Here is a 72,089-nt window from a genome sequence, read left to right on the forward strand (position 1 = left end):
AAAGTCTTTTTAGTTACGTAGTTTAATATATATGTATAATGCACATACATGTATATACATATCAAACATACATATCTCAAATCTATACTTACAGGTATTTAACATGATAGTTAAAAAAAAAAAAAACAACTCTACTTTTTGTGTTCATTTCTGTAGTTTGGTTTTTTTTTCCCTGAATATTTTATAGTGTTTTGTTGATGCTCTGTCACAACCCTACTTGCATAAACACAGATCTTTGTAATCAATATGTATAGTCAAGCAAAACAAATCAACTTATTAACCATGTCTGAGAATGCGTATCTTATCTGCTTTTTGTCCATAACTTCTTTTCCATGAGGTATTTGTTGTTGCTTTGATCAGAGTTTTGAATTATTTTAATTTCTTTCTTCACATTATTTCTTTTCCACATTATTATTGTGGTCATCATGAAAATTGGTCTCTTCGTTCTGCTCATTTCACAGTTGAACATTTGATGTTCAAATTGCCTTTCCATATTTCTCTAAATCTGTGATATTCATAATTTCTTATGGCATAATAACATTCCATCATTTTCACATATTACCTTTTTTTTCTCCTCTATTGCCCAATTAATAGGGACTTAGTTTGTTTTTAGTGTTTTGTTACACTACAAAATGTTGCTATAAATATTTTACCTAAAAGTTCTTTCTTTTTGTTGATAACTTCTTTGGTGGAAATGCCTGATAGTAGTTTCACTGGCAGAAAGAGCATACTGTTTAGTGACTTTGGGGCTGTTATTCCAAATTGCTTTCTAGCATGGCTGCATCAGCAACTATTTTGTACATTTTATAATTACTTTTGAATAGAATTCTTTTTTTCTAATTCTCTCTGGTGCATTTTATTATTAGCATTCAAAAAGCTGATGTTTTATGTGTGTTATGAATATCTTGAGTTCTTCAAGTAAATCATTGGTAAATAGAAACATTTTTGTTTCTGATTGACTATTCCTTCAATTTATTTGCTCTTGTTGGTATAGTTAGCATTTTCTGGAACTATAATAATAATGATAGACTTGTTTTATCTCTGATCTTATTGGAAAGGTCTCTAACATTTCTCCATTACAGATAATACCAATTCTTATTTTTAACAGATCTTTTTTTAGTATATTAAGAGAAGAATCCTTTGTTCCTTTTTTAAAATAGTATTTTATTTTTCCAAATACATGCAAAGATAATTTTCAACATTCATCTTTGCAAAATATTTTGTTTTGAATTTTTCTTCTTCTTTCCCTCTTCTTCCCCAACACATCAAGCAATCTTATATAGGTTAAACATGTACAATTTTTCTAAACATATTTTCATGTTTGTTATGCTGTACAAAAAAAAAAAATCAGGTCAAAATAAAAAAAACACACACACATAAGAAAGGCGGGGGGGGGGGGGGAGGGGGGGAAGGGGAAGGGAGGCGAGGGCAAACAAGTAACAACAACTACAAAGTTGAAAATACCATACATTCAATCTCCATAGTTCTTTCTCTGGATGCTGACAGCTTTCTCCTCCATAAGTCCATTGGAATTGCCTTGAATCACCTCATTGTTGAAAAAATGCAAGTCCATCACAGTTGATTGTCACATAATTTATTGTTATTGAGTGCAGTGTTCTCCAGTTCTGCTCACTTCACTTAGCATCAGTTCATGTAAGTCTTTCCAGGCTTTTCTGAAATCAGCCTGCTCATCATTTCCTATGGAACAGTAATATTCCATTACATTCATATACTATAATTTATTGCGCCATTCGCCAAATGATGGACATTTACTCAATTTTCACTTTCTTGCCACCACAAAAAGAGCTGCTACAAACATTTTTGCACATGCAACATTTTCCCCCTCTTTTATGATCTTTGGGATACAAATCCATTAGAAACAGTGCTGTAGCAAAGTATATGCACAGTTTGATAGCCCTTTGGTTATAGTTCTAAGTTATACTCCAGGATAGTTGGATCATTTTACAACTCCACCAATAATGCATTAGTGTCCCAATTTTCCCACAATCCCTGCAACATTTCTCATTATCTTTTCCTGTTATCTTAGCTAATCTGAGAGGTGTGAAGTGGTATCTCATAATTATCTTATTTGCATTTCTCTAATCAATAGTGATTTAGTGCATTTTTTTTCATATGACTAGAAATGACTTAAATTTCTTTATCTGAAAATTGTACATCTCTTTTGACCATTTATCAGTTGGACAATGGCTTCTATTCTTCTAAATTTGAGTCAATTCTCTATATATTTTAGAAATGAGACCTCTATCAGAAACACTGGCTATAATTGTTTCCCCTCAGCTTTCTGTTTCCCTTCTAAACTAAGCTGCATTGATTTTGTTTGGGCAAAGCCTTTTAAATTTAATATAATAAAAATTGTTCATTTTGCATTTTATAATGTTTCCCAGTTCTTCTTTGGCCACAAATTCCTCCCTCTTGTTCTCCTAATTTGTTTGTAGTATCACTCTTTATGTCTAAATCATGAACTCATTTGAACCTTATCTTGTTTTAGAGTGTTAGATGTTGGTCAATGTCTAGTTTCTGCCATACTGTTTTCTTGTTTTCCCAGCAATTTTTGTTAAATGGTGAGTTCTTAACCCAGAAGAACCCTTTATTATTATGCTAACTTATATTTATCATAAACTAATGCATTTCTAAAAAATCTGAATCTATTGAAATAGCCACATGATTTTTAAAAGAAATTATACTGTCTTATTTATTGCTTTTTAAATTTTGAAACAGCTCTGAAATCTTGGCATAAATCCAGTTCAGCAAGCATGAATAATCTTTTGAATATGATCTTATATTATTTGATAAAATTTTATTCTTTTTTTTTTGCATCAATTTTTATTAGAAATCAAAGTTTATAGATTTCTTTCTCTATTATATATCTCCCTAGTTTAGGTATTACGACCAAATTTGTTTTATAGAAAGAATTCGTTAGCATGTCTCTTTCCATATTTTTGCAAACAATTTTTTAAATGGTATTATTTGAACATTTTATTGAATGCATTTTTGAATCCATTTCATTTTTTAAAATGATCATCTTTTTTTTTTAATTGTCAATTTTCTTGGCACATGATTCAATAAATGGTTTATAATAATTCTTTTTATTTAATTTTTATCTGGTTTTATTTCCTTTCACTTTTTGCTGTGTATAATTTCTTTATTTTAAAATCAAATTAGATAATAGCCTGTTTTATTAGTATTTTTCCAAAAATCTGAAAATTACTAGTTCTATTTATTAATTCAATTTTTTTTGCTTTTAATTTTATTGACCTCTTGATTTTCAGAATCTCTATTTTTGTGTTTTGTTGCTTTTCTAGTTGTGTTTTTTTTTTTTTTTTTGTCGTTGTTGTTTTACTTTTTGTTTTTCAGTTTTATGTCCAAGTCATTGATTTCTTTTTTCCTTTTTGGACAAAAGTGTTGCAGATATATTTTTTTCCTAATGATTTCCTTGGATTAAATTATGTAAGAGTAGGTATATTTTCCCATTTTATAATTTTCTGGGATGAAATTATTTGCATTATTTCTTCTTTAATTCATATATTCTTTAGGATTATATTACTTAAGATACATTAAGTCTAAACCTTTTCTTCAAATTATTCTTCCCATTATTATGATAACTAAAAGATGTATTTAAGAATCTATATTTCTATGTTTGGTGTGAGTTTTTATGGTCAGTTTTTGTAAAGGTACTATGCATAGATGGGAATATATATACTCTTCATATTCCCATTAAGTAGGTCCCATAGATATAGCATATTAACTTTTCTAAAATACTTTTGATTGTTTTCTTATTTATCTTCTTTATAGATTTACCTAAGTCTGAAAGGCATATATTAAAGACCAAAACAATGATTTTTTTATTGTTCTATTCCTCTTTAAATTGACCATTGATTCATGTGTTTATGTGCTTTATTATTTTCTACACGTTTCTGTGATTCAATTGTCAGATCAGTTGAAGTAGTCATAGAAGACTTATGTAGTGATATAGTGTTAAGTATTAAAAGTCTAAAGGTATCTATGTCCTGATAAATTTAAAAATTATGAACACATTTCTAATTGACAAAGGAATAGCTATGATATAATAACATGATTGGCCAAGCTGATAAATTAGCTTCCAGGACCTATATGAATTTTAGCAGTTTGAGAGATGCAAGCAAGGAGCTTGCCCATGAAAGCGACCCTTAAAGGGAGAATAGAGGAAACTTTTCTCTCTTTTCTTTACCTATATTTGTCATATAGCTTTGAGGGAAAGTTACTAGATGAGAGTAAGATACTTTACTCAGCAGTGAAGAGAGGAACGCGCTCCAAACAGTCAATGAATTTAAGAGACAATCATCCAAGGGAAGAAGAAACTTTGAAGAACTAGACCTACAGAGAAACAACTTTTGGGAGCTCAGTTGACCAAAAGGAAAAAGGATTTTCGGATACCAAGATTTAAATTAAGATAAACTGTTAGTTAAGCTAACGGTAATTAATGAATTGAGTCTATGGCTTCTCAGTAACCAAAGACCTTGAGTAAGTGCTGACAAGATTTTTTGTTTTGTTTTTAAATAACAAGTAGCAAGATGACAGAACAAAATCTTGAGCAACATAGGTATATCTGACTGGTTATCATGAACATAGATAGAATTGAGATTATTTGGACCTTCCTTTTAGAAACCCCCCTAACTAATAATCAAGACAAAATGTTGCTACAAGAGTTTAGATTGATGGGATTTGACCTTTAAGTTTAATTGAGTTTTTCTGGGAAGTAGGTGATAGATAGAGTTACAAAGGTAGAGGTAATTATAAGACAAAAGCATGACCTTTAGGGATATGAGTGGTACATGAAATTTACCAGGAGAAGAATGAGAAAAGGGAATGATTATTACCTTAGCAAAATAGAATTAAATCAATTTTTTATTTTATACCATATGGTCTTATACCACCATAAGTTATGAGTTGCTTTTTCTGCATGTGCATCCAACACATGCATCACCATCATTGCACTCCAAGTTTGAATTACACATAGATGATAAGTATATTTGTGGAAGAATATACTCCAAGCATAAAATGTGTGTGTGTGTGTGTGTGTGTGTGTGTGTGTGTGTATGTGTGTGTGTGTGTGTGTGTGTGTGTAAATAGGGATTGTTCATCAACTTTTATTCTTACTATGCCATCTGAAGAAATGTCTTCATTAAGAACTAATTGAATCTACTGCCTGAATCTAATGAGAAGCACATTGGCGGGGGCTTGGGCAAGTGTCTTGTTAGAAATTCAGATCCAAAGTTACTCCTATAACTCAAGGTAGCAGCCACCATGTTGGTAATCTAATGCTCTATTGTGTGTACAAGTTTAGAGAAAAGAGAACAAAGTAGATGCACATATACACTTACACACTTATGCACATATTTATATACACATACATTATTTACAAACATATACATACATATATACATACACACTTAGAGTTGATACTTCATTGTAGGTACTGCTTTTTAAGAATAATGTTTTGTTTTGCTTTTATTGGAGGTTTTTATTTTCAAAACATATACAAGGATAATTTTTCAACACTCACCCCTGTAAAACCTTGTGTTCCAATCCTCCCTCCCCCCTTCCCTATGTGGCAATGAATCCAATGTATGTTAAACATGGTAAAAATATATACAAATCTAATGTAGGCATATATATTTATACAATTATCTTGCTATACATGAAAATTCAAATCAAAAAGAAAAAATGAGAAAGAAAATAAAATTCAAGCAAACAACAAAAGAAGTGAAAATGCTGTGTTATTGATGCACACTCAGTTCCCACAGACATCTCTCTGGGTGTAGATGGCACTCATCACCTTAAGATCATTGGAAATGGTCTAAAACATCTCATTGTTGTAGAGAGCCACGTCCATCAGAATTGATCATTGTATAATCTTGCTATTGCCATGTATAATGATCTCCTGGTTCTGCTTATTTCACTTAGCATCAGTTCATATAAGTTTCTCCAGGCTTCTCTGAAATCATCCTGCTGGTCATTTCTTATAGAACCATAATATTCCTTACCATTCATATACCAACTTATTCTGCCAAGGAATAATGTTGGTTTTTTTTTTTTTTTTACTTCATAAAATTATAGAAACATGGATTTAGAAGCTAATCTAATTTAACCATGTCTATTTTTATTATTGCTTGGACTGAGATCATGAATCCCAACCATGTTTTTTGCTTTTCAGCAAAAATTTCTGCTCTAGCTCCTCATTTTAACTATTCAAATTTTTAGGTTTCAAATACATTTTTTTTTGTAAATAATATATTAGTTTTTTTATCAATCTGAAGGGGTGCAGGGGTTGAACCCCAAAATATAATGGTGCAAGCCAATGTTTTCAAGGTGTCTCAAAATTATTTGTAGGCTTGGACCATCTCTATAACAAGAGGTAAAGGTTTTATTACACTGTTGGCAGTAAGCTAAGTTATAAAAGGGAGTTTATCAATTAACAAGGAGACAGAAACTAGGACTACGTTCCCTAGCAGAATTTGTAATTCAAGGGGAAAGACACCATAAGGCAGGGAAAATTACGAGAGAACATGCTGCCATAAGGCAGGCAGTTCCTAATGAATCTATTATTGTGACAGCAATCTAAGTTCCTAAAACAGAGTTAGCAAAGAAGTGGGGTACCAATAGGTTCTTTTTAAAGAGAAAATAACCTTGGGGTTGACATCTATAGCTTGACCTTCTGATTGGAAATAGTAACTATGGGGTCATGATAATTTTGTCAATGCTAGGGATGCAAGGAATTCAAGTAGGACCCTCTGCAACAAAGGCCCACTTAAATTGAACCAAAATCTTGAGGTCTTTTTGCTGGAGTCTTACACATCCTCAAATCCATTCTACCACCTTCCACTGTTTTGTGTATGGATTCATCCCATTCAACTTTTAGTTAGTGATTGTGAGGTACATTTCCCCTTTCACCACATCCTATCAAAGTGTTACTTCTCTTTGTCTGCTATCCCTCTTTTGAAAAAAAAATATTGAAATAAAGGAAATGAGATTGATACTAATAATTTATCATTGAAACAACTTTTACTATTTTGCTCTTCCTTTATTCACTCACTGTGGATCTAGAGCAGAGCAACTGGGGCTCACCTTTTATTTTTTTTCTCCCTTAATCTCCTTTATAATCCATTTGACATATTATGAAGTTTGTTTCACTTTTAACTGTTCTCCCCTCAAATTCTATCTATGAGAAATGGATGGGCATTTATTTGGTTTCCACAGTTAAGAAAATTAAATTGGAGGAAATGAAACTTAAATTAGAAAATTGAGATCCACAAGGATATCAAAGAATAATCAAGATTGGAGGTTCCTCCAAAAGAATGGAAGTTCCTTGGGGGCAGAGTCTGACTTTTGTAATTGAGGTAGTGGCCTGAGATTTGAAAAGAACCTTTTATTCTTTTCCCTTAACCCCCTCTGTTATGTTCCCACTTCTAGAATGGAAGCTTCTTTGGGGCCCTGGCTATGTAACAACAGGTGGAGATTCACATCATGTAAATCCAATTAATGGGGAATCAAGGGAGGGACTTCAGGATAGGAAATAAAATGGTGCCTTTGGAGTTTTCAAGGTGTTTTTTACTCACCTAGGCACCCATTCTTGATAAGAATATAAGATAAATCTTTCCTATATTCATTAGTGGAAAAGTGGAGTTCTTGGTAAGATATTTTGTTTCTTATATACCCTTTCTCTTAAATCTCTCTTTCTCTGGAAACTGAGTGGATGCCCATCAGTTGGAGAATGGCTGAATAAATTGTGGTATATGAATATTATGGAATATTATTGTTCTGTAAGAAATGACCAACAGGATGATTTCAGAAAGGCCTGGAGAAACTTACACGAACTGATGCTGAGTGAAATGAGCAGGACCAGGAGATCATTATATACTTCAACAACAATACTATATGATGACCAGTTCTGATGGACCTGGCCATCCTCAGCAAGGAGGTCAACCAAATCATTTCCAATGGAGCAGTAATGAACTGAACCAGCTACGCCCAGAGAAAGAACTCTGGGAGATGACTAAAAACCATTACATTGAATTCCCAATCCCTATATTTATGCCCAACTGCATTTTTTATTTCCTTCACAAGCTAACTGCACAATATTTCAGAGTCTGATTCTTTTTGTACAGCAAAATAACGGTTTGGTCATGTAAAAATAAATAAATAAATAAATAAATAAATCTCTCTTTCTTCACCACATCCTAACCATGTGTGTGTGTGTGTGTGTGTGTGTGTGTGTGTGTGTGTGTGAACCTTCCTTGTCTTAGTTTAAATAAAAGTGAGGCTCCTGAAATGAATAATCTCCTTGTTTGCAAACTGCTCTTTTGGCACACTTCAATTAAAACTGAAGAACAATTAAGTATAGATAAGCCAAAGCAACTGATCTGTAAGAAGATGGAAAGAGATGATTTAATATCATAAGTCTCCCAGAAGGACATTAAAAATCCAAAAGCCCAGGGGCAGCTAGATGGCACAGTGGATAGATTATTGGTCTTGAAGTCAAGAGAATCTGAGTTCAAATCTGGCCTCAGGCAATTAATACTTCCTAGCTGTGTGACCCTAGGCAAGTCACTTAACCCCAATTGCCTCAGAGAAAAAAGAAAAAAATACAAAAGCTCAAATACAAAATAATATTAGAAAGTTAACCAGAATGTCTAAATACATATAGCAAAGGATTAATTAAAAGAATCCAATGATAACCAACTTAAAAAAAACAGCAATAACAACAATCCTACACTTCAACCTAAAAGACAAGAGTTTTTAAATTTAATGATTCTTCCTTGACCGAATAAATAAATAAATTCTACTGACTAGAAGAAATATTTTCAAATATGAAAGAAAGACAATTCAAATAGCATTCTATAGTGTCAGCTCTGAGGAACAGACTCTAACCTGTGGGTGGCAGGAGCCAAACAGATCAGGTTAGAGCCAGGAGAGTCAGGAATCAAAACGGAAGTTTAATTTCAAAGTGAGAGAAACAATTTACAAGCAAGGACATATGTTCCTATTAAAGGGACCCACTTTAGTGTAGACACATTTTAGTACTTAGACCAATGACTATACAGTGAACTGTAGTCCTGACAATGAGGGTAATAGCAACAATTAGACAAGTTTGATTCATAACAGGACTTCATGACTGGAATAAGGGTACTTGTCCATGCTCACAGAACACCTGGTGTCAATCAAAGCAATATAATTATTCTGTGATTTTGCCAGAAGGTGAGATCATCCAGAGGGTGAGCACAAAGGATTGTTGTTATGCCAAACTTAGGGCACAGTTTGCATACTTGGCTTTAATTCTGGAAAACAGGGTGTCTCCTAATATCTTGACATTAGTTACACAAAACAGGAGAAGGAAATATAATAATATATTCTAAAAAGCAATAGAATTCAAGCTTCAACACTCAAAATGTCATATCTTACAAACTGGAACAAAACTTATCAATGAAAATGAAAAAAAGTTCAATGAAAAAAATTAGATGTTCAATTTTAAAAAGTACCTAAGACATGTCAGCAAAAAAGAGCAAAGTTGGGTAGGTTATTTGATTTACAAACATTCTGAACAGAAGCACTAAAAATGTAAATTAGTATAATTAGCAAAAGAAGACTAAGTAATGAAATTAATTATGTCTATTATATTTATAATTATATTATTAAATGTTTATAATATAGTATAATATATAATATAATATAAATAATTTATTATATCATTATATGAATTACATATATATTTAGAAGTTATTGTTTTATGGGGGGCTGGAGGAGGGGCAAAAAAAAAACACTGAACATTGAGATTGAAATAAAAAAGATTATCAAAGAGTAAAAAAGGCCTAAAGAACTAAAGATTTCAAGTGAACTAAAGATTCAGGAGAAACAAAGGAGTAAATGTTGATTTCCCTCCCTTTACCCAGGTGAATCAATGCCTTTTGTGGGACAAAATGGCAGGATGGCAGGAGGTAGAAATGAATGAAGGGGAGGTAGAAAAGGGTATTGGGGAGAGACTACTATGCCCTTTTGAAGTCCAAGACTGAATTGTAAAGAATGTGATTTCTATCACGTTGGTTGACTATTGTCCTTCATTCTTCAAGAGGATCAAAATGACATGTTAGAAGATCCAATTGTGGCTGATCAGACATATATAAGCTCCGAATGCCCTGCCATAAGCCAGATACAAATAGTCCCTATGAACATTTGGGGTGGATTCTCTAACTTTGTGTATCTTGTGTTCATTCAAATCTGCTTTCCTCATAGGGCACAGCACCTTCTCTGATGAGGGCACAACATGCTGGTTGGTCCTGATGCGGTTAGTGTCAGTGCAGAGTTGGGGTGTGAGAATCCCCTTCTGGTTGGCGCAGGTTCAATGTGAAAGACTTCATGAACCCAAAAAGTTTGACTGGCAAAAGGAAGTTTTATTGGCACTGCAGAAGTCAGCTTTGCTAGAGACTGACTTCCTCAGTGGCAAGGTCCTGGCAGAGAGGTAAACAGAGGTGTTAACAATGAGAAGAGAATGTCTTCAGAGCAGGCAGGGGTCCTGACAGGCAGCTGTGCCAAGGAGAGCTTCCTTGACAAGTCTTGGTTCTGCTTTGTGCCTCTGCAAATTATAAGTTTAAAATTATGTTCTTTTATAGGAAATCTGAGACTGAAGTTTCAATTGAATAACTGCTCTCAGCCCTAGATTTCCAGTAGAATGAGATCACTTAAATTCAAGCTAAGTAGAAATGGTCCTGGACTAATTTTCAACTCAGTAGAGGGAGTAGCTAGTCCCATCAAGATAACAGAATGAAACCACTTTATCTTGATTCCCCGAGTGGTCCTCTCCCAGAGGAGAATTTCTCAAGAGTTCAAGGAGAGTTTTTCAAGAGTTTACCCATGGTTTCTCCCCCAAAGTGAGAGGACAGTTTCAGGGATCCCCCCATCAGTCCTATGCCAGTGTCTCTAATGTCATGAAATCGATTCCAAAGTTCTTAAGAGAGACCTGGACAGTGTCCTTATATCACTTTTTCTGACCACCTTATGTATGCCTGTCCTCTGTTAAATCTTCATAAAAGAGTGTTTTGGGCCAGCATACATTTGACATTCAAACACTCGTTTGCCTCACTGAGTCAGCCCAACTGAGTTGTGCTTTGTGTAGTAGAGTTGTAATGCTGGACAATTTAGTTCAAGAAAGGACTTCAGTATCTAGTATTTTATACTGCCAGGCGATCTTCATGTCTGGAACAGATAACCCAATTAAAATCAGAGACTATTGAGACAAAAAATGCAAAAAGGGATTTATTATAATTTCATGAGAAAGGGCAACTCCTAACAGACAAAAGTGTCAGTAGAGGAAGGCAAAGTACAAACTGCAAACACAGTATTATACAGACCCTGACCAGAAGCCCCCACCCCACCCTTTGACTTTTTCTCTCATTGGCTGGAGAGTTTTACCCAGAGACTAACTATGGATCCCAGAACACACTTTATTATATTAGGTACTTAAATGCTGATGAAAAGGGGGAAGAGACAGGAGAGAAATGTTTGTTTATCTAAGATAACTGAACACCTGCAGCTTTTAACTATAGTTCAACTTGTTTTTGCAAAGTCTCAAATCATAATTAGGGCATCTTCTTATGAGAAGTCTTCACTCAAGTTTATCCCATACATTCAGAATCTTCTTAAGACAACTCAAATGGAAGAAATTCAGTTTCCTGACATGGCACAGGTATATTATCCAGGTTTCACAGGCATTCAACAATGAGGATGGCACAAATATATCTGTAAGGGGGGGGGATACTGGGAGGGTTGGACCCATTATGGAGGAACATATATCACCCATTACAGACCATTCTCTTAGGAGAGGAGACAGACAGAGACCTAGTGAAAGACTTAGTTTAACAAAAGTTGTTACATATGCCCCAAAAGCTAGCAAACCATGCATACCCTTTGATCCAGCAGAGCTACTACTGGGTTTGTATCCAAAAGAGATCATAAAAGAGGGAAAAGGACCCACATGTGCAAAAATGTTTGTGGTAGCTCTTTTTGTAGAGGCAAATAAGTAGAACATGAATAGATGCCCATCATTGGGAAATGGCTAAATAAGTTATGGTATATGAAAGTAATGTAATATTATTGTTCTATTAAAAAATTATGAACAGGCTGATTTTTATAAAAGCCTGGGAAGACTTGCATGAATTGATGCTAAATGAAGTGAGCAGAACCAGGAGAACACTGTACAAAGCAACAACAAGATTGTATGATAATCAACTGTCCTGCTCAGCAATTCAGTGATCCAAGGCAATCCCAATAACCTTTGGAGACTCAATGGGGGTCAACGCACACTTTTTTCCTTTCTTTTTCTTTTTTGTTATTTTTCCCTTTTGTTTTGATTTTTCTCTCTCAACATGACTCATAAGGTAATATATAAAAAATGAATATATATGCCTACTTCCAAATTAAATAAAATTGAAAGAAAAAAAATTTGTATTAATATAATGGAAAGTTGGTTTTTTTGAGACTTTGCTGTAACTCCCTGAGCTAGTTTTCCAGGAGAAGGAATATATGAGTTTCAGAGTGATGGTAATGGTGGGAGATATAAATACAAAAAGGAATAAAATTCTTTGCAGGAAATAATGTGATATTTATTTTTTATTAATTAATTTATTTATTAATAAATAATTTTACGTATAATAATAATAAATAATTATTAATTAATAAAGTAAACACAAACTAAAAATTCTAAATGGAATTTTTTTTTTAGTCAATTGGAGTTAAGTGACTTGCCCAGGGTCACACAGCTAGGAGTATTAAGTGTCTGAGGTCTGATTTGAATTCAGGTCCTCCTGACTTCAGGGCCCAGTGCTGTATGCAATGCACCATCTAATTGTTCTTTAAATGGAGATTTAATGAAAACATCTTGAATAATAAATAGGTTCATAAAATTCTGAAGATGCAAAAAGAAACCATTCCTATGAGGAAGTCTAAAAAGACTGATGTGAATTCAGGAGACATTCATCAACCACCTTAGATCTTAAGAGACATATAAAAGATGTAACAAAAGATCAAGAAATGCAAGATAAATAGAAGTTAAGACAGGAAGCATTAACTACAAAAGACCCATGAAGGAAGGTGCTAGCTGCATCCAAAGAACTAATAAAAAGAAGTATATCTGTACAGAATGGTTTTACACACACACACATTTGGGATAGGAGGAAAGGAGAAAAGTTACAAGATATATTTAAATATATTTAAAAGGAATAGAAAATTATACATAATAGATTAGCAATTTCATTTGTAATCATCTTTTCTCCTTTTCTACTGTTATAGAAATATTTGTTTTATTTTTTAAGTTCATAACAAAATAAATACAATTTTCTTTTTTTAAAAAAGAAGCATTTATCAAGTGTATTAGCATGTACCAGGCATTGTAGTAAATGCTAGGACCACAGAATTAAAAAGCAAACACAAAAACCAGTTTCTGGTCTCAAGGAACTTATAGTTAATGGGAAAGACAGCATGCAAACAATGATGTCTGAATAAAATAAACTGAAAATAATTGGAGAAGTAAGGCATTAAGATTCAGGACAGGTAAAGACTTGAAACCAGTGGGATGTTAGCTGAGACTTGAAGAAAACCAGGGAAACCAGGAAACAGAGATGTGAGAGAAAGACTGCCAGTGAAGATGCCCTTATTGGTATAAAATGTATTGTATGAGGAATAGTGAGGAGACCAGTGCCACTGGGTCATGAAGGGAAAGGTGTAAAAAGACAGGAAGGAATTAATGAATTGAGAATGAAAAGAAAAATTAAGGGGAAAAAAAACCACTGTTGTTGCTTGTTAGCTATATTGATGTTGGGAAGAGGGAATGCTATCCTGAAAGTATATTGGGATTATGGACCTATGTCTAAAAGTGTCTCAGAAGAATTTGTAGGCTTAGACCTCCAAATCAAGAGGTAAAGATTGTAAAAATGCTCTTAATAGCAAGCTAAATCTATAGGGATTTTAGCAAGGAAAAGGTTTTTTTTTTAGCAATTAACAAGGGGAAAGACAAGTTTCCTAGGTGAACTCACAATTAACCCGGTAAGATGACATTAAGGAGGAAGATATCATTAAGGCATGGCAAGTTCCTCATGAACCCTCAGAACCATTAATGAACCACCTAATGAACCATTAGGTGGGCTAGATTGTATTTAGCAAGTGAACTAACTGTAAAAAGGAATTTAGCTATAACAAAGAGAAAGACCCCATAAAAAGGGATTATGCAATTGACTAGCCTATAACCCTAAAAAGGAATTGGGGTTCTAATAGGGGTTAGTGAGTTAGTGAAGTACAAGTAGATTCTTTTATAGGAGAAATATATCCTGGAAAAAGGATGGGGATAGGGATGGCATCATATCTTGACTTTATGATTGGGTACAGTAACAGTGGAGTTGCATTTCTTGCATTTATAACATTGTATGTAACATTTGTTACATTTGTTGCATTTGTCAATGTCAGGAATTCAGTTAAGAATTCTACCAGAGACCTGGAGTGAGGCTGTAATAAAGACCCAATTAGGACCAAAAGGTTAGTACAATCAGTGCTTCTTCTTGCTTGTCTCAGGGAGCAATTTAGGCTATAAAATTCAGGGTCTCTGTGGCTCTACTTTTTGTTATTTTGTTTCTATCAAAAGATCTGGGGTTCTACCATCATCTTTGTCCGGGGGTGGGGGGGGGAGATAATGAAAAGGAGGAATAGTATTTGGTGTAGAAGGGAGATAAGCAGAAGACTGAAAAAAGATTGTTTAACTTCTTTGTTTATTTTCTTTGCCAAAGAGAATGATCCTACCCTCAAAGTGTGGATATTCCTATCCTAGATTCTTCAGTCTTTTTTTACTCTACATTCTAGATAATCTCTTCAGGGAATTGTCATTTCCAAGCAGATGGCTCCCAAGGTCCAATCCTGTTTGTCAGTTGCCTGCAGATATTCTCCTGGGCATTTAAACCATCAGAATCTCAAACTCAATGTTTCTTAAACTGAACTCATTCTCTTCCTCTTTAAATCCACTGTTCCTCTAGACTTCCCTATTTTTATGAACAACCAATGTTATATGGGAGGTGAGAGATTGAATCCTTACAGATAATAATATTAGTTGTCAAGTCTTGTTTATTCTAACTCCATAATATTTCTCATATTCATTTTCTCTTCTCAGAGACTGCCAGTTGGCACAGTGGACTAAGCTCTGAGTCTGGAACCAAAATACATCTGAGTTCAAATTTGGTTTTATACACTTAATAGCTGTATGGCTCTGGGCAAGTCACTTAACTCCCATTTGTCTTAGTTCCCTCACCTATAAATGAGGATTATAATAGCACCTACTTTCCAGGGCTCTTGTAGGGATAAAATGACATATTTATAAATCACTTTGTAAACTTTCAAGTTTTATGTAAATGATAGCTGTTATTATGCTCCATTCACATGACCAACTCCTTATATTAGAGTCTTATCACCTCTTACTAAGACTATGGTGATCGCCTTTTAATTAGTCTCCTTGCTTCAGGTTGAGAGTCTCCTAGCTTCAAGTTTCTCCACTTTCCACTTAGCTGCTAAAATAATTTTCCTAGAAGCACAGTCCTGACCTCATCACTCTTTTGCTTAGAAATTTCCATGGCTCCCTATTGCCTCTAAGTAAAATACCAATGACTCAGTTTGATATTTGCAAACTTTCACAATATGGCTTTTGCCTACTTTTTCAGATTTTGTTACAAACAATTCCATTTGTGAAAGATGCAGTATCCTAACCATGGCCCTAAATTAGATTGTTTTTTTTTTTTTTTTTCCCTTCTCCTTTTGAGACTATAAGAGTTAGTTGTCTCATTGATATTGCTTCCTGGTCTCCTAAATGTAACCTTCATGAAGAACTCTAGAATCTATCTGGAGCTTCTCTGGTGGATTACCAAAGCAAAGGAGCTTCCTTCAGCTAAATCAACTTTAGGCCTCCCCCATGCCTCTCTTTGTTGAATATCCTCCTTTGGTTAGGTGTTGAATGATCTAGAGATGCTTTGTTTTATTCTTACTATCCAATTTAAAATACCAGAGAATTGTCCCCATTTAGCCTCAAACACCTTTCACATACTTTGTATTCCTTCCCTCCCTCTTTCCTCCCTTTCTTTCTCCTTCCCTCCCTTCCTTCCTTTTTCATCTTCCCTTCTTTCCCTCCTTCCTCTCTTTCTTTCTTCCTTATTATCCTGGCCAATCAGAGTAAACTGCTATAGATATGGTTTACTTAAATTTTAGCAACAAATTTAAAAGTCTGACACTTCTTCTGGAATAGGTAGATAGATAATGGCTAATGTTTACATAATTTCAAGGATTGAATGGCTACCCCCGATGACTACTCTTTAGTAGCTCAATTTCATCTTGTAAAGGGATCTCTAATTACTGGGCTAGGAATCAGGTCTAGATTTTGAATTATTTGACATTTTTTATGAGTGACTTGGATAAAGACACAGACAGCATGTTTATCAAATTTTCTGAAACACAAAGTTGGGAGGAAGAGTTAGGAGAAAGGTTGGAAAAAATTACACATCTTGACAAGTCAGAGAATTGGGCCAAACTTAATAAAATGAAGTTCAGCAAGACTTGATTCAATACTGGGATGAGGAGAGAAAGGAGAATCACTTAACTAAATTGTGAATCTGGGTGAAACTTTGTACCTTCAGCCAAAAAGGGAAGTTTGAAAGAAGAGTGGGTTTATGAGCAAAAATAAATTCTATTTTGAACATGTCAAGTTTGAGATAACTATAAGATGGAGATATCTAGCAGGCATCTCTTATTTTACAGATGAGTAAATGACTTGTATTAGAGAGATGACTTGCTTAAGGTTACATTAGAACACACATCTTCCAATTCATCAAATGTGCTTTTAATTATGCCATAAAGTATTTGATGAGGCATCTAATACAAAACCCCCAAGAGAACTTATAAGGCCTCAGAGTATTTGTTGTCAAGGAGACAGCTGACAGACAGAGACATTATTGCCTAACACCTTTCAGAGTTTTTGGTATGTGTTGGATAGATGCTACATAGCTCAACCAATAGGACCTTACCAGATTGTATATAACACAGGGGTAGCAAAGATCCATAGTCCTTTGACATCTAGGAACGCTAGAACTCGAAGCTACTACACCAAAGCTTTCTTAATCATTTCTTAATAAATATTTGTTGACTTGATTTCCTTCCTTCCAACACAATCAACTCTGTACCTGGGCATGTACCTGGGATACAGATGTGTCCCAGAAGCTCTGGCTGTTAAGTGTTGTTGCCCTTAAAGAGATAGGCTGTGCTTCTTATTAATGCTTTTGATCATCTTTCCACAAAATCTTATGGCTTTCCACCTCATCACCCCACAGAGAATACTGAAATGTTTTCTCTTGTACCAACACAGGATTTCTATTAGCTTCTTTCTTCACTGTGTTCACCAGTAGACAGAAACTTTCTCAGATCCTCTTCTCCTTTCCTAATAATCTCAGCATTTTTATTCCCTCTCTTCTCCTTCACTCTTGGCAAAGATGAAGTGGTATCACCACTGTGTGGAAAAGGTGAAGAACTTACAGATTAAGCACATATTGATCAGAGACTGTTAGTTAAAGTAGATCAAGCCTATAGGCCTCAATTTTGGCTTCTTATAACAATAATAGGATTACTGTGTAATTCAAATGAGAGATATCTACATCAATCAATAAACATTAATTAAGCACCTACTGTGTGCCAGGCACTATGATAAGTTCTGGGTATATAAATAGAGACAAAAGAAAATTTTAGTTTTCTACCTAGATATATCTAGAAGATATATTCATCTACCTATTTATATCTAGACTTATCTACCTAGATGTATCTAAATATATATTTATCTATGACATTTATCTATCTAGACATACCTACCTAGATGTATCTAGAAGATATGTTCATCTATTTATATCTAGACATATCTACCTAGATATATCTGGATATCAAAGTAGATATCTAAATAGCTATTTATATTTATAGCTATCTAAATATCTATCTCTATATCTCTTTATATATACACACATCCATACATCCACAAGATAAATAATAAACAACTAACAGAGGAAAGGCTCTAAAATTGAGAGGCAAATCTGAAAAGTACTATACAAATGTGACCTATCAAATTATTGTTATCTTCTATTTCTCTTTCATTACTGATTCTTTTTTCTATTACCTACAAATATGCTCAGATTTTCCATCCAAAAAAAGGGCTTTTTCCAGACCTTTTATCCTACTAATTCCCATCCTCATTCTTCATTCTCTTTAACTGCTTAACTTTTTGAAAAAGACACATCTGCTTCTTAACGAACCACTCTCTTCTCCATCTAAATCAACTTGAGGCCTCCCCCTGCCCTCCACCACTCTAAAACTTCCCTTCTAACTACCAGATCTTAAATGTTAATCCTATAATTCTCTTGGACCTCTCTGGAGCTTTTAGCACTTCCTCTTCCTATACTATCCTACAACTATGTGTATCTTCTCCCTTGGCTTCAGACAACATTATTTTTCAGTCTTGCTCATTCTCTTTCCTAACCTTAATATGGATGCCCTTGGTCTTCTAGACCTTTCTTCTTTACCTTCTTCCTTGGAAGTCCCATTCACTCCTATGACTTCACCTATTTATGCAGATGACTTCCAGATTTTGACAGCGAAGTGGTGGACAAAGTGCTAAACTTGAAGTATGGAAGACCTGAATTCAAATATTAATTTGAACTCTTACACAGTAACTGTGTCACACTGGGCAAACCATTCTGCTCCCTTTTCTCATTGGTAAAAGGGATATTATAATAACAATTACCTCTCAGAATTGTTGTGAGAATAAAATGAGATATTTGTAAAGTGCTTTGTTGGATCGCTGTGTTGTCATAGTGAATGAAACAATGAAACTCAAATGAAACAATGAGATGGAGGATCACCCAAGACAGACAGGTCATAGTAGACAATTCGACCAAAGGTGACCTGCTCCAGTATTTTCACCAAGAAAACCTCATGGACAAAATTAAAAAAAAAAAAAATATGAAACTGGAAGATAAAACCTTCAGGTCAGAGGATATCCAAGATAGTACTAGGAAAGAGAGGATGATAATTATAACTAGCTCTAGTATTAATGAAGCAACTGGGCCAAAGCTGAAAGGAGCTCAGCTGCAATGTATCTGGTGATAAAAGGAAAGTCTAATGCTATAAAGAGAAATATCGAATACATAAGAAGGTGGAATGTTCATAACAAAGGCAAGTTGGATATATTTAAACAGGAGATGTAAAGATTAAACATCAACATCTTAAGTATCAGTGAATGTAAATGGATGGGAATGGATGAATTTAACTTAGGGGATAATCACATATATTACTGTGAGCAAGAATCCCTTAGAAGAGAATAGCCCTCATAATAAAAGGGTGAAGAAAAAAAAGGAGCCTGGGATATAATCTCAAAAATGACAGAGTAATATCTGTTTGAATCCAAGGCAAACTGTTTAACATCACAGTAATATGTCTATGTTCCAACCACTGAGCCAAAGAGGGCAAAATTTAATCAGTTTTATGAAGACTATCTTTTACAAATAACACCTCTCCCCATAAATGCCATACCTATCATAGGGGATTGGAATGCTAAAGAAGGAAAACAGAAGATGATTGGAATAACAGACAAGTTTGGCCTTGGAGTACAAAATGAAGCAGAGAAGACACTAGTGACTCTACACATGGACATCACCAGATGGTCAATATAAAAATCAGATTGATTTTATACTTTGCAGCCAAAAATAGAGAAGCTCTATATAGTCTATTAAAACAAAGCCTGGAGCTGACTGTGGCTTAGATCATTAGTTTCTTTTGTAAAATCAGACTTAAATTGAATTAAGGGGAAGCATCCCATTGTATAGGTTTTTCTCCCAAGGAAACTTTATTCAGATCAAGATGCAACTGTTAGAACTGAAACATGGAACATGGAACAACTAATTGGCTTAAGATTGGGAAAGGAGTATGAAAAGATTGTATATTATTACCTTATTTAACTCATTTGCAGAGTACATCATATGTACATATCTCGCCAGGCTGGATGAATCAAAAACTAGACTTACAGTTTCTGAAAGAAATATCAACAATCTCAGATATGCATCACTTGGATATATACCATTCTGATGGCAGAAAGTGAAGAATTAAGAAGGCTCTTGTTGAGAGTGCCAAAGTTGGCTTCAAGCTTAAAAAACAAACAGGCAAAAAAATCCCACATGGCAACCGGTTCAATAACTTCCTGGTAAATAAAGGGAGAAGAAATGGAAGCAGTGTCAGATTTTACATTCTTGGGTTCCAAAATCATTGCAGAGGACAATTGCAGCCATGAAATTAAAAGATGCTTGGCTCCTTGGAAGCAAAGCTATGGCAAATCTACAAAGCATATTAAGAAACAAAGATATCACCTTGTTGACAAAGATCCATAAAGTCAAAACTATGTTTTTTCCAGTAGCAATGTATGGCTGTGAATGTTGGGACTATAAGGAAAGCTGAGTGTTACAGTAATTATACTTTCAAATTGTGGTGCTGGAGAAGACTTTTGAGAATCTCTTGGATAGCAAGATTAAATCAGTCAATAAAATTTTTGAAGAAATTAATTCAGACTATTCATTGTAGGGTCAAATACTGAAGGTGAAGCTTAAATACTTTGGCCACATGAGAAGACAAGACTCATTGGAAAAGACCTTGTTGTTGGGAAAGATTAAAAGCAAAAGGGAAAGGGAACCATAGAGGATAAGATGGATAAATAGTATCAAGGAAACAATGAACATGAAACTTGGACAGAATTTGAGAGACAGTGGAGAAGAGAAGGATCTGGCATACTATGGTCCTTGGGGTCATGAAAAGTCAGATATAACTGAACAACAAAGATAATTATAAACCTTAAAATGATATGTGTGTGTGTGTGTGTGTGTGTGTGTGTGTGTGTGTGTATCTCAATCATATTTTATAATTTTCTTTTCTTCAAAAAGATTTTTTAACTTCTTGAGCTCTAGGTTTGCATTTCCAACTGTTGACAGGACATTTCCACTTTGAGTGAGTGCATCTGGAGTCAGAAAACTCAGGTTCACATCCCACTTTTGCCATTTATTTCGTAAATGACCCTAATGAGTTAATCACTTCCCCTCTGGAACACTGTTTCATTATTTGTAAATGGTTTCGATGATACCATCTAAACCATCTATGGTTTAGCTTGATCTTTCTGGAAGTCTGGGGAAAAGAGACTACAAAAGAAATTAATATTGTTTTTGAAAGTTTTTCCTAGGGAAGGGGGAAGAAATTATTTTCCTTTTCCCCTTGGGTACTCATCTTCTTGCTCCTAGCCACAACTCAGGCTATTAGAAATAAATAACAATAGCATGCAATTTGGATGGCATTTTAACATTTAAAAAATCACTTTTAACTATGGTAAGCTGAGAATTGAATCTAAAGGTCAGACAATAGACAACAAACAGTGAAGCTAGTTGAAACCTCAGGGAAATGACCTACAGAACAGGTTTGGACTTTGGGATAAAGCAATCAGGAGGAATCTTGAAGAGTATATTGAAGTCCCCTACCTTACACTGTGTTGCCTTTTTATACTTGACAGAACAGGGGAAAGGCTGCCTCCATTGGGGGTTACTGTTATTTTGCTTGGAAACAGAAAGATTGTACTCCCTAGATTTTTGTGTAGCACTGCTGCTGGAGAACTCCCCAAATTTACAGAAAGGCATCCTTTGTTGGCTATTTTTAATATAACAAGCCCCCATCAGTGTCTTTCTCATTAACTATTAGCCAAAAGACACAATTAGCTCTTAATAGAAGATATTTACTGTGATGGTATAGCAATTATAAAAACTCGATCCCAAAAATCCAGGGTGTGCTATCCCACAAATATGGGATTTTCATGGGAATAGAGTGAATTCAAATTTAAGAATATAATGGTAGTGATGTACATTTCTAGCATACACATGTGGCAAAGCAAATTATGTTTAAAAATGGTAACCTCTTAAACACTTTCTGCTAATGGTAGAGAAGCAGAAGACAGAAATCCCCTCCTTCTACACCTTAGAGGCATCTCTTCCATGTATACTCTGAGCCTGTAAGCCTTAAAATCCAGGCATTAGCTATTAAAAATCTTTGGGGATTTGTTCATATCGCACAAAAAAATCTCACAACTGGAACCAGTTGTAATTTTGTTGTTAATTTACCACCTGATACCATACTGAATAAACCTTGTGACTATATTATGAGGAAGAGGGAGAGGAATCATTTCCTGCCTCCCTTATATTTATACTACTTGTTTATTATAACTTTTCTCATTAAAACAACTCTCTGTTGCTTGCTTGCTTATCTGGATTTCCAATGCTTCACAAAGTCAGATTTGATCCTCATCTAGAACAAGAAGGGAAGGAATGGAAACAAGTACTTATTGAATGACCACAATGAGCCAGGCTTTATAGATATTACTAAATTTGATCTTCACAACAGCACTGAGAAGTAGGTGTTTTTATTATTCTCATTTTATAATTGAAGTCACTGAGGTAAACAGATTAAGTGACTTGTCCAGAATTACACAACAGGCAAGTGTCAGAGATTTGAACTCATATCTTCCTCTAGGTCAATAAACTCATTGGTGTTTCACAATATAGATGTGGTAATCAAACTCTTATTTTACATACGAGTAAATCACTTGGAGTTAGGGAAGTGACATTTGTAAGATTACATGTATAACAAGTCTTCCAACTATAAATCTAGTGTATTTTCAATTATGCATTTGATATATGAAAAGTTTAAGAGAATAGTTTCTGGGCAATTATTTTAATAAAAGTTCAATGATACTCTCAAATGCTAAAGACCACTCATAGAACTGAATAAAATGGGAAACTGAGGACTTCTCAAAATAATAACTGCAGGAAATTCAAGACTCAGCACCAAGGATCTGTTAGTCATTAAGACTAGAAGAAATACCTGAGATAATCTCTTGGACCTTTACTTAACTGCTTAGAGAAAAGCATACCTAATTATTTAATGGCCTGGAGATATTCAAGAAGTCTCTAAACTAGCTATCTCTATTTATTGATTGAAGAAGCCTTAGGTAAACTAAGTCTCCTTGGTTATTCTATAAACCTTCTAACTCCTCTGGCTTAATGGATTACTTACCTCTAAGTAAATCTCCTTATTGTGAGGGATTAAGTGATTTCTCATAAAATGATTAACTAAGGTAGACTGAACCTATAACCTAAACTTAGTTTTTGAAGGTCTGATGGATTTAGAAAATGAAATTCTTTGAACAAACTTTATAATAGAATGCTCATACTACCTCAAGTAAGCATTTGTAAACCTTGTAAAACTGACCCCCACCACAAACTTAGGTAAGCACACCTGAAAGCATTTGTAACTGTTCACCATAAACTTAGGTAAACACATTTGCAATAAGTCAACTATATCTGCCTGACTAGAATTTAGCAAACCTGTGCTACTTCCATCTAAGCAGGCAGTGAAAATTAACCGGATAAGGGGGGTTAGGGATATCATGGATTCTTGTGGTTTTTGACTATATATTTGTCCTTAACTTCTGTGAAATCGGCCTTTTCTCTGTGTAGGACTCTAGTGAGTGGACCATCCACTTCTCACGAGATTCTAATAAAACTTCTGTCCTTCACTTTGAGAAATCTCTGAATAGTTATTCTGAGTTAGGACTTGCTGTATCACATAGAACCTATTTAGTGCTTAAATGCCCTTGTAAGAGTAGGTGTTTTTGAGAGTGACAATCAATTCTGATTGGTTAACAATTAATAAGGATAAGAGATGGGTTTATTTTAATGAGAGACTAGGGGACTGTGATCATTCTTGCCTTGGGCAATCAAAACAAATGATCTATTTTCCAATCATTCCCACACTCAAGCCTGAGCAAAACACTAAGGGGAATGAGCAGAAAACAAAAAAAACAAGTAGGGAAGATGGGTAAGGTCTGAGCAAGATTAAGAGAAAGTTAACCCAGTCTCATTATCAGCTATGTCCTTCAGATGTTGGTGTAGTCTAGTACAGAATAAGGAAATAGGAAGGAAAAAAAAATTCTGGATCTTCCCCCAATAATTGATTATTTAATACTTATTTCTCTCACTTTCTGATTGGATTATCTTTGAAGTGAAAGTCTGGAGTTAGTCAGATTTCCTTGTAATCCCAATAAGAAACATGTAAGTTATTTGAGATTTAATATCTCCATTATACTCTTTCAATTCCTCCCTTCCCCAAACTTGCACTCATAGATTGGGTTCCCCATAAAACTTCTACCTCAAATTCTATGGGTAAAATAGTGGATTTTTACTTCCCACAATATGGTTCATGAGCCCCCATCACTGTCATTAAAATCAACCAAAAGCCTGAATTAGCTCTTATAAAAGTTTTACTTGTATAGCATTTTAAAAATTATTTGGTGCAATATATTTACTCTTGTGTGTGAGGGGGCAAGTGATATGATTTTTCAGAGAGTATCCATTAAAGTAAGTGAAATGTTAGGCCTTAGTTTTGATTTCCTAGAAATCATGTGACCTTGAATTGTAACTTTTTGCTTGCTTACCTCATCTCTAGTCAGCCCATGATCACCCCACCTTCCATAAAAGGGAAAAGTAACCACAAGACCTAATCTACACTAAAAGTTTTGCATAAGCGGATTTTGGGGAGGGGTTGGATAGTGCTTGCTTTTTTAATTGAGCTCTTCTGTGAAATCCCACCCTTTTTCCTCTGGAATTATCAGGAGTGGGGACTGCCTGCTTCTGTCCGAATTCTAATAACTTTCTACCTTCATTTTGAGAGATCGCCAAGTAGTCATTTTGGGTTAGGGTCTCTGTACCTACTCACCCTTCTCCTCAATCTAAGGGAAATATTACCACAAATACAGTGTCCATTAGGGAGAATAGTCATAAATTTAAAATAATTGTTAGTTAGGACACATAATCTCTTGGTAGATTTCTCAACAAGTTCATCACAAACCTTGGCCTGATTGACCACAAGCTTGTTCATTATAGTATAGAATCTTTTGGATTCCAATCTGTTGGATTTCCTAAACTTGTTTATTGATGAATATCTGTACCCTCCACCACCTCCAGATTAAGTTAGTTACAATACTTAACTGGGGATATTTACTTGTGCTCTTTCAGAAATGGGTAACTTTGATTGGAAGTTTTTTCTTTTCTATACCCTTGACCTCGTTTAGGTTTGGGCCTCCTAAGTGGTAAGAGATCTCACCCCAACTTAGTTTCCATCAGAAATACATTTTCCAAATCTTCATCTCCACAAGCTAGGTCATGAATGGTTCCTTGCAATAATTACCAAATAGCTGTAAAGTTCAGGATACTCTTAAAACTTTAATGTTCCACTGCTCTGTAAAAATGAGTGGCTGGAGAATATCCTTGCCTATAATAATTCACTCAAATTAGAAAGGATCTTGTCTTTCAAAATGTAAATTTCAAATCTGTTGGACTAAAAGGGATGTGGACTTTTATAGAAAGCTGAATACAGTAAATGCATTACTTAATATAAAATTTCTGAATTGAGCTAATTTAGAAGTGAGCTAAAAAGGGATAATCTAGTTCAATATAGCATGACATAGTATAGGGGTAGGGAACTGGTGCTGGAGTCACAAAGATCTGCATTTCACTCTTAAGTTATGTAGGCAAGCCATAACCCTTCTGTGTTGGTTTCATCATTTTAAAATTAGACATTTTTACTTTTATAGGGTTTTTGAGAGGATCAATTGAAAAAGGTATTTAGAAATGATTTATATGTGTTAATCCATAATAAAAATGTCAGCTATTATTGTATTATTACCAAATGCATAGGAAGAGTAGCTTGTTAAAATTCAGATAGGAAAAAATTAGCAAGATAATATCAAATTATTTTATATGGTGATCTTTTCTCTTGGAATCTGGCTTTGTAAACTATATTCTTTTTCATTCCATATAATCCCATGGGACATCTGGGTAAGGATTTAACATATTCAATCTCTTCTTAAAATTTTCTAAGGATAGGAACCTCTCTTTTTTGGGGCAACCCATTTTCATTTATAGCTTTATGTACTAGCTGTTTTATAGCCACCCACATAGCTAGCATTTTTACTGTAAATCCAGGTAAATTTATCAAAGAAAAAAACCAAGAACACTGAACAAAGTGAGAAAAAAATTAGTTTCATCTATTTCTGAGAATTTTAAAAACACAGTCTGGATTCCCTGTCCATTCCACATATAACCCCATGCCACACAGCTTTCCTCGTCCCATACAGCCTTGAACTCGATTTTCTCTCCCTGCATTGACACAGTGTTCTGGTTTTCAGTTTAAAATGAATAATATCTCCAAACAATCTTAGCTTTGCTTTCTTCAGGAAGGAGGGTAAGATTTCAGTAGCTCAGGTCTCTTGGCACTGATAGCTAAGAATTTGAAAAGCAAAGTTCAGCAAAACAGAGTCAGAATATTGATTTGAGGTAAAATTAATCTGGAACAGCAAACTAAGATTTAGCTATTGTTTTCCTTTAGCTAATACCGTTTTGCTTAAATGTACAGTAAGTTGCAAATAGAATGTCAAAACATTTTTCAAGGTGAGAGTCTCTTTGAACTTGGCTTGGTGATCAGATCAACATCATTCCTCATTTCTCACTCACTAGTTTGCAGGTTGAAAACTTTAGGGTACTCTGAACTTTCAAGAACAATATGCCTCATTCTCCACCCCCTCTTTTGCTTCTCATAAACAATCAGCTGGCTCAAAGCAACAGCTTCACCAAATGACATGATAATTAGCTATGTAACAATTCCTTTTGTTAACTTTGGATATTCTTTCCCCTCAAATAAATCTGGTACCTAGTGAGCACAAATTAAAGAACATAATCATAATGAAGTACATGAGAGTCCAAGGCAATTGTATGTCCCTAAATATTACAGACTCTGAATATTCTTTCTTTCAATGGGAAATCCTGGGTTTTTGTTGGGTTATTTGGTCAACTGAGCTCCCATATCCAGTTTCTCAATCAAACCTCTCATTCTTTTCTAAGTCCTAGATTTCTCTTGAATCCAGAGGTCAACTTTAAAACGATATCCAGTATATCTCTCTTGAATCTAAGGGTCAACTCTTAAAATTATGTCCAGAAATTTCAGGCCTGGATGTTTTACAGGCCACTGGGGTGTGGCCAATTATTTCTCAGCCAATGGCCAGACTCCCTTTCCAATTCAGACAAGAAACCTGTTTGCACCTCATAAAGGGATCACCAGGTGGGGCCTCATTTTTTACAGTTAGTTTAACAACTTGTTATTATTCCCTTACTTTCTGCAATTACATTAATAGAGCTGAGGGTTGGGAAACAAATCCCACTCCCATCCCTTATTATACATAATCCCAGGTGGCATCTGAGTGAGGGAGTCACCTTCATTCTTCCATCTTCTCAATGTTCTTTGCTGTAATTTGTTTCCCTGGTTAATCTACCAGTTTCTTTCCACCTGCTTTATTACCATTTCTACTCCACTTAATCTTTTCCCTACTGTTCTCAGTCTTTTTAAGTAAAAAGAACTAGAAGTAATATCTCCATTTCCTTAGGAAGATCTATATAGGTTTTCAGAAAAAGCATAAATAATATTCTATTAAGAATCAGGAAATTTTGAGAATGGTGATGCGAGAAGCATTTAAGTCTTAAGTAAGTGGTGGGTTTTATTAAACTCAGATCTCTTCAATGATCAAATTAAGGAATTTGGTTGTGTTTTCATAGGGCTCCTTTTTGGGGGAAGTACAGTAAATAACTGAAGAGATTGAAGTGGGAAGAAGGGGTTCAAAGAAAATAGGTGACAGAATAAACCTGCCTCCTTCAACAGCTCATTTTTCCAAGTCTCATACCCACCCATCAAGTGCTTTTTATGTATGTATGTATGTATGTATGTATATATATATATATACACATAAAATTATACACATATACATATATTTATATATACATACATAAGATTATACATATATTATATATACATACATAAATTATACATATATACATACATAAATTATACATATATACATATATTTATATATAATACATAAAATTATACATATACACATATCTTTATATATACATACATAAGATTATACATATATACATATATTAATATATACATACATAAATTATACATACATACATATATTAATATATACATACATAAAATTATACATATATATTAATATGTATATATACATACATAAATTATACACATTATATATACATACATAAATTATACATATATACATATATTTATATATATACATACATAAAATTATACACATATACACATATTTATATATATACATACATGAAATTATACATATATTTATATGTACATATACATAGATAAGATTATACATATATACATACATTATATATACATACATAAATTATACATATATACATATATTTATATATACACACACATAAAATTATACATGTACACATATATTTATATATGCATACATAAAATTATAATATACACATATATTTATATATATACATACATAAAATATAAAATAAAATTATACATATACATAAAATTTATACATATATACATACACACACACATACATATATATATATTTTTATGCATTTTCCCCAGCATTGAATTTTGAGTATTGTGAAATGGAAAAATTGAAGGAGGCACGTGGAGAGATCTTTGTTAATTATCTCTTATTTATGCTTGCTTTGTATATATTTACATGATGTCTCCCAAGGTATATTTTGAACTTTTGGGGGGGAGGGACTGTATTTTGCCTCTTTTTCTATCCCCAGTGCGTGCCGCAATGGCTGGCACGTAGTAGTCACTTAATAAATATTAATATGTTTTGAAATGAACTGAAATGCCCCCAACATCTGGCAGGTCGCTTCCACTCAGAAGTGGATCCTGAGGCACCCGGGCGATCACAGGAAGTGGGGAGGGGGAAGGGGACCTAGGCGCTGAGAAGCGTCAGCGCTGCCTCTGGATATGCTCGGGTCACCAAGACTACAACTCCCACAAATCTCCGGGGCTGAGCACAGTTGCCGCACCTAGGCGGACTCGCTCCTTCCTCACGGTTCACGCTTGCGCAGGAAAGCTGATGCCGGGGGTGGGGCAGGTTCAGGGAGGAAAAAGGGTTGGATCAGGCGGAAGGCAACCATAGAGTTCGGACTTGTCCCGCTCCCAGCGTAGAGCGGCCCCTAGAGTGGTGGGGTGAGCTGCTCGCAGAGGGGGGCTTGTCGGGGCGGGGGTGGGGGTCTTTTTGACTACAGGCCGCCGGCAGGATCATGGCGACCAGGAACCCCCGTCCCACAGGTGAGCGGCCCCGAGAGGCCCCAAGACGGCATTCGGAGCAGAAGCTGCGGTTATGCCCCTTCTATCCTCACCCCGTCTCATCCTTCCTTCGGACTCGGGACGGGACTTCTCTTCCGCCCCTCCCCCCCTTCCCCTCCTCCCCCCCACCGCTCAGCATCCCCAGTTACCGCCGGGCACAACCCCTTCCCCACTGCTCAGACCCTTCTACCTCTTCCCCCCCTTCCCTCCCCCTCCCGAGATCCGACCGCTCCTCTCCCCCACTGCTTCCTACTCAGAGCCCTTCCCTAGGAACTAAGCTTTACATCCTTCCTGCTTTCCTCGGTCCTTCCCTTCCCCCTCCCTAATCATCCCTTTTTTCTGCCCTGCAATTCTCCCTCCCCCCCAGCCTTCCCGTTGGTCCCTCCCCCCAGGCTTTATTTATCCTCTTCCGTATTGGTGCAAATCTACTAACCCACCGCGGCTCCGTCCCCTTCCTGCCACCTTCCCCTGAAAACCTAGCACATCCATTCTCCTCTCCCCCCAATCTCTGTAGTCTGTCTCCTCTATCACTGCTGGGGTTCTCAGAGCGCCCCTTCCCCCTCATTCTTGCTGGCCCTTCCCCCCATTCTTCCTTGTATCCCATCCCCCCCCCAAGACACAGCCCTGTAGTCCCCCCTAAAACACATAGGCCTGGCCACTTCTCCACAGGGTTCCAAAAGTCTCGATGCAGTGTCAACTGCCCTGAGACCTTTGTTTTTTATACTTAAAAGACCTTTGTTCCAACCCTCCCTTTTAAAAAATCAAACTCTAGTTTTAAGTTCTTTATAAACTATATTGATATCATTTGAGTCCATTCATATGTGTCAGCCTCTCACACTAGCTTTCATTTTATACCGCTTTTCGTTCTGGCCATCTGGATTCTTTTAATTGTTTGGAAAAGAAAACTTAAAGGGTATATTCTTCCCTTTCCCCCTTGTCACTCTTATTGTTAGACCTACCATCAACTAGCAAATGCCTTGTATTGGCACTACTTCCATAGACAAATGAGGATGATAATTTTGGCATTTACTTCCAATTTAATTTCCAACTAGTTTCCCTAGTATCTCAGTTAGTTTTTGTGACAGGTAAATAAATATCTATCTAATTATAATTATATATTTATATATAATATTAATTTTATATATTATATATAATATAATAGTGATTTAATAATTAACAGATATAATTATATATTATTATAATATATCTATATAATTGCTATCTCCTTTTTATATGTGCATAGATATATATGTATATATACATAAACATACATACCATATATACATATATTATGTATATATACTATATACATATACATACATATATACATATACATACATAGATAGATATACATATACATATACATATATATATATATATATATATATATATATATATATACACACACACCTAAACACACATATACACACAGAGAGAGGGAGAGTGCACACCTTCGAGTTTCCTAGTATCTAGAATTAGATAGAAAAAAAGCAAAAGTTTTAAGGCACTAAGAAAAACTATTCTGCTAGAAATAGTGATAATCTTAAACATTTCTTGGCTTTTTGACTGAATTTAATGTCTGTGTTTTTCTTTTTTTCTCTCTGAAAGAACATGACAGTGATGATGACTCTTATGAAGTATTGGATTTAACAGAATATGCAAGAAGACACCACTGGTGGAATCGTGTATTTGGCCACAGTTCTGGACCTATTGTAGAGAAATATTCTGTAGCTACTCAGATTGTAATGGGTGGAGTTACTGGATGGTGAGAATATAACTTTTTAAAATCTTGTTAGGATATCAGTGACTCCTTAGCATTTGTTTATACTTAACTTCTTAGTTAAGTAGGTAACTTGGTTAAATGGTAGCTTGCCCTCCTAAAACATAAAGGTTGTGTAATCAGAAATAAATTCTTAATTTCTCAGTGCCTCCAGGCAGGTAGTTTGAAATTGTAACTGCAGAATATTTGCTGACCTTGATTTTTAGGAGGGGGAGTTTGCTCACAGATTAAATCATGTCAGTACTAAAAAATAGTTAACTACTCTTAAAGTGCTTCCTTTTCAATAAAGTAATGTGTAGGCAAACGGAAATAAACAGATGTTAGCTGCACTGATAATTGTAATATTTTAATCTGCATCCAATGTTATAAGTTTTTTGATTTAGTTTGAATTTATAAGTGAATAGTGGAAGTAATCAAGGGATCTATTCACTAATACTGCATAACTTACTATGTATTGCTACTAATTATGTCTTAGAAGAATTATGATCAATCTCATACTCTCAAATACTTGTCTTAACTTTTCATCTATGTTAAAATAAATACCTTGCCCTGTCTTCCTGCCCTCAAGTTTTGAGGTAGAAGTAACTAATGTTTCCTTCTCTTCCTCCCACTTAAGAGACCTTTGAGTTAGGACCCCCCCCCCCCCCCCCCCCCCCAGCCAAATGGTATTATATCTCCATCCTTTGGCTTGCTAACTCATCTCTTCTAATTCATGTGATTGTTAGCTGGACTGCTTGCTGAAATTCCTCCTCTCTTATGTTCATATGTCTCATTCTAACATGTTTAGTTCTACTGTCTTTCCATTGGGTCCAGAGAAAGTGCCATTTTTGTTAACAAAACTTCCTTTCATGGATCCTTCCATCTTCTTGCTCTCAAAGACACCTTTCCCCAGGGTGGCATTACTAGCCACCTAAACTATATATGATTTTTTATTCTGGTCCCTAATATTTAGACCAGAAGTTTTTTCTGTTATTCTAGATCTTCCTTCTGCAATTGTTTTTCCTTTTTTGTTCAAAGCTCTTTCAAGTTCATAAAATCCAAATAAATCACCCTTTCTAAATTCATTGGCATTTGTTACTAGTAGATGCTTCATTAGCTGCTTCACAATCTTTCTGCTCCAACTCCTTACCTTATATTTTAGAACTTGAGTTGGTATCCTCCCAACAATCCTCTCCCCTCCTTCCCAATTCATCAACCTTCTCACCTCCTGTCAATGTACCTTTATTCCACCTCGGGCACACACAGATGGTCTTAACCCATTAATCTCACCATCACCCATAAGTGTCAAGTGTTCCTGATCCAGAACTCTGAAATACTTTCTTCTGTCACTTCCTACACTTCCTCCTTTCCCCTTACTCTTCTTAAGTCTGTCCTTTGTCATTCTGGGGCACTCCTCTCTACACTCTCCTGTTTTCCCAGGCTGTCTTCTCTTCTCTGGTCTAAAAGTTCTCTAGTTCTAACCTTGACCCTATAAATATAACCAGTCTGTAATTCTCATATCCTGTGCCCTTTTGTCTTAAGCCTTATCACTTAAACCTTTGCCAAACCTGACCCCTGCATTTACCCTTCACCATCATCTCTCTCCATTCCTACTTACTTGCTAATGCACACTCTTGAAGTCATGTGGACTTGCTGGTTGATCTCTTACATGTGTCATTTAGTCTCAGCAAGTTCCTCACTGCTGTATGACTATTTTTTTTTTTTTTTATTCTTCCCTAATCGATTATCCTCTCTTTTATGGCCTTATTCTTAGAAAAAGCTGGGTTTTTTTAAACTTGGAATATTCCAAATCATTATTTTAGTATTGCATAGTAATGTTCCACTAATGATGATCTAATTGTTAAACCTGATAACCATAACCTATTGTCATTTTTGACTTTTATATGGCATTTGATAATGTGGACCATGTTATTCTGCATAATCCTTATCCCAGTTTTTTTTTTTTTTTTTTTTTGACACTGTTCTTTATTAATTCTTTTGTACTTGCCTAATCGTTATTTCATGATCTCCTTTGTTAAACTCTCCATATCTGGCAGCCAAACTGGATATTCCTGCACTGTCTATATTGGGTCCTGTTCTTTTCTCAATCTTCTCTATACCAATGATTGATTCCCAAATCTAGATACATCTTTCTTGAGTTTCAGGCCTTCATCACCAAATACCTTCTCCAGGGGGATGGCCCATAGGTAGCTGGGACTCAATAGGTCTAAAATGAAGCTATTCCCCTCCAAACTCATGTGTCTTCCAAATTTCCAAATTTTAGTTTATTCCAAACATTCCCTCCAGTCACCTTGTTTGTAACCTTAGACTTACTGTTGACCCCTGGTTCTCCCTTTATGTCTATATTGTTACTTTTCAAGTCTTGTCAGTTCTATTTCAATGTCTCTCACATTTATATCTTTCTCTTTACATTGTTTTAACTATTTCAGGATTCATTTATTATCTGACTTCAAGGCTGACCCCTCTCTAATCTCTTCCATACAAATCCCACAATCATTTTCCTAAAACCCAAATCTGACCAAATCACTGGCCTGCTCAAGAACCTTCTGTGTCTCTGTTGCCTCTTAGATAAAAAGCAAATGTTCCAGCTGTCATTTAAACCTCTTCCCACTATGGCTGTAGTTCTAAGCTTTTTGACATTATTTCCTTTCATACATTCAGCATTTAAGCCAATCTCATGTACTTGTTTCCTGAACATGGCCTACCAACTGTATTTTTGTGCTTTTGACTGACTATATCCCATCTTTATTTTCTGTCAAAGTCTTTCTTGATCCTCTTAGTTTTTAGGGTTCTCTGCTCATATTATGTGTATTCTTATCTGTTTATATGTTAAACCCATCAGTAGAATGTAAACTCTTTCCTATGATCATTCACCATCCATTGTTCTGTACCCAACACTGAACTCAGTATCATATACATACCAGGCTGGAAGAATTTGGGACAGAGGTAGAGGGGGAAAAAAGCAGAGATAATCAAAACAACAATAACAATAATAGTAAGCATTTATAATAGCATTTTTAAGTTTGCGAAATGCTTTACAAATATCTCATTTTATCTTCACAACTGACCTGGAAGGTAGGTACAGTAATCCTCAAATTACAAATGAGAAAATAAGACAGAGGTTAAATGATTTTGCCTGCTATTAAATGTTTGAGGTCAGATTTTTTTTTTAAGCTCCTTGGTGTGGGGGCTTCTTTCTCCTCACCCAAAATTTGTCTTTTTGTCTCTAATGTATGTGTACTTGTTGTTTAGTTGTTTAATTATGTCTAATTCTTCATGATGCCATTTGGAGTTGTTTTGGCAAAGATATAGAGTGATTTGCTATTTCCTTCAAATGGGGAAATTGAGACAAAGGATCACCTAGCTAATGTTTTTTAAGGCCCTACTTAAACTCAGAGGTCTTTCTGATTTCAGGCCTGATGCTTATTGGATAGGATTGAATCTTTTTTGACAATGAGTCTCTTAAAATATCTGTTAACAAATATCTATTAACAAATGATAAGTTCACTAGGTGGTGAAGTGGATAAATTGCCAGCTCTGGAGTCAAGAGGACCTGAATTCAGATATGACCCTAGATACTTGCTTGACACTACTTGTGTTACTCTGCACAAATCACTTAACTCTGATTGCCTTGGAAAAACAAATGATGAATGTCTTTTATATGATTGAATTATTTTGTGTACATATCTGATTTAGACATTTAGTTATGCTCTAAAAGTTATAAGATGGCTTTAAATACAAGTACAGAAATTAGGAACCTTTCCCACAAGATTTTAGCATTTTTCCTTCTGTGCTATCCATCTTGAATTTTATATTCACATTGGGCAATATTATGAGATTTATCTGTCAGGTTTCAGCAAAAAACAGATATTTCTGTTCAAGGTTTCCAGGTTTTCTTTACCATCATTTCAAACTTTGATGTATCCATTAAAGAAAAACTAGGCATTCTTACACACACACTTTGATCATTTGCTGGAGGAGGACCTTGTCATTCCTTTTTATATGTGCCAAATTCTGTTATTGGATGACAGCAGACTACATGCAGGAGTGGAACATATTTAAGAACATAGTTCATGTAGTGGGAAGAGAAAAGCTCCAGTTTTAAATTATCCTCATCCTGTTGGATAGACCAACTTTTAACTTGGGCCTTAATGTAGGTTTTAGTGCAGTTTGTCACTCTTCTATTGCCTCTGTGTGGATCCTCCCTTGTTTTGCTACATTCTGATAATGAGAATCTGACTCAAATGTGTAGGTGGATAGAAATGGATAAGAAAAAATCAGAAGCATTAGCGTTTGGAGATGACAGTGAAAGAAATTAACTTGAAAATTGTCAAGGAATAAGCTTCAGGTTTTGTGCCCACATGAACATTATAGCAAGATAAATGTTATTTCTACACTTTTAGAAATAACCCTGTCATTTAAACACATGGACAGGGAAAACTTAGTTGAAATATCTCTTTAGAGCCAAATTCCAAGAGGTCTCATTAATTAATTTTATTAATCAGGAAAAATGATTAAATAAGAGGTTTTATGATGAGAGAAATGGCTGGTATTTTTTTTTTTTTAAATAGATCATGTATTGGTATTTTGAGTAAGTGTAGAGTTTTAAAACGTTTTTTGGTTAAAGAATAAAAATTGATAACATGATATGCTAAGTATAGAGAATTGTACTTGAGAATAATACAATAGCAAACATTTTTATTATGATTTAAGTTTTGCAAAGTTATATGGTCTTATTTGAGGTAGATGGTGTAGAATCACTCTGCAGTTATCTTAGGCAGATTGTAAACCCAGATCTTGCTGACTTCCAAGTCCACTAAACTCCTCTGCTATAGTATGTATGAAGAAATAAAGTCATAGATAACTATTATCTCTCATTTTCTAAAATCTGATTCTTTTAATATCCAAAGTTCTATGAGAATTCATTTTCATTAAAAGTTAATAAGGTCTGGGGCAGGTAGGTGGCACAGTGGATAGAGAACTAGCCCTGAAGTCAGAAGGACCTGAATTCAAATCTGGCCTCAGATACTTAACACTTCCTGTGTGACCCTGGGCACATCACTTAACCCCAATTGCCTCAGCAGAATTAAAAAAAAAAAAAAAAAAAAAAAAAAGGCACCCAGCATAAAAATTTGACTTTTTTTTTTTTTTAACCAAAAATATTTTAGTTAAAATATAGGTTCCCTTGGTGTATATAGAAATAATAACACATAAAACACATTATTGTTTTCAAAAAAGCTCAATGAGATGAGTGCTTGCTAGTATTTTCCCATTCTGTTTTGGTCAGAAAATGAATCTTCCCCTTCGAGATTTATCGATCTAATTTTTTTTTTTTTTGGGGGGGGAATGGGAAGGAATGGAGAGGGGGAGGAAGGGAAGGACAGGACATTAAGTGAAAGAAATCATTCTTTGCCCCAATTTCTATTTAGTCTTAGTGAATGGGTGTGGCCTCAATCAAACTGAGACTTGCTGAAAACTTTAGCTTAAAAAGGCCAAGGTCTTCTCTCTCTGCATCCAGGGCCATCTCTAGTTGTTCTGATCTCTCTCTGACCACTGGGCTCAGATGTCTCTGGAGAGGGAAGTGAGGCAGATTGTAATGTTCTCGTTTAGTTTTCTTGGAGTCTCTGGGTTTTTGGGAGCAGACTTCGTTTCAGTTTAGTAATCACCACAAGTACAGCCAGGAGTTAGTGTCCAAATCTTTTATTGTCTCCTTCAAAGTCTTGTCTCCTTTCCTGGGGCCCGGTTAGCTTTCTTAGAGACCTATCTCTCTCCTTGGTTCCGAGAGCTTGAGCTCCTGCCACCAGTCCTTTGTGTTCTCTGCCTCTTCCAGTGTTTTGACCTTCTCCTTGGTTTCTGTGGGGGAAGCAGGAGGACCACCACCACAGTCTCTGTCTTCCCTAGTTCTCATTCTGGCTGAGTTTGTCTGAGCTTATATGCTCTCTTATCAAAGGTATGAATCTTGAAGAACTCTAGTAAGTACTAAGTACACATACTGAACTAGAGAACTGTTAAGCATCAGGCTAAATAACCATTGTCTTTATCAATTCCACTGACTTAGCATCTTGTTTTAAGTTCTGACCCATAACAGCAGGTGACCTTGCCCACCCCTCCCTCAATTAATCCCAACTCACCTGCATATCCTGGCCTGCATCTCCTTGGGGTCATGGGCCTCTTTGAGAATGAAGGAGCTGGGTATAGTTAAGCCTATAAAAGAGAAGGCAGGTTTTTTGGGGAGGGAAGTATGGGATGTGATAGCTGTCTTCAGGTATTTGAATAGTTGTCATTTGGAAGAGGGACTTGATCTGTTTGGCCCCATAGGCAAAGTTATGACGTACAAGTGTAGGTTGACCAAAAAAAAAAAAAAAAAAAAAAAAAGCAAATAAAAAGGCCTCCCCTCTTCCTCCTAACAAATTCAGGTCAGAAAAAAACTCAATAATTAGAGCTATCCAAAATTGGGATGGGCTGCCTTAAGAAGTGAAAAAAGACTGTTTACATACAGGCCACTTGTCAGGTATATAGTAGAGATTCCTTTCCTTTATGATTTGAATTAGTGACTTTTAAAGGTTTTTCCAACTCTCAAATTCTATGATGATGGTACAGAATATTTTTTTCTAGTCTTTTTGAAATTTAGGAGTATTTATAGATGAATTAGGCTAGTACAATGGACCTTTATTTGGGATGTTAAGAAAAAAACAAAAACAAAAACAAAACTTTGTGACTTAATGCTGAGAATAAGGAGGAGAAGAAAGGTAACAAATGAAGTGATATAGTATCCACTTTCAAAACTGGGTTGGCAAGTGATACTTACAAGATAGAATGAAGAAAGATGAAAGAGTTTTAGCCAGAATTATTTTCAGTGCCTTTGGGACCAAGGTAGTCTTCAGGATATGTGTAAAGGAGAGAGCAAAGAATCCATGATTCCAGAGACTTTATCTTAGGGAATCATCTTACCAAACTCTTGCCACATTTTCTTGCAGCAACTTGCTGTCCAATGAGAGGATGGAGGGGGAGACAACATAACTTTGTATGAAGGCTTATTGAAACTACATGCAAGATGATTTTAGAAGGAAGGACCTTGTAGCTGGGGGAATTAAACTTGGCCTTCTGTAGAAGATGGTAGTTTCTCAGTTGGACGGATAAAATTCTTGGTCATTCCATATAGCATGGTGGCTCAAATCCTGAAAAAAGCCAAGTGTTTTGTTAGACAAGAATGGGATTTCATTATCTGATATTATAGACAGCTAATTAGTAAGGTTTCATGGCAAGTCAAAGTTTCTATCATGGATTGTAACATGCATAGGTAATTTCAGAAAAAGGTGCTAGAAAGGAGAAGTAGGCTATATCTAGAGCAGAACCAACCTGCTCTAAGAAAAATTGGGCCCAGAAAATGAAAAGGTTTTATAGACTGCCACATGGTATAATGACTTTTCTATAATCTCACTAATAAATAAGTAGAATAGCTATTATTTGAAGCTATTTGTCCTTGACTTCAACTCGTATATGTTTCCCACTACACTGTATTTTCATAATCATTTTCATGAAATTTAGAATACTAAAGAACTTACTACATTTCAAATAATAAAGCCGATTTGTCATGTTTATCATTTTGGTGTATATTAAATCGGATTTTTTCAATGTATGAAAACATTTTTAGCATTTGAGGTTAGCATTTAATTGGAATGATGACAAAGTTATGTTTTAAATCTGGAACTAAATTGATAGAAACAACTAAGTCCTATCTTCATTTTGTTTTGGATTACTGTCCAAACAATTGGTAGATTATTATAAATATCCTAAAATTTAAGGATCATTAAAAATACTGAGCATCTCCTGAGTGCTCATTAGATACTATTGAGGATACTAAAGAAATATAAGATATGGTTTCTGATACCAAGAAACTTGCTGTCTAACTGGAGAGACAAACAATAAGCATTTATTAAGTGCCAAATATGTGCCATGAACTATGGTGGACTGAGAGAATAAAAGACGAGAAAATAAGTAGTTGCTGGAGTATATTGAATAGAGAAATGATATGGTCAGATTTGTGTGTCAGGAAAATCAGTTTGGCAGCTGTGTAGAGTGGTTTGCAGAAGGAAGAGCCCTGAAGCAGGGATATTTCTTAGTAAGCTTTAAAATAGTATTCCCAGATCAACAGTGATGTGGACCTAAGCAGTGATGGTGATTCTGTGAGGAGACAGAAAGGGATGGATGCAAGAAATGTGGGAGTTAAAATGACAAGATTTGGCAACTGATTAAATGTGGAATTGAGGGTGATACTTAGGTTGCAAACAGGAAGGATAAGTGACTTCAAAAAGACTAGATTGTTTAGAATAAAGTTGGACTTGGAAAAAGGAGGTCAGTTTTTAACATTTTGACTTTGAGATGTCCAGTAGGCAATATTTGAGTAGGCAATATTTGAGTTAGAAATATTGATTTGAGAGGCATTAATGTAGAGATGATTAACTCATATGATTGGATGTGATCATCATTATTAGATTTCAGAGAGAAAAGAGGGCCTAGGACAGATTTTTGGATTATACCCTCAGGTAAGAGGCATGTTGTGGATGATAATCCATCAAAGGAAACTGAAAAAAAGTAGACAGGCAGAACGAGGATTGAAAGAACATTGAGATGAAAGAGTATATCCTAGAGTCAAATGGTGCAGACAGTTCAAGAAGGATAATGGGCAGTTTCAGTTGAAAGATGAAGTCATTAACCAGTTATAGGAAGTTTAGAAGAGATTGAGAGGAGAAATTGAGTGAAAGCAATGAGGAAAAATTTTACTTAAAGTTTAGTTGAGAAAGGGAAATAGCATAATAGCTTATAGGGATAGGTATGCTCAAGTGAAGGTTTCTAAGAATGAGTGAAATTTGAGAATACTAGGGGAAAAAAGTAGACAGGAAAAGACTAAACATTAGAGGGAAGAGATGATAGTAGATGCAAAAGATTACAGGTAGAGGCAGTGTTACTGACATGAACTTCTCCACTAAAGAACTGAATGAGACTGGGAAGGTAATGTCAAGGTATTGTATGCTGTATGATAATAGAAATTTTTAGTAGGGAAGAAAAAATTTACAATATCTATTATGGAGAGTGGGAAAGAAAAAAGGATTAATCGTGTTCTTATGAGAATCCCAGTTGGAATTAGATAAATTTGATCCACTCACTATGATTGTATGATTTTCTCCAGATCTATTGAAGAGGCATTTGAATGGGATTAGAGAAAGAGCAATAGTGGAATTAATTCAGACAAATCATCATGATAGAATAAGGGATTCTAGAGTGTAGAGTTATATTGGATAGTTAGAGGATTGAGACAGAAGGGGGGAGGAAGATGAAGTAGGAACAGGAGAAAGTTTGAGGAGTAGAGAGATTAGAGATCATAACAAGGAAAAATATATTTAAGAAAAATAATAGTATAGACTTTCTTAAAATGGAAATGTATTGCTTTATACATAATTTGAATCCTCATGTTCTTTTGTGCACATGAAAATTTTTTTTTTCTAATTTTTAATTAAAGTTTAAAATAAAAAAAACTAAAGAAAAATAATGAAAAGATGGAATAATAGAATGTTATGATAGATAAGACTTGTGTTTGAAAGCATTAATCATACTGCCTTATTTAAATGCTATAATGTACTACAGAATTGTTTAATAGTATTTCAGAAAAGGGAGCAATCTCTGTGGGTTAACTAAATTTGGAGTGTGGACTTTTTTTTAAGGATGATAAATTTTTAGATGGGGGGATAAGAAAGAGAGAAGAAGCCCCAATAGTGTGAACATAGTTAAGTTTGAGAGAGTGATATGTCCCATAAACAATGAAGGCCAGCCTGCCTTTTTCAGAGTAAAGGTCTCAGAATAGGTAAGTAGGATGGATTGGCCTATAAAGTATCTTATTTCCCAGACTAAGAAGTTTGGATTTTTTTTTCTGTACTTAGGGACAATCCATTTAGGGATCCAGCAATCCAGAAAGGAAAGTTATCTTTATGTAATCGAATAAAATCAAGTTTTTTTTTTTTTTTTTTTTTTTTTTTTTTTTTTTCTGTGAAAGCTAGAGAATTATTTTAGAATTTCATTAATTTTTCACTTCACGGAATTTTTTTTTTTTTAATATTTAAGGTGTGCAGGATTTTTGTTCCAGAAAGTTGGAAAACTTGCAGCAACTGCTGTGGGCGGTGGCTTTCTTCTCTTGCAGGTAGGTAATTAAAATCTTGTTAGTTTTGTATAAGTTATTCCTCAAGTCCAGCAAGTAATTGAATTTAAGCAGTTAGTGGAATGAAAAATGAATGGAAAAAATTTTCTTCATTTCCTTCTCAAAACAATAATAAAGATGTGTACTTTTAAGAAAATATCTATCAGTAACTCTCTTAACAGTCCTATCTATTTCATGTCTAGTACAAATCAACAAGCATTTATTAAGCATCTACTATGTTCCAAGAACTATGCTGAAGACTTGGGATACAAAGAAAGGCCAAAGATATCCTTCCTTTCAAGGAAGTCATAGTCTAATGGAGGAGATAACATATATACAACTCTGTGCAAACAAAATATATACAAGAGAAATTGGAGATAATTTCAGAAAGAAGGTTGTTATTGTTCATCCTTTCTTCTTGAAAACAGCCAGTAACACCAGGAGAAAGATGTCTTGGTTTGCAAGAGAATTGGATTTGACTTTCTCCTTCAGAGTCATCAGGGTCCTTTGGCAAGATATAAGTCAACTGGGAGTGGCCCCAGATGCATCTGGAAACTAATTGGCCTTTTTAAACTGAGGTCTTACCTAGATTTCAGTTTATCTGAAGCAAGAGCCATTCAGTGATTTAAGCTTTATTAAGAATTGAGACAAAGATAGTCTACTTTGCCTTCACAAAAGAATCAATTTGGGAAATGAAGTTTCTCCTCAGAGTATGAAAACTCTTAAGATCAAAGAGGTCAGTGAAAAGCTTTTTGTAGAAAACTTTGTGCAGAAATCTTATAAGTCTTTAGTTAAGACTTGGCAGGAAATCTACATAAGAAAGGAGAAAGTTCCAGGCATGGGGAAAGCCAGTAAAAATTGCTTGGAATTGGAAATTTGTCTTTTGTGAGGAACAATAGGGAAACCAGTCACTGGATTAGAGAGTTTATGGATAGTTATAGTGTAAGGTTTAAGAAGACTAAAAAGGCGTGGTAGGTCAGGAAATACTTTGAATGTGAAATAGGGTTTTATATGTGATCTTGAAGGGAATAGGAAACTACTGGAGTTTATTGAATAAGGAGATGACATAGTCAGATTTGTGCTTTAGAATGATCAGTTTTGATAGCTGAGATAGCGATACACTGAGAATGGCAAGTCTTGTTGCAATCAGCAGGCTGTTTCAATAATCTGAATTATGAAGTGATAAGTACAATAAACAAAAATCAAAAATGCCTGAAAATAAGTATTAATAACTCCAGAACACTCTTATCCACATCAAGATTATAAAAGATTTAATAGCTCACAGCAACCAGCAGTAAATCAATAAATATTAAGTGCCTTCTATGTGCCTTGAACTCTGCTAAAAGCTGGAGACATAAAAAAAGGCAAAAGACAGCCCCTCCTTTCAAGGAGCTCACAATCTAATGGGGGAGACATTATGCAAAGAAATATATACAAAGCAAACTATATATAGAATAAATAAATAATTAAAAGAAGGAAGGCAATAGAATTGCCTTCCTATAAGAGGGTAGACTTTTAGTTGAGACTTAAAGAAAATTAGGGAGATTAGTAGTCAGGGTGGAGGAGGGAGAACACTGGGCATGGGGAACAATTAGAGAAAATGCCCAGAGCTCAGAGAGTTGGACAGTTTTATTCTTAGAAACAGTCATAAGGCGCGTGCCACTGGATTGAAGACTATATGTTAAGGTGTGAGAAGACTGGAAAGGTCAGAGGGAGCTAGATTATGAAAGGCTTTGACATCCAAACAGAGCATTTTTTATTTGCTCCTGGAGGTATCAGAAAGCTACTGGAATTTGAGTGGGGGGAATGCCATGATCACCTGCACTTGAGAAAAAAATCACTGAATGGAGCATGAAATGGAGTGGAAAGAAATTTGAGGCAGTAAGAATGACCAGTATTGAGCATGAGAGGAGGAGAGCTTGCACTGTTATGGCCTTGTTAGAGAAGGAGCTGTAGAGAGATGTTGCACAGATGAAATCACCAACCTTGGCAAAACCTTGGGTGTGTGTGGGGTGGACGGTGAGGAAAGCAGCAGGACTCCTGGGGGTCCGAGAGGAGGGTGGTAAGGACTTATACAGTAATAGGGAAAGGAGTGATTTAGGAGAAAAATTCAGTTTTGGACATGTTGAATTTTAAGAAGTCAATAGGAATCCGATTCTTTTTGAACAGCAAAATAACTATTTGGACATGTATACTAATATTGTATTTAATTTATACTTTTAACATATTTAACATGTATTGGTCAACCTGCCATCTGGGGGAGGGTGGTGAGGGGAAGGAGGGGAAAAATTGGAACAAAAGGTTTGGCATTGTCAATGCTGTAAAATTACCCATACATATAACTTATAAATAAAAAACTATAATTAAAAAAAAAAGTAATGAGAAGTCAATAATAGGACATTTAGTTTGAGATGTTCAGTAGGCAGTTGGAGATGCAAGATTGGAGGTCAAAAGAAGGATTGGATCAGGAAAAGTGGATTTGAGAATCATCAGGTTTGAAAATGGTGATAAAATTCATGGAAACTGATGAGATCACCAAAAAAAGTAAAGTAGCAAGGGAAATATTTGTAGCTCATTCCCTCTAACCATAAATTCTGTCCCACGGAGTTGTGTCCTATGCCCTCTTTTCTTCTCCCTCTATTTTACTTCTTTTGGTGATCTCATCAGTTTCCATGAATTTGACCTCGAATCTTACATTTAATTTGCATTTAATTTATTTAATTAAATAAAATTATTTAGTCATTGCACAATATTTAATCATAATAAATAATTAGCAAAACTAAAGCTTGTTAACAATTTATATTAAAAATTACAGAGATTTGCTAATTATTTATTATGACTAAATATATATATATATTTAGTCATAATAAATAATATATATATATATATATATATATTTTTTTTAACTCCACCAGAAGCTAGACTAGTTTTTTTATTTTTCCTCTGATACTTGACCTAATTTGGAAAAAATTTTGTATGCATTGTGGTAATAGTACCAACTGGGGCACATATATGATATGCTGCTCTATGCAAATTGATCATGGTTAGATCTAAACCACTAACTGACCCTTCCTTCTTTGTATTTTCTATATTAGGTATGATTTGAGGCCAAATTGGATACTTCTAGACATTTTGGAACTAGATCATGTTTCTCCCTGTTTGGACATATGTACCCCGGATTTGATGAGGTTGTCTCCCAACAGTAGATTTACTGAAATTTTATTTTATTTCAGTCACTTTGCTATTGGGCTACTATGTTAAGATGTTATGACTAAACGAAAATTAATATTTTAGTTAGTAGCTCTACCATATTCCTAGTAATATAGACATTTGTTAACATTGTCTTCCATACTTTGATTGGATTTTCTATCAAATGGGAGAATTAGCTGCATAAATGGTTATATATATATTTTATATATAAAATTCATGTATGCTTATATATGCAAGTATATAAATTGTGAATATAATGTATTGTGCAACTTGTGTATATGAAACAATACAATGAAACTTTCCTGTTTTACACACACACAACAGAGAGTGGGAGAGAGAAGATAATGAAAGTGTGGTAATTCAGTCATATTCTTCCTCAAATGATATAGTCTTGTGCGAGTTATTCAGTTCTGTAAGCTTCAGGTTTTTAATTTGTTTAAAAAAAATAAAGATAATACTTAGAGAATCTACCTAGCAGAATTATTTGTGAAGCTTAAATGTTAACATATTTCATTGATATCTTGAATTACTTTGTAAATTCTGATAAATCTAATAAATTATCAGCTACTGTTAGTATAGTTGATAACTCCTTATAAATCTCTAGCAAAAGGTAAATATTTTGTGAACTGATAAATTTTCAATTTGAAGTATTTTTAACAATTATGCTTCAGTGAAGTTGGCAGGAAAAAAACTGGTGTAGGAAACATTTTGATTTCCTATAAATAAAAAGTAAAAATTATAGCCGTATACATACATAGAATAGATATGCCCTCTCATAGGCTCCATGTGATCAGAAAGTGGTAAGTAGATGCAGTAGCAAATATAAATCTTGCAAAATCTGACTCAAGTAGCAAATCTTTTCAGTTGCCAGATTGGACGAGTTCCTAAACACTGAGCGTTATCATCAACTGAGTGCCAGCTATTTAGAAGTTTATACCAAAAAAAAGAAATTTGACCTTCTACTTGATCTATACATTATATGTATATATGTATATATTTTTTTACATTGTTTTTAGTGACATTGTATTTGTCTACTTTATATTTTTACATCCTTTTGAGGGTGACATTGATAGAAGAAAATCTAGGATTTAGAATCATCCATTGTATATGACATTAGATATCTTTGTTATTTTGTTTTGCTCAAAGAATTGATTTACATAGAATGTTTTTAAGAAGAAGTTCTTAATAGATATTATGACTTGCTTAATTACTGCTAGTCTGATTTTTATCTTTGATTTTGTTACTTGAATATTCTAAAGTGTTCTTGTCTATACATAAATATTTTCTCATTCATAAGTATAATTGAAGTTCAGTTCTACCACTTTACATTCTTTTTTTCCTCCTGTAATATATTTATAATATTTGTACTTAAAAGGATTTACTTAATGAAAAACTAGGTAGAACAAAATTTTGCTAAATTTTTACATTCTATCTTCAGAAGTCATTCAGCTTATGAGGGCTTTTATAGCAGTAAGGAAAGATTTTATCAATTTTTTCCCCTTTATGTAAGTAAATGAACACTCAAATGTCTGTATTTCCACAGTGTCCAGTTGTCTTCCCCAAAGGAAGTGTTATAGAAGTAATTTTAGAATATTTTATATTATAGCAAATTCTTCCTATATATAAACATAATAAATAGTCCTTTTAGTAACCTAATGTAATAACATGTCAACAATAATGAAACTTTAATGAATGGCTTAGAAGATAAGTTTACTATCATTTTGTGAAATTTTCCTAGATTGCCAGTCACAGTGGCTATGTGCAAGTTGACTGGAAGAGAGTTGAAAAAGATGTCAACAAAGCAAAAAGACAGATTAAAAAAAGAGCAAATAAAGCTGCACCTGAAATCAATACTATCATTGAAGAGGTAAGATGAAATATTCTTGCATATGAGGGAATTTTAAAAATGAAATACAAATATAAAAAAAAGTTTAATAGGACTTGGTCTCAAGGAGGCTTACATCTTAATACATGGAGACAAAAAAATGTAAAGAAATATTGATCAGGGAGACATTTTAGAAGTAAGGGAATGAGAACAGATATCATTTTGATATCCAGTCAGTCAGTTGACATCCTTTCCAAAAGCAATGGAACAAAAAATTGGGTCACTATGTCTATGTCCTGAGCTCAGTTTTTTATTTTACTTAGTTGGAATCAACACAAAATGAGCCTAAATGACTTGAATTCATTTTGCTAATATTCACACATTTATTTGAGCACTTAATAGTTCCTATTTAAAGCTTTTTCATCATGTGTTTTTTTCTTTATTCCCAATAAAATGGAAGCGTGTACAATATGGGAATTTATTTAATAGTTAATGGAGTAGGACTTTAGTGGACCTAGTGATAGAATTTGTTTTCCCTGAATCAAGTAATTTGAAAAGTTTTATCACTAAGTTTGTGGCATGGGGCTGAATTTTAGAGGCACAGTAAATTTTGAAGACCATGTTCTAAATTGTAAGAAAGGTTGTTATCTCTGTCAGTGAAGAGAATACCCATGCTGATTAAACTATAGATCTTTGAAGTAAATTGTTTGAATTGATGGAGATAACACATGGCCTCATAGGACAGTCTTCTCACAATACTCAAATTACTATCCATAGTTAGCATGGTGCTCATGGATGCCTTGCAATAAGTTACGTGTTTTAAACTTTTGAAATGAAAACACAATGGGTCTTGTACTTTCATAAATAACTAAATCTCTCATTTTCTAAAGTCTGATTTCTTTAATATCCAAAGTTCTGTGAGAATTCATTTTCATTAAGTTAATAAGGTTGGGGCAGCTAGGTGGTGCAATGGATAGAGCACCAGCCCTGAAGTCAGGAGGATCTGAGTTCAAATGTGATCTTGGACACTTAACACTTCCTAGCTGTGTGACCTTGGGCAAGTCACTTAACCCCAATTGCCTCAGCAAAAAGAAAAAAGTTAATAAGGTTAGAAAAAATGAAGTAATATTTACATTTTTAGTAGTATGCTATTAATAAAAGACTTTTTTTTTTTTTTTAGTCAACAGAATTTATCAAACAGAACATAGTGGTATCCAGCGGATTTGTGGGAGGCTTCTTGCTAGGCCTTGCATCATAAGGACATGAATATTGCTGCCTTGATGGATTAATTAACAACAAAAATATTGGTGACAGTGTGCTTTCTTGCAAAGTAATGCTGGGCACCAGATTCTTCTGGATGAGAAGACTAATTAGTTGGACAACAATGAAACTTTCACTTTTACACTTTAGGCTTTTGCCTTTTGAAGCTTGGCAAACTAGGATTTGCTAGAAAAAACAAAACTGTGCAGTATATATATATATATATATATCGCATTTCTGGACAAAACCTGGCTAAACTTTCATCATGATTTTTTAACCCTGTGCCTGTTCAGAAATTAGCATTTTTAATGTAACTGTTGGTATAGATATGTAATTGTCTCGGGAAAAGGACCTTTTATTTGACATTTTCCTCATTGAATTGCTATTTTTTTCTTTATTTAATAAAGCATTCTCCATTGTGCTGTAGAATAAATAGTGCCAATAATATGTATTATAGTTTGAATATCAACAGATAAGAAATCTGTTTGCAATAAACTAGAATTGTAATGTACTTTTATGGAAAGATTAGAAATACTTATTAGAGATATTAAAAACTAATTAAAGATTTTTTTGTTGCTGTTTAGTGCTATTTTTAAAAGCTTATTTTATTTTCCTACAAACACAATTCACTGGACTGGTCTACTGGTTTTATAGTATAAGGAGTTCCCCAGTGAAGAAACTACCTCCCCTAACATGGGTTGGCAACTGCTCTGCAACTTAGTATCTCAGTGCCCCAAGGCACTTCTCTAAGTGACTTGCCAGGGTCCGATAGCTCTCTGTACACCATGCTGTGCTGCCTATTTGCTTAAATAATAGATAGCCATGCTAAAATTCTTAGCACATTTTAAAGTCATAATCATAAAACACATCTTACTCTGTGTATACACACACACACACATACATACACACACACATATACATATATAATATATATTTTATCTTGGGAATACCTTTTCATTATTTGTCTATTGGCTTTGATATTTAGGAAGAAGGAAATTTGTGTTTTGGAAAGTGTCAGACATGGAAGGAAACTGACCTCATTCTGACCATCACCCCACTTATTTTACATATGTGAAAGATGAGAAAACTAAGAAACAGGAGAAGGAATTTGATTTATCAAAGCCAGGCAGGTGGCAAGTAGCAAAGCCCTACAGTCAGGTATAGGTCCATAAGTCCATTGCTTTTTTTCTTATGCCTAGTGAATTATTTTTTAGTTTTGAATATGATCAGATGTCAGAGATGTGTTTTTTTCCTCCATAAATGTATCTTATTTCTTCCTTTGTTTAAAGCATATAATTTTTCTTTAAAACTTCTTAAGTATTCCTGAGTTGCTCTGGAAACTGGGTTCTGATTCAGATTTGGCATTCTTGTGAATTTATAAGGAGATCCTATTGGAGAAGTCTAGCAAGATCTAGATTCAGGTTCAGCAGTAGCTTCATTAAGTTCCAGTTATTCATTTTTCCAATTCCTGAAGCATCTTTGCCAAGTAGGTCTACACTTTGTTTTTTGAAGACACTGTGTTTCCAATAGAATAGACTAAATTTCTTCTATTAAGGAGCATAGTAGTATCAAGAATCCCTACATGAAGTGGTTCCAGAACTGGATTTATAGTAAAACTGTTGATTAAGGTTTTACCCTTTTGTTTTTCATTCAGTAGTCTGGAACTCACTTCAGCTAACCTCTCATTAGTTCTGCTTAGTATTTTTTGGACAATGATTCTGATTTTTGATTTTTCAGAATATAACTTTCCATATCTTCCTAGTTTTGCCTTAGAGTCTTAATGTAAGTTTTTTATTTTGGAGAGTTCAGCTTCCAGTTCTTAAATCCTTTTGGTTTCTTATTAAAGCCTTGTGTTTTTCTTTTAATTGTTTAAAGTTCTCTTGAGCTGCTGCTTATGTCCTTCAATTTTAAAAACTCAATAGTATATATAGTTATATTCATTTATAATTTCAAAGATGATGAGATAAAATGGGTACTAGGAATGGTAAATAAAAATAGATTTGGAAAAGCAATGAATTATAAAAAGAACAAAAGTATTATGTGAAAATATCATAATAAAGATTCAATTCATGACATTGAACAACCATAACAAGCCAACTATCACACATTATAAAGTTATGCAATTTATTATGAGAATTAACAAAGGTTTGAAAGATGAGTTCCCTGGTGGAATACACAATAACCAGGAGGAAGGAGCCATTAAGAGTAAAAACACTTGCGAGGTAGAGAGTACCTCATTGTGGGCTTAGTTCTGGAAAAGATTCAGTCCTGATATGAGATTGAGAGCTTGGAGAAGAGCCTTAGAAGTCTAGTAGTCCAAATTATTTTGCAGATGAAAAAACAGGCTTAGGGACATTGTGACACATGGGGCAACTAGGTGTCAGTTCATAGAGCATTGGGCCTGGAGTCACAGAGAACTACTGCAACTCTGGTCTCAGACACTAGCCGTGTGACCCTGGGCAAGTCACTTAACCCTTTTGCCTCAGTTTCCTCATCTGTAAGATGAGCTGAAGAAGGAAATAGCAAACCACTCTAGTATTTTTGCCAAGAAAACTTCTCTTGGGGTCACGAAGAGTCAAATAGGACTAATGACCCAGCAACAACAAAAGTCCCATGAGAAGTAGGCAAAAAAAGCAAGGTTTGAACCCAGCTCTAACTCCAAACCAAATGCTCAGATTTCTAAGAATGAGACTAATTATTCTAGTCCCCCATTTCACAAGGAAGTAAGAACAATTTTTAGTGTTTAATAAGGATAGTACTATTTGAAGAGCATCACTCGTCTATAACAGGGGGTGGGGAGCCTTTTTCTTGCAAAGGGCCATTTGGATATAACTTCATTTGTGGGCCATGCAAAATTATCAACTCTTAGAACTCAAGCAGTGGGAAGTAGATGTACCCAACTTTCAGCTCATTATCACTTGTGGATGTCTTAGCAGATGTTTTTGTGGGCCTTATAAGGCCTTCGGGTTGGTCTTTCCCCACCCTGGTCTATATATGGTCTATATAATTGTGAAATTGTTTGTAGTTTAAACAGAATAGCTTAGTTGATCTATTTTGAGATGTGAAAGTGTGAAAAAACCGCAAAAATTTCTGACCTTTATTATCAGATTGAACCTTGAGGCATCCTACTATTTTCTCAAGGAGAATGAGGATAATACACTTAATTGAAAAGAAAATTCCTTGTGACCTTACCCTGTTCTAAAAAAAATATGTACTGTTATGTATGCAGGTCTATATTAAAAGTGAAAAAATTTAAAACAGTAGTATGTGTTTGGAATATATAGGTTTAATATATTCAGGCTCATTTCCCTTTCAATTTTCAGGTGCTTCTCACAGTGTTTCTAGTTGCTATTGTTTTGCATTTTGTGTAGCATAAAAAAAAAAGGAATGTGATTTCTATGATCTGATAGCTGTCATCATAAAAATTACCTTCATGTTGTTCCTCAAGTTTTTTCCTCAGGTATGAGGTTAAATAAACTCTACTTAATTAACCTGAAATGATTACACTTGTAAACACTTTTTCTTTGGGTATTCTTTTCTGTTCCTATTCCTTTAACAAGTTTTTATTTTGGGAATAAGAAAATTACCAATAGGTAGACTTGGAACCAAGATGTCAAAATATGGTCATAATCATACAGGGAACTTTTGCTATCCTTGTGTTGAACTCTTTAAATACTAATAACAGAATTCTCATTTCACACTGTGATACAACTCAAATTTGCATATTTTGAGCAAAGGAGAAGGAGAAAATCCATAAAGGGTACTGAAATCTTCATTTGACAATTATTTGTTGAATCTAGAGTGTAAGTAGAGATAGGAGATAACAACTGCAATAAATGGTTCCTACTCTTAAAGTTTAGTGTTACGACAAAACATAAACCTGAAGCATTAATAATATAAGAGTGCAGCACAGATCAGTGGTAGAAAGGTTCCAGATGAGAAATATGGACAAATTCTAGAGAAATCCACACGTGAATTAAACATTTTTAAAGTTTTTGTTTGTTTTTTGTTTTTTTGCTTTTGCGTATAATGTTCTGGCTAGTTTTCTGGAGGTCTTGAGACCAACCTTGGTTTCAGCAGAATGATCACCACGAGAATCGTCAGGGATAAAGTCCAAAATCTTTATTGTCTCCTTCAGTCTGTCTCCTTCACCTGAAATCTGGCTAGCTTTCTGGAGGTCCTCTGGAATGGGTCATGGTTTCAATGCAGGAGGCAGGAGAGCCACCAAGATGGTCTCTATCTTGAAGTCTGTCTCTGGCTGAGTTTGTCTCCAGTTTTATATACTCTATTACAATTACATCATTACAGTATACTGAGTATAAACCAATCATTATATCACTAGGGAGCTATTATTTATTGTAAGATTAACTCAATCATACTAGAGAATTCACATGCTAAACTAGATAACCATTGTCTTATCAATTCCACTGAGTTAACACCTTGTAGGATTAAATCAATTATACACAGTTCCTGCCCTTTACACTTGCCTACATGTTAAACATCCAAGTAGGAGTAAATAACTATTGCACAATTGATTAGTTTTTATCTGGGTCACAAACTGTGATAGTAAAGACAAAAGGTAAGACAGTATATTAATATTTAATAAGATATATACTATTAGGTTTAGTGATACTTAAAGAAAGGCTCCTTAGTCTTTGTGGAGAACTAGTAGATGGTAAAGACTTGGTTAGCAAATGAAAAAAAGATTTTGGACGCAAGTTAGCCAAAAGACCCCCTCCTTTTTGAAAACTTCAAATTTTTAATAGTTGGACTTGTCATTGTTCAGGATCCATTTTATCCAAACATATTGACTAGTAGAGACTGTGTTTTTGTGTAACATAGAAAATATTTGAGCTAAAGAGAAGTTTGATTTTTAAGTGGAAAAAAGTATTGGGTAGAGAAAAAAAAATCTTAACTGAAAAATTTTTATGAGATTTTTCTAAGGTCACAGATTGAGAATTGAAAGAGACCTTGGGGACTATCTAGTCTAGCCCTTTCATTTTATAGATGAGGAAAACAGACATGGTGAAGTTGAGTGATTTTTCTCAAGGTCACATAGTAATCATAGAAAAAAGATTTGAATTAAATTCTCAGACTCTAGAGCTAATGTTTTTTTCTCTTTGCATTAAAAATACTTATAACATGCCAAGTATTTCAGAACTATAGAGGCAGAATATACTTTTTGTGTCTACTGGTCAAATGCAAGGAAACTATTTCTTGAGAGTTAACAAGCTGATTAAGTGGAAAGCCTACAATTGGACAAAATTCCACTACCATCTGAAAACAAGACAGTTCCATTAGGTTAATTTACTTCCGAAGATGCATTTTGTTTCCTGGGTTAAGTCTTTCCCCTTTAAATGTAATTGTAATATTTTGTTGGTCCTAAGGCAAAAATCTGTTCATGGTGTTGGGCTTTATATAGGCAACATGCTCACTGTAGTCCTTGAGAGAAATGCTTCAATTAAGGACCACAAAATGCAGTACTGGAAAGTATGATAGAGGTTATTCCTGTGAATATTTATTTATTAATATTATTCCTGCGAATTTCAGTGGAAATTCCTCATCTGGAAATGTTGGAGAATACATTCTGTGGATACTATGAGATACAATGGTGATGTTGGCATTTATTTGCCCCTAACTTAAAGAAAGGAAGATCCTTTTAAGTTACCAGATCTAGTAACTCAAGCATCATGCCAAAGATAACTTGGTTTTTTAGCAGTCCTTGAAATTCTCTTGTGAATTTTTTCCTGAAAAGAATTTGAAACATCAAAGTTATTTTCTTCTTCAAAAACTCTAAATCAGAAAAGAAGCTACACAAAATCTTATATTAGAACAGTAACCCTTTGATGCAAAGAATTCTCTTGAATCCTTTTCTTTTTACTTTATATATTTGGCCCTCGAGTTCATCTGTTCCATCATGGTCAAAGCTGTCTCTTACTTGTCTTATAAAATATTTAAACCACAAAGAAATCTAAAGTGTATCCAGCAAATAATAAACTTTGTTTTGTTCTTGATTCAGCAAATGAACAATTACTGAGTGCCTTGTTCTCAAATATTGCTTCAAGAAAGAAGTTGGAGAATTGGGATAGCAGGAGGGAAAAGAGTAATGGGATCAGCCAGAAGTCCTGTATGTGAGGTCTGGTTCTGACACTGAGTAGGCAAAAAGAAGCCATTTTTCCTCAGTTTCTCACTTTTAAATGGGAATACTTGAATCTCATGACAAAGGTAGATGGTAAACTTCAAGTACTACACAAACAAATGTAATTTTTGGGGAAATGAAGGCTTAGAAGTAATTGGCTATTCACAAACACATTACAAATAGTCTTAAACACTTACTAATGTGTGAGGATGAGGCAAATGTAACACTACATTACATTGTTTTGTTATGTTTTCTTATCAGTGGATTGAGAGATAGGATTAAGAAAGGCTTGTTCATGAATCAGTTTTAAAGAACTAGGATCTTTCTATTATTGTGTCATAGTGATGTTTTTGTGATCCATAATTTTTCTAGTAAAGGAAAAAAACTTTAGTATACACACAGAATATTTGGAAGAGACTTCTCACTATCAAAACTCTAATTGAGAACCAGTGGATAGAGAACTGGATCTTCACTGAGGAAAACTTGAATCTATCATTATTACCTGGCAGACTAAAATTGGAAAAAAAAATTTAATACTAAAACTTGGGAAGAGGTTGGGAGGTGAAGAGGGGAAGGGGGGATGGTAAATATCAAAAGGAATTTATAAAATAATCTTTCCAAGAAATATTTTTGCATCTTAAAGACTGTGGATTCCAGCCTGTGATTATTAAAACAGAAACACCCAAGCTGCTATCTTTTCATTTTAAAATTGAGAAAACAGCAGAAGAAATTTTGATGGCAAAGAAAGCAACAAGAGCAAAATGAGATGCATTGATAGAATTGGAGTTAGATCTCTTAGATAATGGATTTTTCTTCACTGGACAAGGCATAACACCAAGTGATAAGACTCATTTTTAGATTTCTGGCTATCATGATTAGTGAGGACACTGTTGCTGATTTTTCAGTCAAGTTGCGTCTTGAAAATACATTTTAAATGGGAATAACTTTGAAATATATTTGCTTACAGTACAGTTACATCTTGTCATTTGCTTAAGTTAAATTAAGCTTAATATTTATCCAGCAATGAGGTGGTGTGAATGGAATATTGCACTTGGAGCTGGAGGATTCGTTCAAACCTTCTTTGGACACTAAGTTTATGGCCCTCATTAACTTATTGTCACAACCTCCCCCCCCCCCCCCCCCCCCCCGAGGCAATTGGGGTTAAATGACTTGCCCAGGAAGTGTTGTGTCTAAGACCAGATTTGAACTCAGGTCCTCCTTACTTCAGGGCTGGTGCTCCATCCACTGTATCACCTAGCTGCTGCCCTAATAAGTCACTTATTAACTTTTCTGGTCTTCAGTTTTTTCTACTGCAAAATGGGAATAATAACAGCACCTGATATATACAAGGTTGCTGTGAGGATCAAATGTGGTATCCTCTAAAGAATTTTGCAAACCTTAATGCACTATATATACTCTAGCTCTTACTATTATTTTTACAAATCTTTCTGTCCTTAACAGAAGTTAGGGAGAAGCAAAAAACACAGCATTAAGAATATGGAAACTTAAAAGAAAATCTGAAAAATCACTAGTTGATTTTTCTGACTGAGAAGATTTGATAGTAATTCAAGATAGAAGTAATACCTTTGATTTTCCAGTAAACACAAGAACATTGGTAAACTTGTCATTTTACTGGTAAAACTTTGGCAAAAATAGGAAAAAAAATTGAAATGAGGGTGCTAGACGGTGGGGAGATGGAGTAGCAACACAATTGAGAAGACTGAAAGAAATAGGGGAAAAAAATTTTTCCACAGAATACAGTACTTATTAGCTAATCTCGGTTTAGATAAGTGAACTCAGAAATTGAGGTAGAACAAAGTCATACTTTTATTAATTCCTTTGAGATTCTTGACCTTTTGGTCTTCCAGATGAACTTTGTTATTTTTTCTAGATCTGTAAATAATTTCTTGGGAGTTTGGTTGATATGGCACTGAATAAGTAGATTAATTTAGGTAATATCATTTTTATTATATTCACTCAGCCTGCCCATAAGCACTTGGTATTTTTCCAGTTGATTAGACCTGACTTTACTTGTGTGGAAAGTGTTTTGTGGTTGTGTTCATATAGTTCCCAAAGTCATACTTTTAAAAGAAATGCAACAAGACATTTACTTGGTACAAAACAAAATAAAACTTTTAGTGCTCAAAAGAAATTGGTTAAAAAAAAAAAAGAGAGAGAGAAATTGATGGGCAGCTAGGTGGTGCAATGGATAGAGCACCACCCTGAAGTCAGGAGGACCTGAGTTCAAATCTGGTCTCAAACACTTAACACTTCCTAGCTGTGTGACTTTGGGCAAGTCACTTAACCCCAATTGCCTTAGCAAAAAAAAAAAAAAAAAAAAAAGTAAGACATAGGACATTGTACAAATGATTTGCACGAATGATAATCTTCATTCTTTTTTTCTTAATAGTATTTGTTATGCAATGATTCAGGCCAGTTCCAATAATCTTGTGATAAGAGTGAACGATGTGCACCCAGAGAGAGGACTGTGGAACTAAATGTGTATCACAACATAGTATTTTCACTTTTGTTTTTCTTTGCTTGCATTTTGTTCTCTTTCTCATTTTTTTCCTTTTTGATCTGATTTTTCTTGTGCAGCACGATAATTGTGGAAATATGTATAGAAAAACTGCACATATTTAACATATATTGAATAACTTGCCATCCAAGGGAGAGAGTAGGGGGGAAGGGAGGGAGAAAAAAATTGAAACGCAAAATTTTACAAAAGTGAATATTAAAAACTATGCATGGGTTTTGAAAATAAAAATCTTTAAAAATATTTGTTATAAGGAATGGCTCTCTGGAAGGAAGGGAGAAGGAGATAGAATAAAGGCAAAAATGTAGTTAAAGTAAAGACAAAAGATTTTGGGTCAAGTCACACCTATAATTCCTACTACTATGGGAGGCTGAAGCTGGTAACTTGAGTTTGGAAGTTCTGAGCTTCAGGAAAGATAAAATAGTGTGATGTCAATAAATGGCAAATCCTTAAGTAAAGGATCACCAGGCTGCCCAAGGAGGCGCAGACAGGGCAGATCAAAGCTTTCATGCTATTCAGAATTGAATTTGGGCTTGTGGATTGCTATTGCACTTCTAGCAGTGATGAACCAGTCTCCAACATAAAAAAAAAATCAATAAAAATCTATTTAAAAATTTAAAAAACCAACAACCCTGATACATTGAAACAGCATTTCAAGAATCTTGAAGCTCAGCTTTTTTTTTTTTTTTTCTTTTTCCCAGTTATTACAGAATACTACCAAGAAAAGTACTTTGTGTTCTACATTATAGACATTATAATATAGAAATCCAATTATGTTTTTTAGGATTGAGGGGGACCCCAATTCCTATATGAGGGGACAGCTGAACTTAGAAACAATATCTTTCTTGCCTAAACCTCAACTGTGAACTTCCTTTGGATAAAGAAGCAAGCCACAGAAGCTAAAAATGTTAGGAAGTTTATAATATTAATCAATTTACATACAGATATAGAAATGTAAATCAGTTAAAATAGAATTAAATCTTTCCAACATATAAATAAATAAAATATTTCAGGAAGAATGCTTACTCCTTCAGATATATGTAATTCTTTGTTGAATTATACATAATGTTTTACATTTTTGATGTCTTATGTATTGTGGATTTCCTTTGGATAAAGAAGCAAGCCACAGAAGCTAAAAATGGTGGTAAGTTTATAATATTAATCAATTTACATACAGATATAGAAATACAAATCAGTTAAAATAGAATTAAATCTTTCCAACATATAAATTTCAGGAGGAGTGCTGACTCTTTCAGATACATGTAATTCTTTGTTGAATTATATATAATGTTTCACATTTTTGATGTCATGTATATATTATTCTTTTAACTATTATGAGAATTACTAATGTCTTATTGCTTTTGTCCTATTTAACTATTTTCAGTCATATTATTTTCTTTCACACATACAATTGCCAAAAAGTGCTGTGCATTGTGATATATATATATATATATATTTTGTATAGTATCTCTTCATAAGGGATTGAGAATTGATTGACTTATTGGGATTAATAGTTTAGGGGGACAAATGTTCATTCATACTCCTGAGGGAGATCCGGATAACCATAGTCTTTCAACTGGGAGGCAGACTGGAGTCACACCCCAAAGTTTTAAAAAGAGGGATACCTAGAGAAATAGAATAGATAAGAGCAGAGATAACAGCATTCTGGCAAGCAGTCTGCTTGTGGGGGAAGAAAGAGAGAGGAGTAAGAGGAGCAGACAGCAGCTAAGGGGGTAATTACAATAAACTGTTGGGTCCCTACTTCCATCCTGAAACAAAGAATTCAGGCCAAGGCTGCTGATTGTAATCACCACTTCAACATCCAAGTGACTCTAAATGGTTTGTTCTCTCCAGACTCCCCTTCCCCTTGCTTATTTGACAACAGACACTGTTAAATAATTAAAAAACATCTTTTTAGTCTAATCTTTTATTATATACTAATTTTAATCTTATAGAAAAATTTATCTGATCACAAAAGCTTATACTCCATATCTGCAGAGTCCATTTGTCCTGGTCAGAAAGGAAGGAAGAAAGGGTTAGTTGAAAATTCATGGAAGTTAAATAAAGCAGAGATCTAAGCTTCTATATAATGTTTCACATTTTTGATGTCTTATGTATATATTATTCTTTTAATTATTATGACAATTACTAATGTCTTATTGCTTTTGTCTGATTTAACTAATCTGGGATTTTTTTTTTTTTCTAACTTGGGGCTCTGAGATGTTATGCTTTTTCTTTTAATAGTGTTCTTTTGTTTCATAAGAATCACCCAACCTAGCAAAGAAAGTGATTTATATGGACCACATTCAGATGGGTGTCATTTTGCTCACAGACTAATGAACTCAATTGCTGGAGCTGTGTGTGGCTACTCAAAATTCTAAGGCCTCAGACAAAACTTCAGCCTTTGATGTAAAGAAGAGGGAGCTGGAAACAAAGTATAAACCAAAGGGAAAATTATATCCCTGAATCTGCCCATTGGGAGGAAAAAAGGAATTGGTAAAATTCAAGGTGAATTTGAGGTACCATTAATTTTCGGAGGACTGAAAATTTTTGACCTTGAAGAAAAATGCTATGCCAATTTTATTTGGTTCTCCCATATTGTTATTATATCTTTAAGCTAACTATCCACTTTATTTTTATGTTTTAATTGTTCTCAATAGTATTTTATTATATTTATTTTATTACTAATAGTATGTCATTATTCTCAATAGTATACATGTAAAGATAGTTTTCAACATTCACTTTTCTAATCAGAACAGAAGTGAGTGCAAGGGATAATGTTGTAAAAAATTACCCTGGCATGGGTTCTGTCAATAAAAAGTTATTAAAAAAAAACAACATTCACTTTTCTAGCTTTATTCTTTTATGTTGTCTCCCCCATTAGATTGAAAGCCTCTTGAGAACAGAAATTGTGTCTTTCCCCCCCTTATTTGTATCCCTAGTGTTTAGTGTACTATAGTACACTAAACATGGTATATAGGTAGTGGTTATTGAAGATGCAGAAAGGGAAGGATACACTAGTACTATGAATTGTTAGTTGAAAAAATGTCTTTCTACCAGGTGCTTCTACCTGTAGAACCAGGAAGAGGGTTTACTTTTTTTTTACTTGATTTATTAAAAAAAAAATCTGAGATAAAAGTATGGAAAATTACTATTAAATATGATAGCTTGAGGGAAGCTAAAGAGACTATTTCCTGACATGATTGGGAAGAATGTCACAGAAGAAAAGAGAAAGGAGTTGGAAGAATCTTCTTTTCTGATGAAACTACTTAATTTCACCTTTATCTTGTGAAGAGGATTTTTAGAAACGATTTTACTTGTTATCTTGAGAGACATTTAATATCATAAAACTGAGTTTTCACAGTTTTTCACAACTGAGTTTTTGAAGTCAGCTCTTGTTAGAGGTTTTGAGTGATTCTGGCTATGATGTTAGAAGTTAAGATGTTATAAATAAATATCTGTGCCTATTATTTATTTTTCTAATTGCATATAAAATAATTTTAGACTATATTTAATGATAAGAAATTAAGATTAGAGAAATAAGTAATATTCTTTTAAAAATATTTTATTTTATTTTAAAAAAAATTTATTATAGCTTTTTTATTTACAAGACATATGCATAAGTAATTTTTTTCAACATTGATCCTTGCAAAACTTCTGTTCCAATTTTTCCCCTCCTTCCCTCTCTTCCCCTTCCCCAGATGGCAGGTAGACCAATACATGTTAAATATGTTAAAGTATATGTTAAATACAATATATGTATACATATCCATACAATTATTTTGTTGCACAAGAAAAATTGGACTTAGAAATAAGGTAAAAATAACCTGAGAAGGAAATCAAAAATGCAAGCAAACAAAAACAGAGCAAAAAAAAAAAAAAAAAGCATTGGAAATGCTATGTAGTGGTTCAAACTCATTTCCTATAGTTCTTTCTCTGGAGGTAGCTGGTTCTCTTCATTACAGATCAATTGGAATTGATTTGGATCCTCTCATTGTTGAAGAGGGCCACGTCCATCAGAATTGATCATCATGTAGTATTGTTGTTGAAGTGTATAATGATCTCCTGGTTCTGCTCATTTCACTCAGGATCAGTTCATGTAAGTCTCTCCAGGTCTTTCTGAAATTATCCTGCTGATCGTTTCTTACAGAACAATAATATTCCATAATATTCATATACCACAATTTATTCAGCCATTCTCCAATTGATGGGCATCCACTCAGTTTCCAGTTTCTGGCCACTACAAAAAGGGCTGCCACAAACATTCTTGCACATACAGGTCCCTTTCCCTTTTTAAAGATCTCAATAAGTAATATTCTTGGGGAAAAAAAAGGTTTCTCTAATTTTTAAAATAAATAATATCTTAGTTGTGTGACCCTGGGTAAATCATTTAACCTTAATTGCCTCAGCAAAATACATAAATAAAATCAGAGTAGATATAGAGTTCAAGCTGATTAATTAAAAATATGTTGCAGTTGTGTTTCTGAGAAAGAACCCAAATATCCAAATATATCTCTTAATCATTCTATAATGCAAGATAACAAAATCTTTTAAAAAGGAAACAAGTCAGAGGATAAAGCCAAGATGGCAGAATAGCAAGAAAGAATAAGTTTAGCTCTACCCCAGCTCAGAATAAAAAGCCCCCCAAATCTCTTTCAAACAAGTCTAGAAAGTTTACCAGACTAAATCCTATTGGAGAGATGCAAGAAAAAAATCTCCATGAATTATTATATTTGATAGTCCAGGCCAGCATAAAGAGATAGAAAGATATGTGGATACTGAGGACAGCATTTGACCATAATTGCAATCTTGAGTGCAGAGGGAAGCTGTGAATTAAGGAAAGAGGGGGTCCAACCCTCATGTCAGGATACTGTCATCTTATGCAAGGTGTTGGAACAAGTATCAACTGTCAGCTGTGTCACACACTACCCAATTCTAGGTCATATATCTAGAGTGAACTGAGGAGGAGAAGTGTTCCCATCACAGGAGTAGTCACAGCTCTAGATTATGTATGTACCCAAAAATAAGCAAACAGCAGATGTTGTAGCTTGGCCCCCAGTACAGGGTCAGGGTGGGATGGTACAGGGAGTCTCAATTCTAATTTCTAGCCCAATCTGAGGCTACAGAGGAATAACCAGGGTATAACTCCTACCTGTCACTGAACCAATAGGACTAATAATAATTGAGTACATCAACAATTTACTATGAGGCTGAGAACTTTCAGAGAGCAGACCAGTGTAGTGTGGGGATCAGACTTTGTTCTATGTAGGACCACTTTAGGATCATTGAAATCTTGCAAGTCCCCAACTTGGGCTATCTTCAAGAGCCTGGAATAACTCAACATTCAATAATACCCCAAGTATGTGGCTCTCTTCAACAAAGAGATGATTCAAACCAGTTCCACTTGTTCAGTGATAGAGAGCCATCTACACCCAGCAAGAGAACCGTGGGAACAGAGTGTGGACCACAACATAGCATTCTCACTCTCTCTGTTGTTATTTGCTTGCATTGTGTTTTCTTTCTCAGTTTTTCTTTTCCTTCCTTCTTGATCTGATTTTTCTTGTGCAGCAGAATAACTGTATAAATATGTATACATATATTTGATTTAACATGTATTTCAGCATATTTAACATGTATTGGACTACCTGTCAGCTAGGGGAGGGGGTGGGTGGGGGAAATAGGAGAAAATTTGGAACAAAAGGTTTTGCAAGGGTCAATGTTGAAAAATTACCCATGAATATGTATTGAAAATAAAATAAAAACTTTAATTAAAAAAAATAAAGGATCCAAACCAAAAAAAAAAAAAAATTAATACCCCAAGAAAGCAGCAATAAGGCCAGCCTCATCCTCTTCCTCAGAAATACAGAGCCCTCTCTTACATAAAATCTGAAGTCAGAAAGTAGGCTAGTAGAATGAACAAACAAAAAAAGGAATTGCAAAATAAAAAGCTTATAAAGGTAACAAGAATGCTTGACATAAATCCAAAAAAAAAAAAAAAAAAGAGAATAACAAAATCATCTATAAGCAAAGCATTAAATGAAAGTACAACCTGGGCATGAGTTCAACTAGAACTTTTCAAATTCTTAAAGTAAGAATTTTTTAAAAAAAGTTAATTTTTTAAAAAATAAAATGAGTTCTAGGGAAAATTGGAAAAGAAATGAGTTATAAAAGAAAGAACTGGAAAAGCATAAGAAATATTAAACATTGGCCAAACAAAAGCCAAGTTACTCCATGAGTCAAGAAATATTAAAATGAAGAAGAAGGAAGAAGAAGAAGAAGACTAAGGAAAGAGGAGAAGGAAGAGGAAGAGGAGGAGGAAGAGAAACTGTAAGATACTTAATAGTAAAAATAATCGATGGTAAACAAATTGAAGAGAAAAACATTTTATTTATTTATTTTTTAACATTTTATTTTATTTTAATTTATTTATTATAATAACTTTTTTATTGACAGAACCCATGCCAGAGTAATTTTTTTTTACAACATTATCCCTTGCACTCACTTCTGTTCTGATTTTTCCTCTCTCTCCCTCCACCCCCTCCCCTAGATGGCAAGCAGTCCTATATATGTTGAATATGTCACAGTATATCCTAGATACAATATATGTGTGCAGAACCAAACAGTTTTCTTGTTGCACAGGGAGAATTGGATTCAGAAGGTAAAAATAACCCGGGAAGAAAAACAAAAATGCAAACAGTTTACATTCATTTCCCAGTGTTTTTTCTTTGGGTGTAGCTGCTTCTGTCTATCATTGATCAATTGAAACTGAATTAGGTCTCTTTGTCAAAGAAATCCACTTCCATCAGAATACATCTTCATACAGTATCGTTGTTGAAGTCTCCTGGTTCTGCTCATTTCACTTAGCATCAGTTCATGTAAGTCGAAGAGAAAAATATTTAAGAATCATTGAAAATCTGACTGAAAAAAAAACCCTCTAGATATTATATTTCGAGAAATCTTAAAAGAAAATTGCCCAGGACTCTTTGTACTAGAGATAAAGAGGTATTTTATTTCAACATAAAAAGAACCTTCCAGTCATCACTTAAAAGAAACTCCAAAATGAAAACTCCCAGAAACATTTTAGCCAATATCCAGAACTTCAAGGTCAAAGAAAAAGTATTTTAGCTAGCCAGAAAGAAAGAATCCAAATATCAAGGAGCCACAGTCAGTATCATATGTAATTTAGCATCCACTATCATAAAGAAACAGAGGTTTTGGAATACCACACTGAAGAGGGAAAATGATATATGTTTACAATCAAGAATTACCTGAAAAGCTGAATATAAACATTTGGGGAAGAAAATGGATTTTTAATGAAATAGATTTCCTTTATTCCTGGTAAAGAGATCATAGCTATACAGAATTTTAGAAGTTCAAACATAGCATTTAAGTGAAATATAAAAAGGTAAACATGAATAAGTAATCATAGAGACTAAACAAGTATAAAGTACATTCTAATATGAGGAGGTGATATAGACAGAAGGATAGATAGATAGATAGATATAAATATGTCCTTTCTGAATCCTATCATCATTAGGAGTCATAAAGTGAATCTAATTAGACAAAAGTCCTAAGAGTGGTTTCATTATATTTTAATGATCTTAAAAGAAGATTGGAAAGAGAGGAGGAAAAAAGTATATGAGAAAGGAGAAGGGAAAGGAAGGTTAGGAGAAATTGTCTCAAATAATTCATAGTGTACAACAAGAAGAACATACAAACATAGATAAAGGGGGGGGGGGGAACAATTGACACTTGAATTTCATTCTCCTCCAATCTAGTTAAAAAAGAGAAGAATACAAATATTCAAAGTTGAGTGCATAAATACATTTCATTCAACAGGAAATTAAAAGAAGAGTAATTTAAGACAGTGGGGCTGCTAGGCAGCACAATGGATATAGTGTCAGACCTGGAGTCAGAAAAACTCATTTTCCTGAATTTAGATCTGGCCTCAGACACTAGCTGGGTTACCCTGGGCAAGTGACTTAAACGTGTTTACCTCAGTTTCCACTTCTTTTTTTTTGGTTAAAGCTTTTTTTCCCCCCAAAAAACATATTCATGGATAATTTTTTAATGTTGACCCTTACAGAACCTTGTGTTCCAAAATTTCCCTTCCTTCCCCCTACCCTTTCCTCTTGATGGCAAGTAATCCAAAAAATGTTAAACATGTTAAAAGATATGTTAAATCCAATATATGTATACATATTTGCACAATAATTTTGATGTACAAGAAAAATCAGATCAAAAAGAAAAAAATAAGAAAACAAAATGCAAGCAAACAACAACAAAAAAAATGAAAGTGCTGTGTTGTGATCCACACTCAGTTCCCACAGTCTCTCTCTGGGTGTAGATGGTTCTCTCCATCACTAGATCATTGGAACTAGCCTCAATCATCTCATTATTGGAAAGAGCCACATCTATTAGAATTGATCATCGTATAATATTGCTGTTGCCTTGTACAACGTCTTCTGTTTCTGCTCATTTCACTCAGCATCAGTTCATGTAAGTCTCTTCAGATCTCCAAAATCATCCTGCTGATCGTTTCTTATGGAACAATAATATTCCACAGCATTCTCTAATTGATGGACATCCATTCAGTTTCCAATTTCTTGCCACTACAACAAGGGCTGCCACAAACATTTTTGCACATATTTTTCCCTTCTTTAAGATCTCTTTGGGATATAAGCCCAGTAGAAACACCGCTGAGTTAAAGGATATGTACAGTTTGATAACTTTTTGAGAATAGTTCCAAATTGCTCTCTAGAAAGGCTAGATATCCATTCACAATTCAACCAACAATGTATTGGTGTCCCAGTTTTCCCATATCCCCTCCAACATTTGTCATTATCTTTTTTCTGTCATCTTAGCCAGTCTGAGAGTTGTATAGTGGTACCTCAGAATTGTCTTAATTTGCATTTTTCTGATCAATAGTGATTTAGAACACCTTTTCATATGACCAAAAAATGGTTTTAATTTCTTCATTCGAAAATTGTCTGTTCATATCTTTTGACCATTTATTAATTGAGAATGGCTTGAATTCTTATAAATTTAAGTCAATTCTTTATATGTTTTAGAAATGAGGGCATTATCAGAACCCTTAAATGTAAAAATGTTTTCCTAATTTATTGTTTCCCTTCTAATCTTGTCCACATTAGTTTTGTTTGTACAAAAACTTTTTATCAGTTTCCACTTCTCTAAAATGAACTAGAGAATGAAATGACAAACCACTCTAGTATCTTTGCCAAGAAAACTCCAAATGGGGTCACAAAGGTAAGACATGACTGAAAATGACTGAACAACAACAAAAACATGATTCTAGAGGACTAATGATAAAACATGCTGTCTACTTTCTGCTTTTAAAAAAAATAAGGAATATTCAGAGTCCAGAATGAGATCTCTGTCTTTTTCTCCCTCCTTCCCTCCCTCCCTTTCTCTATCCTGCTCTCCTTCTTTCCCTCCATTTCTGTCTCTGCCTCTCCCTCCCTCTCCCCCTTTTTCTTCTCTCTCTTTTTTCTCCTCTCTCTCTCTCTCTTTGTTCCTTCTTCCCTCTCCCTCTCTTCTCTTTTCTTCTCTCTCTGTGTCTCTGTCTGTCTGTTGTCTGTCTGTCTCTCCTCCCCCTTCCCCCTCTTTTCTATGTCCCTATGAACATTTGGAGAGGCTTCTCTCACTTTGTGTATCTTTCATTTATTTTTTCTGAGCTAATTTAATTCTCTTTGCTCACAGAGCACAGCACCTTCTCTGATAACAGTGTGCCTTGTTGGGCAATCTTGTGCCAGTGTCTTCCATTCATACAATCAATTATGAAGTTCTTAAGAATGACATTGAGGATGTCTTTTTATTGCTTTATCTGATTGCTGAGAACTTGTTCTGAGTAAACTTATTAAAAATTTTTATAACTATATATTTCAATGCAACTAGTTTCTTTTGTAATCTTACTTTATTTTGTGAAATTAAAAACATTATTCTAGGGAGTGTCCCTTATGTTAAGGAGACCAGAAAGTCTTTGATTTATAGACTTCACTAGAAAGACTAAGGAGTTCAAGACAAAAAATGATTAAAAATCCTCAATCTAATGATTTGGGGCTAACACACCAATGACCCTGTGAAGATATTATAATTATATCTATTTTGTAGATGAGGAAACTTAATCTTGAAAAGATTTATCCCCAGTTTTAGTGATTGAATTGGACGTTAAATCCCACTCTCCAGATCTAGCCTTCTTTCTATCACAACATACTGCTTCACAAAGAGCTATGCATTTGTTTATGAAGTTCTTGAGCTCTGCAGATGGTAGGTGCAAAAGAACATAACTTTTTAATTTATCATTATTAGGATGTCAACTACTTGCAGCAAAGAACTCCCTCAGGCTTTAAATAATCCATACTATCATGGTTGCAAAATTATTAAATTGGAAAGCAGCTTCTATTATGTCCTTTTCATCCAACAGAAAAAACTAGAAAAATACTCAATCACATCTTAGGTGATTCTGTTTAAACAAATACCTAGCTGCTAATCTTAAGGAAGTAGACCCATCATGAATAATTAGTATGGGTTTGTTGTTTGTTTTGTATTTTTGGCTTTCAGGTTTCCTTGATCCAAATGCATCATCCTTGATTTTTAATTCTCTCTGGACTAGATAATTGAAATAAGATGTCTTTGAATTCACAAGTGATGTCATTCATTGGTAGGTTAGCTAATATGGTCTTGTTCAGTTGTTTCAGTCATGTCCAATCCTTTGTGACCCCATTTGGAATTTTCTAGGCACAGATATTGGAATGGTTTGCTATTTCTTTCTCCAGCTCATTTTACAGATGAGGAAACTGAGGCAAGAAGGATTAAGCGACTTGCTCAGAATCACTCAGCTAGTAAGTATCTAAGGCAGAAATATTAGTCTTCCTGAGTCCAGGCCTGGCAATGTATCCACTGATAGGTTTATATATATATATATATGTGTGTGTGTATGTGTGAAGGAATGAATTTTCCCATTAGATTCTGTGCCATAAATGATGCAATCATCCTATAAAGTAGTGAGGTGAGATGTGAAATTAGGGGAAAGGAAAAAAGGAAGTTTTTGGCAAGTGGCCTTAATATTTTCCTAAAATATAAGGTATAATTCTCATTTAAAAGGAGTGGAGGAATAGTAAAGTATGTAAGGATCCTATAGCCCACAGCTGCAGACTTAGAAAACCACAAACTAACATTATGAATGTTTTATTGTTTATTATTTATTTTGTTAAATATTTCTGAAATTATTTTAATCTGGCCATCTCCTTGGCTATATATATATAACACTTCTCTTCTAGAATGGCAACCAAACACAAAAATTCAAGTTTTGAAAACTTTAGTCAGATCTATCTTTAAAGGTCTTGAGGCTTAAGGGAATTTCAGGTCTTTCCTTTTATTACATAAATTATATATATATATATATATACACACACATATATATATATGTACATATATATGTTACATAAATAAATTTCAGCAATACAAGAAAAAGGAGAAAAAGAGAACTAAATATTGGGGTGGGAAGAAGAGCTGCAATGTTGCATAAATTGGGAGAAAGGAAGAAAACGGTTCTTTATAGAAATAACATAACCTTGATTCAAAATCCGTTTCTACAAGACTTCTCTTTTTTGCTGAAGATTAAGGTTATTCAGTATTCCTTATCTGTGAGAGGGATTGTTAGGGACTCAGAATGTAGAAGCCCAAGTCTTTGCTCTAGAAGCTAGAATCCTAACACTGAGATCTCTCCTCTCATAAATCCTTTCTAGCTCTATCTACCTCTTCAGCAGAGGCAAAGCTTTGAGTAATTAATCTATGTTTCTTAAGATACTTATGCAAATTGACTTTGAATTTTAGTTACTTTTGGGAAACCCCAAATGCTCTTTAATATATTTAAATTCAAATTTTATGGAAGAACCAAGTTCTGCCTACAATGATATGAGATGGTTAATTTGAAACATCTTATTTCAAGTGGAGACATATGACCTCAATTCCAACTCCCTGCAGAACAATAAAGAAAGCATCAATGGTTCATGAAATGGGATTGTAGCATAAAAGCACCTAGCATAGTGCACATAGTAGGCTCTTGTTTATTGTTTGATTAATGATAGATCCCTCAGGGCAGGTTCCATTTTTTTTTGTGTGTATCAGCATTTCTAGTGCTTTACAAATATAATAATGTTAAAGATTTGGGGAAGCGAATAGTTGTCTTCTATTGTTAAATAAGAGGACTCCTTTGATCCAAACTGAATTGTTGATTAAAAAGCAGAAGTATTCCTAAATGAAGTTATTGCAGATCAGATCTAGGATGGAGCTTATAATGCAGAATATGTGGTTTTGCCTCTAACACTTAAGGGACCTTGAGGTGCAGAGTTTGAAAACTCAGCAGAGTGAAATAGAATTTTTGGTGAATTGCCCTAGCTGAAAACATGACTTGGCTGTCCATGAACTAGTGGGAAGATTATAGTGATAATGAACATATAACTCTCCGTTTCTCCACCTCTGTTTCTATCTCTGTCTCTTTTTCCTTCTCTCTCTCTCTCTCTCTTTTACTCAAAGGCAGGCCAGCCTCCTGGACTTAATCTTTCTCTGGCTTCTTCACATCTTGTCAAACCTATAGTCACATTTCTCTTTTATATGGCTCTCTGCCTGTTTTTTTTTTCCTTCTTTCTTTTTATTTCTCTCTTTCTCTGTCTTTATCACGCTCTGTTTCTGCTCTTCTCTGCCTTTGTCTTCATCCCTTTCTCCCTATCTTAGTCTGACAAATAATAGGTATTTAAATAAATGCTTGTTGACTTGTTTTGATTTTATTTCCTGCTATGTGCTATACAATATTTGTGCATAAACTTTAAAAATTATCTTCAGATACATACAACTCTGGGTTATATTAATTTTTTTTTAAAGATCAGAAACAGAATTTTAAAAATATTTTAAAATATTTTTCTATTTTTCTCTTGCCCTAAGATTTTGAAGAATCAGAAAAACAGGACAATGATTAAATGGTCTTTGGACTATATAAAATATTGTTTTTTGATGCAACTTAAAATTCTATAATTCATTAAACAAATATTTATTGATCACATGCAACAAAAATGACATGTGGAGATTGCTAATATAATATATAACAATAATCTTGATATAAGGCAATGTACTAAGTGCTATGAAGAATAATATATGACAAGGCTTTAAAGAGCTTAAAATCTGATTTAGATAGGTTCACAAATAAGGGGAGTGAAGGGAATAAGTAGTTGTATATCATTATGATCTAGGCACTATGATAATTAAAAAAAATATTTACTTTGATCCTTACTACAAACCTGGGGGATAGTTGCTATTATTACCTCCATTTTATAGTTGAGGAAATTTAGGCAGACAAAATTTAGACAAAAAATTACTTAACTTGTTTATTGTCACACAGCTAGTAAGTGTTTGAAGCCAGATTTTAACTCAGGAAGATTAATCTCTCTGACGCTAGGCCTGGTATTGTATCTACTGCATTATTAAGTTGTCCTGATTGCATCTTTCTTGTTTTTCACTCATTTCAGTCATATCTTACTCTATAGGACTCCTTTTGGGTAAAGATAATGGAGTATTTTGTTATTTCCTTTTCCAACTCATTTTAAAGATGAAGAAACTGAGGTATACAGGGTTAAGTGACTTGGGTCACTTAGTAAGTATCTGAGGCCACATTTGAATTCAGGTCTTCCTGACTTTAGGATCTATATTCTATCCCCTAGGCTACCTAGCTGCCATAATTTTATAGTACATTTATCTTTTTTTTTTTTTAATCTCAAGATGCAGCCCCCTCCTCCTTTTTTTCTCTGTCTCTGTCTCTCTCTTTTTCTCTTTCTTTCTCTCATCTCTCATTATTTCTCATTTTCTTTCTCTCTCTCTCTCTTTCACTCTGTCTCTTTATTTGTGTGTGTCTCTTTGTCTCTCTCATTCTCTTTCTCTCTTTCACTGTCTCTCTCTGTGTGTCTCTCATAGTCTCTCTTTCTCTCTGTTTTTCTCTTTCATCTGGTCTCTCTCACTCTTTCACTCTATCTCTCTTTGTGTCTCTTTCTCTATCTCTGTCTCTTTCTCTTTCTCTTTGTCTCTCTCTTTTACTCTCTGCTTCTCTTTCACTCTTTCTCTTTTTCCTCTCTCTTTCACTCTATCTCTGTGTGTGTCTCTCTTTTTCTGTCTTTGTCTCTCTGTTTCTCTTGTTCTTTCTACAAATAGAATATAGAGTGCTATCAGTTTTTTTTTTTTTTAAACTTCATTTGGGATGAGATTAGTGTTTTTGTAAGTAAGGAGAAAATTTTTGACAATTTAATGATGTTAGGCAAAATAGTGACAGGCAACAAATTATGTAAGCAAGCACCTATCCATTCCTTCTAAAATGTTCCAATGAGTCTTCTTTACCACAAATTACTTTGGCCACTGCCTAGGGTAATGGTTTTGATAAAAATTATTTGAAAAAAGAACAATAAAGCTTTTACTGTAAGGTGTTATACTTTTCAGGTTGTAAGGTGGTAGACTGGATAGTGGATAGGTGGGTGGAATCAGAAAGACATTTTCCTGAGTTCTTCTCTGGCTTCAGATGTATACTAGTTGTGTGATTCTGGGCAAGTCACTTGACTCTGTTTGTCTCAGTTCCTCATCTGAAAAATGAGTGGGAGAAGAAAATGGCAAATCACTTCTGCATCTTTGCCAAGAAAATCTCAAATGAGTTATGAGGGATCTGAGACAACAATAATTATTCTTTCACTTTTTACATATTAATGATAGCCTAGATTCTTAAAGAGAAAAATTCAATAGGGTTCTAGTATTAGAAATAAAGGTGCCTCAATCTATCAAAAGAGTTATGTATAAATGACCATACATTCTCTAGCACACAATATCAAATCATTTACACTGGCAAAAGAAGACATTTGAAGGTATAAAACTTAAAATAATAGACATATCTTTATTATGGATATTTAAGGCAGGTGATAGCTACACGCCAGACATAAATAATGTTTAAACATTATTTATTTGGTCTTCACAGAACTACTGAATTACTCTGCCATTTGGTGCATATAATCTCAATAATGATTTAAATAAAAAAAAAATCTGTGATGCCATAATGTATTTTTTTAGTTTCTCTTTTTTGACACAATCGATTTTTGATCTTTTCTTATTTGAAATTATAATTGTAATTCTTTTTTTCTCCCTTGAACTCAGTTAAAGAGCAATACATTTTATTCCGTCTTCACTTTAACTCTGTGTGTGTCTTTGTGTTTTAAGTGAGATTCTTGAATATAGCAAATTTGGTGAAAACTGTTTTTTATTCATTTTGTAATTTTTTCCAAAATTATATTGTCAGGCTTATTTTTCCTGTCCATCTGATCCTGTTAAAAAATTGGGAAATAGGGAACCATTTGGAGTTTATTGAATGAGTGGGGAAAGGGTGACATATTGAATTAGCAAAATTACTTTGACAGCTGAGTTAGAGGATGAATTGGACTGCAGAAAAACTTCTGGCAGGAAGACCAACCAGCAGGCTTCTGAAATAGGGCATAATGAGGTGATGAGAATCTGTACCAGAGGGATGGTGTGTCAAAGGGGAAAATGGAGGGAAGGTTTAACCAAGAGATATTATGAAGGTAAAATCAACAGGTCTTAGCAGCAGATTGGGTATAAGGGATGAAGATGACACCTGAGTTCTGAATCTGGGTCAATAGCAAAATGGTGTAATCTCATCAATAATACAGAAGTTAGGAAGAG

General features: G+C 34.3%; 1 protein-coding gene across 1 annotated transcript; it reads left to right on the forward strand.

Moving 5' to 3' along the window:
* The first annotated feature begins 29,134 nt into the window (after positions 1 to 29,134).
* On the forward strand, positions 29,135 to 48,235 carry FUNDC1 (FUN14 domain containing 1). Its single transcript, XM_031959377.1, has 5 exons — positions 29,135 to 29,382; positions 31,009 to 31,165; positions 41,300 to 41,375; positions 46,321 to 46,449; positions 47,588 to 48,235. The coding sequence occupies exons 1-5, from the start codon at positions 29,355 to 29,357 to the stop codon at positions 47,663 to 47,665; spliced, it is 468 nt and encodes a 155-aa protein (XP_031815237.1). The 5' UTR covers positions 29,135 to 29,354; the 3' UTR covers positions 47,666 to 48,235.
* The last annotated feature ends 23,854 nt before the right edge of the window (positions 48,236 to 72,089 follow it).

This window comes from Sarcophilus harrisii, chromosome 3, assembly GCF_902635505.1.
Source record: "Sarcophilus harrisii chromosome 3, mSarHar1.11, whole genome shotgun sequence".
Classification (NCBI taxonomy): domain Eukaryota; kingdom Metazoa; phylum Chordata; class Mammalia; order Dasyuromorphia; family Dasyuridae; genus Sarcophilus; species Sarcophilus harrisii.

Bases quoted from the DNA above. Each gene is read 5' to 3' on its own strand.
- FUNDC1 (XM_031959377.1), top strand. From the start codon at position 29,355: ATGGCGACCAGGAACCCCCGTCCCACAG. The intron at 29,383-31,008 runs GTGAGCGGCCCC...TCTCTCTGAAAG, and splicing joins CAGGAACCCCCGTCCCACAG to AACATGACAGTGATGATGAC. The intron at 46,450-47,587 runs GTAAGATGAAAT...TTTTTTTTTTAG, and splicing joins TCAATACTATCATTGAAGAG to TCAACAGAATTTATCAAACA.